We start from the raw sequence: 60,139 nt of genomic DNA, 5'->3' as shown, positions 1-60,139 counted from the left end.
AAACCCGACCTGCTTCAGCCTGGGCTCTCAACTGAGGACGGGAGTTGGAGCCCCCATGGTTTAGGCAGACAATACTGACAAAACAAAAAGGAAATGGAACCCAATAATATAGAGGGGGAAAGAAAAGAGAGAGGGGGGGGGAGAGAAAAGAGAGGGGGGAGAGAGAGAGAAAGGGGAGGGGGAGAGAGAGAGAAAGGGGAGGGGGGAGAGAGAGAGAGAAAGGGGGAGGAGAGAGAGGGGGAGGGGGAAAGAGAGGGAGGGGGAAAGAGAGGGAGGGGGAGAGAGAGGGAGGGGGAGAGAGGGGGAGGGGGAGAGAGAGGGGGAAAGAGAGGGGGAGGGGGAAAGAGAGGGGGAGAGATGGGGAGGGGCAGAGAGAGTGCTGGGGGAGAGAGAGGGCAGAGGGAGAGGGGGGAAGCGAGAGGAGAGGGGTGGGGGGAGAGAGAAAGGGGTGGGGGGGAGGGGGGAAGCGAGAGGGGAGGGGGGAAGCGAGAGGAGGGGGGGAAGCGAGAGGAGGGGGGGGAAGAGGGGGAGAGGGAGGGGGGGGAAGAGGGGGAGAGGGAGGGGGGTGGGAGGAGAGAGAGAGGGGGGTGGGAGGAGAGAGAGGGATGGGGGGGAGAGAGAGGGGTGGGGGGGAGAGAGGGGTGGGGAAGGGAGAAGGGGTGGGGAAGGGAGAAGGGGTGGGAAGGGAGAAGGGGTGGGGAAGGGAGAAGGGGTGGGGAAGGGAGAGAGGGGTGGGGAAGGGAGAGAGGGGTGGGGAAGGGAGAGAGGGGTGGGGAAGGGAGAGAGAGGGGTGGGGGGATAGAGAGAGGGATGGGGGGATAGAGAGAGGGGTGGGGGGATAGAGAGAGGGGAGGGGGGTAGAGAGGGGGGAGGGGGTAGAGAGGGGGGAGGGGGGTAGAGAGGGGGAGGGAGGTAGAGAGAGAGGGGAGGGGGTAGAGAGAGAGGGGGTAGAGAGAGGGGGAGGGGTAGAGAGGGGGAGGGGGTAGAGAGAGAGAGGGAGAGGGGGGTAGAGAAAGGGGGAGGGGGGTAGAGAGAGAGGGGGAGGGGGGTAGAGAGAGAGGGGGTGGGGGAAGAGAGAGAGGGGGCTGGGGAAGAGAGAGAGGGGGTGGGGGGTATAGAGAGAGGGGGGTAGAGAGAGAGGGGGAGGGGGGGTAGAGAGAGGGGGGTAGAGAGAGGGGGAGGGGGGTCGAGCGAGAGGGGGAGGGGGGGTAGAGAGAGAGGGGGAGGGGGGTTGAGAGAGAGGGGGGAGGGGGGTTGAGAGAGAGGGGGGGAGGGGGGTTGAGAGAGAGGGGGGGAGGGGGGTTGAGAGAGAGGGGGGGAGGGGGGTAGAGAGTGGGGGAGGGGGGTAGAGAGAGGGGGAGGGGGGTAGAGAGGGGGAGGGGGGTAGAGAGGGGGAGCGGGGTAGAGAGAGAGAGGGGGAGGGGGGTAGAGAGAGAGGGGGAGGGGGGTAGAGAGAGAGGGGGGTAGGGGGGGTAGAGAGAGAGGGGGGAGGGGGGGTCGAGAGAGGGGGGGGGTCGAGAGAGGGGGGGGGGGGTAGAGAGAGAAAGGGGGGGGTAGAGAGGGGGAGGGGGTAGAGAGGGGGAGGGGGTAGAGAGAGAGGGGGGAGGGGGGTAGAGAGAGAGGGGGGAGGGGGGTAGAGAGAGAGGGGGGAGGGGGGTAGAGAGAGAGGGGGGAGGGGGGTAGAGAGAGAGGGGGAGGGGGGTAGAGAGAGAGGGGGGAGGGGGGTAGAGAGAGAGGGGGAGGGGGTAGAGAGAGAGGGGGAGGGGGGTAGAGAGAGAGGGGGAGGGGGGTAGAGAGAGAGGGGGGTAGAGAGAGGGGGGAGGGGGGGTCGAGAGAGGGGGAGGGGGGTAGAGAGAGGGGGGAGGGGGGGTCGAGAGAGAAAGGGGGGGGTAGAGAGAGAAAGGGGGGGGGTAGAGAGAGAGAGGGGGAGGGGGTAGAGAGAGAGGGGGAGAGGGTAGAGAGAGAGGGGGGAGAGAGAGTGGAGGGGGGGAGAGAGAGTGGAGGGGGGAGAGAGAGTGGAGGGGGGAGAGAGAGTGGGGGGGGGGGGGAAGAGGGAGGGGGGGAACGAGGGAGGGGGGAAAGAGGGAGGGGAGGGGGGATAGAGAGGGGGGGGTGTCCAGGGGTACAGGCAGGAGGAGTGGGTGTCCGGGGGTACAGGCAGGAGGAGTGGGTGTCCGGGGGTACAGGCAGGAGGAGTGGGTGTCCGGGGGTACAGACAGGAGGAGTGGGTGTCCGGGGGTACAGGCAGGAGGAGTGGGTATCCGGGGGTACAGACAGGAGGAGTGGGTGTCCGGGGGTACAGACAGGAGGAGTGGGTGTCCGGGGGTACAGGCAGGAGGAGTGGGGGTACAGGCAGGAGGAGTGGGTGTCCGGGGGTACAGACAGGAGGAGTGGGGGTACAGGCAGGAGGAGTGGGTGTCCGGGGGTACAGACAGGAGGAGTGGGTGTCCGGGGGTACAGACAGGAGGAGTGGGTGTCCGGGGGTACAGGCAGGAGGAGTGGGTGTCCGGGGGTACAGACAGGAGGAGTGGGTGTCCGGGGGTACAGACAGGAGGAGTGGGTGTCCGGGGGTACAGACAGGAGGAGTGGGTGTCCGGGGGTACAGACAGGAGGAGTGGGTGTCCGGGGGTACAGACAGGAGGAGTGGGTGTCCGGGGGTACAGGCAGGAGGAGTGGGTGTCCGGGGGTACAGGCAGGAGGAGGGGTGTCCGGGGGTACAGACAGGAGGAGTGGGTGTCCGGGGGTACAGACAGGAGGAGTGGGTGTCCGGGGGTACAGGCAGGAGGAGTGGGTGTCCGGGGGTACAGACAGGAGGAGTGGGTGTCCGGGGGTACAGACAGGAGGAGTGGGTGTCCGGGGGTACAGACAGGAGGAGTGGGTGTCCGGGGGTACAGACAGGAGGAGTGGGTGTCCGGGGGTACAGACAGGAGGAGTGGGTGTCCGGGGGTACAGACAGGAGGAGTGGGTGTCCGGGGGTACAGGCAGGAGGAGTGGGTGTCCGGTGGTACAGACAGGAGGAGTGGGTGTCCGGGGGTACAGGCAGGAGGAGTGGGTGTCCGGGGGTACAGGCAGGAGGAGTGGGTGTCCGGGGGTACAGACAGGAGGAGTGGGTGTCCGGGGGTACAGACAGGAGGAGTGGGTGCCCGGGGGTACAGACAGGAGGAGTGGGTGTCCGGTGGTACAGACAGGAGGAGTGGGTGTCCGGGGGTACAGACAGGAGGAGTGGGTGTCCGGGGGTACAGACAGGAGGAGTGGGTGTCCGGGGGTACAGACAGGAGGAGTGGGTGTCTGGGGGTACAGACAGGAGGAGTGGGTGTCCGGGGGTACAGGCAGGAGGAGTGGGTGTCCGGGGGTACAGGCAGGAGGAGTGGGTGTCCGGGGGTACAGGCAGGAGGAGTGGGTGTCCGGGGGTACAGACAGGAGGAGTGGGTGTCCGGTGGTACAGACAGGAGGAGTGGGTGTCCGGGGGTACAGACAGGAGGAGTGGGTGTCCGGGGGTACAGACAGGAGGAGTGGGTGTCCGGGGGTACAGGCAGGAGGAGTGGGTATCCGGGGGTACAGGCAGGAGGAGTGGGTGTCCGGTGGTACAGACAGGAGGAGTGGGTGTCCGGGGGTACAGACAGGAGGAGTGGGGGTACAGGCAGGAGGAGTGGGTGTCCGGGGGTACAGACAGGAGGAGTGGGGGTACAGGCAGGAGGAGTGGGTGTCCGGGGGTACAGGCAGGAGGAGTGGGTGTCCGGGGGTACAGGCAGGAGGAGTGGGTGTCCGGGGGTACAGGCAGGAGGAGTGGGTGTCCGGGGGTACAGGCAGGAGGAGTGGGTGTCCGGGGGTACAGGCAGGAGGAGTGGGTGTCCGGGGGTACAGACAGGAGGAGTGGGTGTCCGGGGGTACAGACAGGAGGAGTGGGTGTCCGGGGGTACAGACAGGAGGAGTGGGTGTCCGGGGGTACAGACAGGAGGAGTGGGGGTACAGGCAGGAGGAGTGGGTGTCCGGGGGTACAGACAGGAGGAGTGGGTGTCCGGGGGTACAGACAGGAGGAGTGGGTGTCCGGGGGTACAGACAGGAGGAGTGGGTGTCCGGGGGTACAGACAGGAGGAGTGGGTGTCCGGGGGTACAGACAGGAGGAGTGGGTGTCCGGGGGTACAGACAGGAGGAGTGGGGGTACAGGCAGGAGGAGTGGGTGTCCGGGGGTACAGGCAGGAGGAGTTGGTGTCCGGTGGTACAGACAGGAGGAGTGGGTATCCGGGGGTACAGACAGGAGGAGTGGGTGTCCGGTGGTACAGACAGGAGGAGTGGGTATCCGGGGGTACAGACAGGAGGAGTGGGTGTCCGGTGGTACAGACAGGAGGAGTGGGTATCCGGGGGTACAGACAGGAGGAGTGGGTGTCCGGGGGTACAGACAGGAGGAGTGGGTGTCCGGGGGTACAGGCAGGAGGAGTGGGTGTCCGGGGGTACAGGCAGGAGGAGTGGGTGTCCGGGGGTACAGGCAGGAGGAGTGGGTGTCCGGGGGTACAGGCAGGAGGAGTGGGTGTCCGGTGGTACAGACAGGAGGAGTGGGTGTCCGGGGGTACAGGCAGGAGGAGTGGGTGTCCGGGGGTACAGGCAGGAGGAGTGGGTGTCTGGGGGTACAGGCAGGAGGAGTGGGTGTCCGGTGGTACAGACAGGAGGAGTGGGTGTCCGGGGGTACAGACAGGAGGAGTGGGTGTCCGGGGGTACAGACAGGAGGAGTGGGTGTCCGGGGGTACAGACAGGAGGAGTGGGTGTCCGGGGGTACAGGCAGGAGGAGTGGGTGTCCGGGGGTACAGGAAGAAGGAGTGGGTGTCCGGGGGTACAGGCAGGAGGAGTGGGTGTCCGGGGGTACAGGCAGGAGGAGTGGGTGTCCGGTGGTACAGACAGGAGGAGTGGGTGTCCGGGGGTACAGGCAGGAGGAGTGGGTGTCCGGGGGTACAGGCAGGAGGAGTGGGTGTCCGGGGGTACAGGCAGGAGGAGTGGGTGTCCGGGGGTACAGACAGGAGGAGTGGGTGTCCGGGGGTACAGACAGGAGGAGTGGGTGTCCGGGGGTACAGGCAGGAGGAGTGGGTGTCCGGGGGTACAGACAGGAGGAGTGGGTGTCCGGAGGCAGGTAGCACTCACTCTGAGAAGCAGTGAGCTGCAGTGAGCACCCACTGACGCCCGATAAGGGTGCCCCCGCAGACATGTACAAATCTGGCGCCCGCTCGCATGTGTAGGCTCACTTGCCATGGCCAGTCTCCCAGGTTGGCCTCGGTGCCCCCAATAATCCTACTCGTCTTCTTTATCCCGCAGTCTGTGGGGGGAAAACAAGGGTCACATGGTCTCACAGCCCGAGCCGTATCCACGCCGTCTGCGTGTGGCGAGGGAGGCTGACACTGCCGTCCCGCTATCCGTTCAGGAAAGCATCTCCCAAACTCCGCCTACTGCGCCCAGAGTTACGTATCACTCACCTGAGCATCTCACGGACAGGTACTGAGAGCTGAAACATGTCACACTGAGGGAATAAGAGAAAAATAATTATATATACCATATAACATAGTTCCCTATAGGCTTAAGCTTGCTGCATGGTCACAGCTTTGAGCACAGCCAGGGTTAAGGTGCATAGCCAGAAAACCCACCCACAGACAGCTGTTTTGACCTTAATCGCTCTCCTCTGTGTGGGGTTGGTTATACTAGCTTTGCAAAAATGAAGCAAGCATATAGCAAATGGAAATATTACTGTATGCTCCTTTGCATGTCTTAGACAGGCTTTGCTGTGGAGGGTTTTTGTCACTTTTTTTACCCACCATAACTTAAATGTATGTATGTATGTATGTATGTATGTATGTATGTATGTATGTATATATATATATATATATATATGTATATATATATATATATATATATATATATATATATATATATATATATATATATATATATATATATATATATATATATATATATATATATATTATATATCTATATCTATCTCAGATAAACCGTTACGTTCAATCGACATTGGAATGTGTTGTTCTGTGACCCACATCTCACAGAATCAGCACCGGTAATGTTTTGTATGGCCAGAAACATTAAACCCCTTGGTACCCAATGGCAATCATAGATGTGGACGGTCCAGGCGCCTTATGTGTAAACACTTTGAAGTTGACAACCATTTTTCTTCTTATACAAATGGGTCCCCTATATAAAGCTCCCTCACCGCCTAACCACGCCTGCTGTGTCTGCTCTCTCCGGTCTCCGCCAGGTTTCTGTATCGGGTTCCTTGAACCCCGTCGTGCCATAATTAAAGGAATCCTTACACATAGGGTCCCCCACATGTTTCATCTGTCCACTCCAAGCATCCTGCTGGACTCAGGATGATGGGTATTGAATTTATACCTATCTCCCAATTGGGAGGGGATAGGTAAGGCACTCTGTGTTCGGTAATCATACTGGGTCACAGCTTGGGCCCATAATCCACGCTCGGCCTAAACCAGGGCCTAGACACCAGGATTGTGGTCTAATATATGATTTCATCTATGGACCAAATATACACTAATGATTCCATCCCTTTTGGTAGCCCTTGTCCTCTGTCTCATTCTGCCGCTGCTGGACAGATATTCTTGCCGCTGCTGGACAGATATTCTATCAATCTCAATTGTAGTAATTAATTATTACAATATCTATTCTCCAATAGTCACTTTGATATGGTCTATTAATATAGATGAGGTTATCATTCGTATGATAGTATCATTCCGGCTTGCACCAATATTGTCAACAGAATCAATCAATTTTAAGAAGCTATGTATATTGATTCTGAATTAGTCAGATACAAATATATATATATATATATGTATATATGTATATATATATATATATATATATATATATAATATTTTATAATTTAGCTACTTTAGCAATTATATGCTTGTATATGTTATTTTCTGCCTAATATGCACATTGCTAATATATCATATGCATTCTAAGCAGAGCATTGGTTATGATTATTGTATACATACACGCACACACACATATTAATTGTTTTTTTTAATACCTTATCTATGAATTATTAAATAGAAGTAGTCTTTGCTATATACACGTGTGCTTGTTCCGTCCAACAAGCCCGTGTAGTTGTTTGGCAATTGAATATGTTGTGAAGATTGAGATAATGTGTGTGGCTATCATCACCTCCATTTTGGCCTAAACCGCCATTTTCTGAGTGTCTGCTTGTATGTATGCTTATCCGTTTATTTGTTTCTGTGAATAATTGATTCTGCAGAGTATCTCTTCTGGATGTAACCCACCCTTGTGTAATTCCTACGAGACATGTAATAAATTGAAATAGCATTCGTAAGCGATTTCTCCTGCATTAGATATTTCTGCTGACCGTAGGATCTGTTATCTGACAACTACAGCATACATACAGGGCTGGACAGAGTAACTCCCTTTATGTCACAAGGTTAAGAGGCCCACATCATGGTAAATTATCGATAAGAATATAGCGTATGCAGCATATTTATGTATCAACCAATATGTATTTTTTGTATGTCATCATATTATTATTTATCTCTAAGCCAGCCCCCTTAAGGGGTGTATTACTCATTTTGAAATGTATAAAATGTGATACCAATCAATATGTTGGCAGAGGCCGGAGTTCCTTGTTGGAATTCTTTTCTCTCAATTGTGCCTTGGTGCTGATAAACTCATGTGTTACTTTGAACCCTTGACTCATTGATTTTATTTCTACGCTTTGACAATGTGCTATTCTAACCCTCAATAGCTACAAAATTGGGACACTACAGTATGTCAATTTCTCTAATAACTGTTGCACAATCTCCATTTGTGTCACATGTTGCTTAGCAACGGAGGCTATTTAAATGCACCAATCAGCCGCTCAGGAAGTCCCTCCCGTGACGGAGCGCGCCGGGATGCTTTGTTTGACGTGCCGACGTCACTACTGAGAGACGGGGTCAGTGTGAGGAGAACTATTTAATCTGGTAGATCTGATTGGCCGGAATCAGATCAAAAGGTAACTCACTGGTTCTAAGGACGCAGTGAGAAAAAAATACCAGACTAACAAAAATATAACATAAACCGGTATCAAGTGCAGCAGTAAATTAAAATAATGTGCACTAGAATAGGAGAGTCCATGTAAAAAAAATCCAAATGGGGGGTGTTGCAGGGTACATGCAACCACACACCGGGGTCTCTTGATAAGGCTTATTTATTGAGCCTTAAAACATACAGCACACAAAACAAAATAGCTGCTCTTCAGCAGACAAAAACAAAATAGCTTCTCTTCAGCATAGAAAACAAGGCAGCTTCTCTTCAGCATGCAGGACACAGACAGTTAATCACACATGCACTTTGAAAACAGACCTTATAGCAGTAATCTCTTCAGTATTTCAGTCCTGTCTCCTGACCAGCTAGCCTACATGTGTGTACAGCCTGGGGGTTTTAAAACACCTTCATTATGCAGCTGGGGTCAGACTAATTAAGCAGCCCTTCTCAACTGAAACTTAACCTCGTCACTGCTGCATTGCAAGCCTAAGCATAGGTTTGCCAGGTATATGGCTGGTGACGTTCATTTACCCTGTCACAGGGGGATACCGAGCAGAGAACCCCGGGAGTGCACCAGCACCCGGAACATGGCCACGATGTTTGTTGGGACCTCCCTCTCCAAACACTGCTTCCTGGTCTTATAAATGGTTGGCTTAGCCAATGCCAGGAGCAGGATGATGAGGAGATCCCTAGGCTTATTGTCCCGGGACACTGGGCACCCAAAAATAAAAAGGAGAGGGGGAAAAGGTGCAGCCAGAACTGCAGGAGAAGGCCCCCCAAGGTGGATAAGAGGGGCTGCAGTCTGGCGCAGCTAAAATAAATATGGTACACGGACTCCCGCTCGCCGCAGAAGGGGCAGGTGGCGGGGGAGTCCGTGAAATGGGCTAAGTACTCTCCCGTGCTCAGTGCACCGTGGAGGACTCTTCAACTCAAATCCCCGGCGGGACGGAGGAGGAGGAGGAGGAGAGAAGGAGGAGGAGGGCTTGCATTGGAACCCAGCAGCCCCCGTGTGTCAGCCGCGACTCATAACTCCGTGGACTGTAACTACGGCTCCACATCGCCAGAACCGGTCCGATTTGGAGGAATATTCCATGGGAAGCTTGTGTACCGGAACCAGACTGAGACACTACTCCTATCGGTGACGTTACCTGAGCAGAGATATAGCTCTCACATGCGATTATTCACTGTCCTCTTGTGAGTGCCGGTCCTAGAGACGGTCGCCTTATACTACTTGATCACTTTAATGTCACAGAGTTATGCTACGGGTCCCAGAATGGCCCCTCGCTTACCTGTCCAGCCCCCCCTGGATGGTGTCTGATGTCCTGGTGGCCGCCAGCCCAATATTACTGGGGTTATCTTGCATTGTCACCAGCTGTGTGGTGGGAGTTCTGAAGAAGGACACATGCAACGGTTAAAACATATTTCATATACGCTCCATACATTAGGATGGGGAGTATTCATCAAAGGGTTAAAATATGCGGCTGCTTCCCAAGATATTAAAGCTGACGTTTATTTTTTAAATAATCTCCCCCCCCCCCTTTATTATGCACATCAATACAGTCCATACAATAAGTAATTAGCCAAGTTGCCGATCGATCCATTCTCCTGTGATCGATCAACATTCGGCTCAGTGGTTCACTAAATGACTGTCAGTGCAGAAGAAGAGGACCAAAGATGCAAAGTTCTGTGGGCAAGATCATGTGACCAGGCAATCACTAGATACAATTGGTGCACTGCTAGAGAGGACAGGGCTCAAAAAGGGCTGTGCCAGAGCCTGTTTCGGAAGAAGGGGATGGGACTTTGTAAATGGTTGCTATAGAAACAAAAAAAATGCTTGTTACATTATAATACATAAAATAAATACTACAAGTATTTTCTCCCAGCACAGAACTGATTTATTACACACACGTAGCATATTACTTGGTCTGCGGCTTTAATGGCCACCAAGCGAATGGTCCCCAAACACAGCCATTAATAAGCCCCTGCCCCCGCTAACGCCATGACCTGGCGACAGGACTGCGAGGGTTAAACCCGGATCCAGGTAACCCCTTCAGTACGAGGTGCTTACACACTGTTTCACAAAGAGGAGGGGGGGGTGAGATAGCTGTTCAAAAAGAGGAGAGGGGGGGGGGGTGACATAGCCGTGCATGTTAGTGATGGCGTGGGCCAGGTATACAGGGACACTCACTGCTGGAACCCGAGGCGTTGGCACACGTTGGCAGGGAAGTCATTGCTGAGCTCGGTGGAACACACAGGCAGCCAGAGGTTCTCCTTTGTGCGAGACATCACCTGCACCAGGGAGTTATCCCACCGGAACCGCACTGCACACAGAGAGCAGGGTCACACACAGCAGGACACCTGTGTCACCCTGCGGGGGAAGGGTCACACTCACTGTCCCATAGCTCCCTTCTGTCTGCGTCACCCTGCGGGGGGAGGGACAGACTCATAGCTCCCTTCTGTCTGTGTCACTGTGTCACCCAGCGGGGGGAGGAACAGACTCATAGCTCCCTTCTGTCTGTGTCACTGTGTCACCCAGCAGGGGGAGGGACAGACTCATAGCTCCCTTCTGTCTGTGTCACTGTGTCACCCTGCGGGGGGAGGGACAGACTCATAGCTCCCTTCTGTCTGTGTCACCCTTCGGGGGGAGGGACAGACTCATAGCTCCCTTCTGCCTGTCACTGTGTCACCCTGCAGAGGGAGGGACAGACTCATAGCTCCCTTCTGCCTGTCACTGTGTCACCCTGCGGGGGGAGGGACAGGCTCATAGCTCCCTTCTTTCTGTGTCACCCTGCGGGGGGAGGGACAGACTCATAGCTCCCTTCTGTCTGTGTCACCAGTCCCCAGAGTTAAAGATGATCACTTTACCACACCCCGCCTCGTCGCCTCCTTTGGCGCACTCTTTTATCCCGTTACACAGGGTCTTGTTGGGGAAACAGGATTCTCGGGGAATCGAGGAGCTCGAGTGAGAAGGATCAAACGCATGAAACTTATCTGCGAGAGAGGAGAGAGTATTACCTGAGCAGGCCGGTGTGTATACAGTATATATTTGCAATGTATACCAGCTGGAAGCCTATTTCTATAGGTTTATGTGTTCAGAGCAGTGCAGCTGCTGGGGACCTCACTTATCTGAGCCCCCCACACACGTCACTCCCACGCAGTGATCAGCCCCCCACACGTCACTCACACACAGTGATCATCCCCCCACACGCCATTCACACGCAGTGATCATCCCCCCACACGCCATTCACATGCAGTGATCATCCCCCCACACGCCATTCACACGCAGTGATCATCCCGCCACACGCCCTGATGAGCCCCCCCACACGTCATTCACACGCAGTGATGAGCCCCCCACACGCAGTGATGAGCCCCCCCAAACGTCACTCACACGCAGTGATGAGCCCCCTACACGTCACTCACACGCAGTGATGAGCCCCCCACACGTCACTCACGCAGTGATGAGCCCCCCACACGTCACTCACACGCAGTGATGAGCCCCCCCACACGTCACTCACACGCAGTGATGAGCCCCCCACACGTCACTCACACGCAGTGATGAGCCCCCCACACATAACTCACACGCAATGATGAGCCCCCCACACGTCACTCACACGCAGTGATGAGCCCCCCCACACGTCACTCACACGCAGTGATGAGCCCCCCCACACGTCACTCACACGCAGTGATGAGCCCCCCCACACGTCACTCACACGCAGTGTTCATCCCCCCACACGTCACTCACACGCAGTGATGAGCCCCCCCACACGTCACTCACACGCAGTGATGAGCCCCCCCAAATGTCACTCACATGCAGTGATGAGTCCGAGTCCAACGACCACGATGAGGAAGAGGAAGAGGAAGATGGTGGCTCTCCGACTGGAGCAGCAGGACAGGAGCGGCAACTTGTTTGAAGCTGGGAGCAGAGAATGAGAATCTATCTATTTAAACACACACATTCACGCACACACGTTCATCACAGGAGGCAGCCATCTTTTAGCTATGATACCCAATCTGGGAGACCCAGAGGCTGCAGCACAATGGGATTCATTGTGAGATCTCCTGGCCCAGCACAAACCTGGCCAGCAATGAGACCCGCGCCGGGGGAGGCTCCATCCATTTCTCTAAACATTAGATGGTAAGCTCTGCAGCCCAGATCTCCTTACTGGGTGACGGTGAGCGGATTCGCTTTGCCCGCGCGTTACCTGGCACAATGCTGCCGTGTACACGGCGTTCACGCTGGCCGAGAAGCTGATTAGTTGGAGTATTGATTCAGAGGAAATTTTAAAAAATAACAAAAATCAACCTCGTTCCCCCTCGGGGAGACCGGCGCGGGATAATCTGATGGCCCCCGGGGGTTACTAACCTGCCTACAAGTGACTTTATCTTCAGCCCTCTTATCACTTTAATCCCAGTTATTTGCTGGGGCCTTTTAAATATGGCTGGGGTACGCATGTATTCTCCCAGAATGCCCTGCTCACGTGTCATTGGGATGAATGCTTCGTAGGGCTCTGTCTGCTAAATTGTGCTACTCCCAGGAAAGGGGACATTCTTCCCTTGGCTGCCCGATCCCAATGGCATGTCCCCCTGTGGGGGACGGGGGGGACATTTGCTACTCACGGGGTCGTTCGATGACATAGTTGGGGGGCGGGACTCCCGGTTGGATGGTATAGGGCTGGTAGAAGGTGCCGTGGTGTCCGGGCTGGGAGGGTGCGGTGGGGTACACTCCGGATGAGGCATTGGTGTAAGGCTGTTAGAGACAGAAATGGAAGGACAGGTGAGACGCCCCCTGATCCCAGCGGACGGAGGGGTCCCCAACGCCTGATTTCCCCCCATTGGGGATGGATGGGACATTCTAGAGAGGGCACTGTGACTGCCTGAGCCAATCAGAGCGCTCCGTTTCCTACAGCCGTTTATACGCCACCTGTTGCATGGGGCAACACATGGTTTGAACTGATAAAAATGGAGTGATGTCATTGGCTGAGCAGAGTGGGGCATTTTGATTGGCTGATAACAGCAGAAATCAGAGAATTCTGATTGGTTGGTTTAGTATAATGGACAATTCCGACTGGCTGATATACCCGGTGCAGCGAGGTCTACGTTTCAATGAATATAAGCACGAGAGCATGTCTCTCTTTTCTCCCCCTCGTGTCTCTCACTTTTCTCCCCCCAACACATCTCTCTCCTCCTCCTTCCCCCAGCACAGCACATCTCTCTCCTCTTCCTCCACCCCAGCATGTCTCTCTCTCCCACAGCATGTCCCTCTCTCTCTCTCTTCTCCCACCAGCGGTGTCTTCCTCTCCTCTCCCCCCCAGCGGTGTCTTCCTCTCCTCCCCCCCCCCCCCCCCCAGCGGTGTCTTCCTCTCCTCTCCCCCCCAGCGGTGTCTCCCTCTCCTCTCCCCCCAGCGGTGACTCCTTCTCCTCTCCCCCCCAGCGGTGTCTTCCTCTCCTCTCCCCCCCAGTGGTGTCTTCCTCTCCCCCCCAGCGGTGTCTCCCTCTCCTCTCCCCCCAGCGGTGTCTCCCTCTCCTCTCCCCCCAGCGGTGTCTCCCTCTCCTCTCCCCCCAGCGGTGTCTCCCTCTCCTCTCCCCCCAGCGGTGTCTCCCTCTCCTCTCCCCTCAGCGGTGTCTCCCTCTCCTCTCCCCCCAGCGGTGTCTCCCTCTCCTCTCCCCCTCATGTCTCTCTTGTACTTTCTATGTTTTGTTCCCTTTTGTTATAGGAAAAGACTTGATCAAAGTTTCTCTTGGCTTCCAACCAGTGAGGTTTATGCTTTGTTACATGCCCCTAATAGCAGGAACTATGAAGTCAGCTTTAAGACACCAGAAGGGCTAGAAAAATTCTGGTTTCGTTACAAAGAAGTTAAGGATAATCCAGAATGGGATTTTTTAAAAGTTATCCAAGTATCTCGCCTTGTGACCGTGGAAGTGAATATTATCTTTGATATTGAGACTGTAGCTGTATTGTATTGTACGTCTTTATTTATATAGCACCAAGTGTACTCAGCGCTTCACAAAGAATACAGTACAGGGAATTATAATTATACAATAAATGTAGCAAAATCAGACAATGGGAAAGGAAATCCCTGCCCCGAAGAGCTTACAATCTAAGAGAAGTATACGTTTTTGGCTACAAAGACAGTGCGACGTTCAGTCTGGTTTAGTGAAAAATATGGACGCTGAAGGTTTCTGGAATGGGGGCTACAAGTTTAGAGTTAAACTCAGGCACACACACAATGTGGCATGTCACCTCCCAAACGCCATATATATTGGAAGGGATCGCGTGTGATGTTTTTATTGGGGACAGCCTAAAAAGTGTTTTAAATGTGATTCCCCCAGGCACTTAAGCTCAGCGTGTGACAAAATCCGGTGCACTTTATGTGGTTCTATTGGTCATCACAACTCTGAGTGTGACAAGGACATAGGGGCCTACAGTATGCTGTAAACGGTGCAAAGGCCCTATCGGCAGGGGTTAGAACTCGCCATGTTTTTGCTGATTTGCTCTCACGGTATACAGGAAGGCCCGAATATCTGTGAGGGCAACCTGAGCAAACTAACGCTAGCGCTGCCCACGGGCAAGACAGGACCCCCGGTACTGAGGTGGGGGAAGTATAGAACCACGCACCCACAGCAGCGGAAGCGTGCCTGGCAGGCGGATTGTCAACGTAGCCGGGTCTGGGTTGGAGAGAGTGGGTTAGTCCTGATACTTGCCAAGGTCTTGGGATGGAGAGGTCAGAATAGTATAAGTCCGTATAACCGTGGTCTGGGTTGGAGAGGTACGCAGAGTCGAGGGTAAGCCGGGGTCAATATCCAGAGGGGTTCAGAAGTCAAGCCGGGTCTGTACACGTGGAATCCAAACGGCAAGAAAGACAACACAGGAGCAAGGCACAACAAACACAGGAGCTCAGGGCTACAACCAGTTATGCTCAGCAAAGCAGGAAAGGAACTGCAGGGTATTTGTAGCACACAGGAACCAGTAGCAAGGGAGGCGGAGCGGAGGCAAGGATTGGCTGCAGGAGACACGTGGGCTTGATGCGAATTTGCCACGCAGCTGGGGAGCGGTGCACGGCGTCACGTGTGCGGGACGCACGCGAGAGAAACGCGGTGCGTCCGAGGGGGCGGAGCTAAGCTCCGTGGCAACCTAGAAGAGCTGCGCGTGCGCTCTGTAAGCAGAGCGGGGGTGCGCGAATGGCTGGTGCCAGAGTGGAGGTCTGTGCGGGGACAGGTAAGGAGGGAACACGTCGCAAAGGACGTGTTCCCCGATTCCTTACACAAACATGGCGAGTTGCCGGTGGCGATATGACTTGCCTGCCGACAAGGGCTCCCCTGGCGAGATCTGTCTGCTGCAGCACAGAGACCCGCCTCTCAGCGCAAATCTCGGCGTATACAAAATATTTTTACATGTACATTTTATTAATAGTGTAGATGTGCAGGGGGTCTCCGGTGCTGGTATTAATGGGTATCAGCTCCGGAGACCCCCGGGATCAATCCGATGCAGGAAAAGGGCCTGATTTTTTCTAGGTCCCAGATCGCCGCTCAGCCCCAGCTTCTTGCTAACTTTTTGTGGCGGGGCGATTTGGAGAAAAATTCTCCATTCTAGAGCGGCGATCCGCGGCGAGATGCTGATCAGCGCTACTAGAATACAGCGAGTTTGAAAAGCTGGCGATGAGCGGCGAGATAGGGCTTCTCGCCAAGCGGTCGGCGGATTATTTTTTTCCGCCACAAAAAAAAACGCAGGTTTTCCTAATCTCGCCAGCTTCTCGGGGCTTAGTGAATAGCAGTAGGCATTTTTGGAGAAAAGCTGGCGAGAGAGGGCTTATCGCCATTTACAGCATAGGCCCCATGGTCTGCAACCTGTGCTATAAAGGTGGTCATTCCTTTAAAGATTGCCCAGAAGCCGAGCACAACCATTATAGACCGAATTCTAATAAGCAGAGTACATCATCTCCTAGTGATAAAGAGACTAAAGGAGAGTCATCAGGAAGTCTGGAACTTACACCTGTAGAAGAGGTTTTGGGGTCTTTGGGTCTGAAATATACACCCCCGGCCCAAAGAGAGTCAGCTGGAGAACAAAGAGGTGTGACCAGACACACAGAATCTATTTATTTATCAAATGTGTTACCAGGAAGTAACACATTGAGAGTTACCTCTCGTTCTCACGCATGTCCTGGGCACCGAGTTATGATGACTGATAGATGGTTACAAATACAGTTACATAAATGAACAGGGTATACAGTATATACAGGACATTGCATGCACAGTAAGAGATAATCTATATTATAGGCGTATGTAACGGTTACAGACCAGATTAAAATGTGAGACAGCTTTAGTATAGAAAGAACTTAGACTGTTGGTGGCTGTGAGAGTCTCCGGTAGATTGCTCCAGTTTTGGGGTGCACGGTAAGAGGAGGAGCGGCCGGATACTTTTCTGATACCAAGACAAAACACAAAAACAGGGGCGCTGTTTGTAGCAAATGTAGATGTTGTATTGAACTGATTAGAATATACAAATTGAAAAACTGGTATGATTGACAAAAAAAAAATGAACTAATTAGTAAATAACTAAAAACTATTGCCTGTGTGAGTAGTTGCCTTCTCTGCCCGATCTGGATGTTAGCGTGGGCTGCTCGTTAGAGCACGAGTTGGAGTGTCCCTCTGGTTCACCGGAGCAGAAGCTGCCTCAGGAGCCGATGTTGCTTGGGTTCCCCGTCCGCCACGCTCGTCCCTCTGGTGATGCTACTCAAGGGGTGTTTCGCTGCTTCCTGGAGTTCCGCTCATGCAGTTGCTGGCGTCCTGGCGTATGTGTGGAGTCCCCCTGAGACTCCGGAGAGCAATGAGAGACGTATGCCTGACGGTCTCGTCGTGGTCTGTGCAGGATAAACCTTGGGACCATGCACAGTCTTTTGGAGTCAGATCTCAGCTGATAAGAGCTGCATGTGGTAGGGGTGAGGAGCTTGTTCAGGTAGACAGGTAGCTTGCCCAGAAAGTATTTGAAGACAAGACAGGAAGAATGAACTTTACGCCTAGACTCGAGTGATGACCAATTCAGTTCTTTGAGCATTTCGCAGTGCTGTATGTTGTTGTTGCATTGGAGAACAAAGCGGCATATTGAATTGTAGAGGGTGTCAAGTTTGCTAAGGTGGGTTTGAGGTGCTGAGCCATATACTATGCCCCCATAGTCGATAATTGGCATTAGCATCTGCTGTGCGATACACTTTCTGACCAGGAGACTTAGGGAGGATTTGTTCCTGTAAAGTACACTAGTTTGGCATAGGTCTTGGATGTCAGGGTAGCAATGTGCAACCCAAATGTTAAATGGGAGTCAAACCATATGCCCAAGTATTTAAAACTAGTAACAGGTTGCAAAGGTCTGATTTCTGAGGTATATCTGGGCCTGGCGTCAGCTGCGGCACAATCTAAGCATAGTTACATGCTAAAATGGGCAGAGGACTTAAACCTAGAATTAGACAGAGATGACTGGGAGGATATCTGGGAAGCGGCATCTAAAACATCAATTTGCACAACTATAAAAGAAAACATATACAAAATTCTGTTCCATTGGTACCTAACCCCAAATAGGCTGAGCCAGATCTTCCCCGGGTCCTCAGATTTGTGTTGGAGAGGATGCGGGCAAAAAGGAGACATGGCTCATATCTGGTGGAATTGCCCAAAAATTCAGGGGTTCTGGATCATGATACAAACAATGATACGAGAACTTCTGGGAGTAGAGATAGAGGTGGACCCGCTGGTCCTGGTGCTGGCTAAACCAATAGAGGACCTACAACCCCAAGAGAACAAAATAATAAGCCACGTCCTCACTGCAGCTCGATGCTCGGTAGCCGCGGCATGGAAAAAAATAAACACCCCCTCCAAGCAGACAGTACTGAGACGGGTCAGGGAAATAAGACTAATGGAACTCCTCTCGGCACAGCTGGGTCAAAAGGTGGATACATTCCATAAGGTTTGGTCAGTATGGCCAGGCAATTAACAATAAAACAAAGGGGCCACATGAGACTGGAGTTAATAAGCCACCCCCCCTCTCATTTCTCCTCCTTCCCCCCCTTCTCTCATTTCTCCTCTTCCACCCCCCCCCCCCATGAAAATGTTGGTCAGAAAGAAGCTGAAATGGAGAATACTGAAAGTCCAGCTCAGAATCAGACGGTAAGAGAACGGCGGCTAAAACCAGCTCAAGGCCTAATGAAGCCAGGAGTAAAAGGCAGGCAGAACATGAGAAAAGGAGACTGGGGGGTCACAGAATTTGTTATCCCACAAATTACAAAACACACAGAACCCCTACAAGCTCATATTGAACCCCCAAAATAACCACAATATATATATGCGTATAAGTGTCAAAGAGGAGTGCTACTGAGCATGGCAATATATATTTAAAACCAGACAGAACATGAAACACAGACAGAGCTCAGTGCTACAACCTATGACACAAATACACAGTAATATATATATATATATATATATATATATATATATATATATATATATATATATATATATATATATATATATATATATATATACATATATATACAGTGTTCGACAAACCTATACATTTGCTCGCCCCGGGCGAGTGGATTTAACCCCAGGGCGAGTAAATATTGGCCCAAGCAGCACACGTTTGGTACTAGGTGGTGAGTAGATTTTTTTTGTGTGGCGAGTAGATAGATATATATATATATATATATATATATATATATTTGGTGCTTATCCCATAAAGCAATAACCGACCATACGATACCGGCTGCAACACAACATCAAGGGACAGCACGCAGGTAAGTAAATAATAAATTTTCTATATTTGATAGAAGACACAAAAACCGACGTTTCGGTCCCCCAGTGGGACCTTTCTCAAGGTATATATATAAGTATCTTTTGAATAAAATGGTCTTTTAGTTTAACTCTTTGGCCAAAGTATTGTAAGCCCTTGAGCCACTCCAAGGCAGACCACGTCTCAAGGGTCCTAACACTAATATAAATTCTTAATAACCTGTACATTACCAGGAAGAATGATTTATAATACAGTAAGTCAAAATTAGTTGCATAGTTCTAAGGCTGCGTCCATAGAGGTTGGAGCAGTGCGGAACCGCGCTGACGCTGAGGCTCGCCTGCTGAAGCCTGTGCGATTCTATACACATGCAGGCAAGCCAGCTGGCGCGATCGGGAGGCGGGCAGTGACGTCGCTGGGCCAATCGCACGCAACACACCGACGTCACGGCGCCGTGACGTTGACGCTGCTTAAGGCTGATTGGATGTTTTCAGCCGACAGCGCGCTGAAAAACAGCTTGGCTGTCGGCTGAAAAATCCAACTCCTCAGCACACCTGCGGACGCTCGCGTGAGCCCCCTCTAAAGACATCCTCATTGAGGATGCCGGGGCACAGCGCGGAACGTCCGCACGGCTCAGCGCGGCTTGTCCTTCTATGGACGTGGCCTAAGTCTGATAAAGCTCTTATTAACCTGTATAATACCAGGAAAAGCACTCTGTATTAGATTTGTCGCAATAAAATTGTCTGCAAGTTCCCATGAGTGTGGAAGGTGAGATGGAGTGAGCTTCTAACCATTTCAAAGTGGGTAGGGGTGAGCTTCAAACTTGGGAAGGAGGAGCCACCCTCCAAATCAGCCAGGAACAGCTGAACAGAATTGTGTGGTTATTATGGGGGTTCAATATGAACTTGTAGGGGTTCTGTGTGTTTTGCAATTCTGTTAAGCTGTTCTTGTAAAAAGACCATTTTATTCAAAAGAGATATATATATATATATTTATTTATTTAGGCACTGTACTGTGTATTTGTGTGTCATAGGATGTAGCACTGACCTCTGCCTGTGTTTCATGTTCTGTCTCTGGTTTTAAATATCCCACAAATTACTAAGGAGATACACACTAATGCACAGGCAACTGCAGCTACACCTAAGACAGAGACCCTGCATATAGCTGCACCTTACACAGAGACCCCGCTAATACACTGGCAACACGTTTTATCCTTAGCTGGCTAGTTCCGCAAGCCGGGAGATGTCCCGGCTTGCTAGCCAAATCCCCTCAGCGTGCCGCGCGTCACTGATGCGCGGTCACGCTTCATCGGGTGCCTGCGCCCCATGCACGCGTGCCCAGGGCTCCCCGAGGGAGCCCTGGTGTCCCGCGATGTGGGGGACGGCGGTGGGGGGTTCCGGGGGACCCGGCGGACCCGGAGAGGGGAGGGGGAAGCCCCGATCGGAGGACCGCTCCTCCGAGGCTTCGGCGCGCGCACGGGACACCCCGGCGCGCGCCCGGTTACTGTCGCGGCCGAGACCAGGCAAAGGTAAGAATAAACTCGGCCGCGACAGTAGCTGCACTGGAGACAGAGACCCTGTAAACAACTGCACCGGATCACTGCTCGGCAGTGTTTCTCACCACCCCCTCTTTGTTGAGATCGAACGAGGTCGATGTAGACTCAGCGCGGGTTGAGCTCCGTCGCCCCTATTCTCAGAAGGACACCGCAAAGGTAGTTTGCAGTGTTCTTCTGGTAATGAGGAGCAAAATGTTTTGCTCTGTGGGATCCAAAGGTTTAAGTAAGGAGATTGGCACCGAGCAGCTTCCACCGGTGGTGCCCGTTTATCGCGAGAATAGGGGCGACGGAGCACAACCCACGGAGCCAATTGCCCGTATTGCTGTCTTTCTCTCCCCATTTGCTCCCCCCGGATTGTATGAAAAACATGGTCGCACTTTGGAACAGTGAAGACAGGTCCCACCAGAGCTGGGAGTATAGATGCATTTATTTATATTTCACCAAATACTCACTTTGTGTTATATTTGTATATTTACACATTTGTGTTATAATTAATCACTACAGTTATAATTATTTATTCACTATAGATTTCTAGTGAGCACTTAGTACTGTTTGCGCCTTTCTATCACCCTCACTTGTGCAACAACTGCACCGGAGACAGAGACCCTGCAAACAGCTGAGGGGAGCAGAAAGGTGCAGGAATTAGCAGCCAGAACCAAGGCAGACACACTGCAAACAGCCCAGGCTGAGAGCCTGAATGATGCTGGCAATACACCTGAATCAGCCCAAGCACAGGAAGAAGTGTCTGAAATAGAAATGGCTGAAGCAGTGGAAAACGCTGAAGCAGTAGAGGCTTTTGAGGCACAAGAAATGGAGATTCCTAAAATGGGAGAGAAATCCATACAGCCTGCAGCAGCATCAAAGCCCTTGGCAGAAACAGGAGCGGCAAAAGCAAAGTCCTTAGGTGAAGCAGGAACGGCAGCAAAACCAACAGGAGCGGCTGAGCCAGCTCCCCCCAGCAGTCAGCATGGAGTACAAGACACCCAGGTACATCTTATATTTCATTTGATGATGCCAGAAAGCGCAGGAACGTAGTCAGACTGCATTATTGTGGAGATATGGTTCCTATACCGCACAGATTTGTTATAGGAAAGGACTTGATCAAAGTTTCTCTTGGCTTCCAACCCAGTGAGGTTTATGCTTTGTTACATGCTCCTAATAGCAGGAACTATGAAGTCAGCTTTAAGACACCAGAAGGGCTAGAAAAATATTGGTTTCCTTACAAAGAAGTGAAGGATAATCCAGAATGGGATTTTTTTTTAAAGTTATCCAAGTATCTCGCCCTGTGACCGTGGAAGTGAATATTATCTTTGATATTGAGACTGTAGCGGACATATATTTTTGGCTACAAAGACAGTGCGATGTTCAGTCTGGTCCAGTGAAAAATATGGATGCTGAAGGTTTCTGGAATGTGGGCTACAAGTTTAAAGTTAAACTCAGATACACACAATGTGGCATGTCACCTCCCAAATGCCATATATATTGGAAGGGACCGCGGACGATGTTTTTATTGGGGACAAACTAAAAAGTGTTTTAAATGTGATTCCCCAAGACACTTGAGCTCAGCTTGTGATAAAATCAGATGCACGTCATGTGGTTCAATTGGTCATCACAGCTCCAAGTGTGACAAGGACATAGTCTGCAACCTGTGCTTTAAATGTGGTCATTCCTTTAAAGATTGCCCAGAAGCCGAACACAACCAGTATAGACAGAGGGGAATGTATAGTGTACAGAGTACAACAACATCTCATGATAAAGAGAGCGGAGTCTTCGGGGGGGGGGGGGGGGTGACAGTGAAGGGGTACCCAGGCCATTAATAAAGGAGCCATATTGAGGAATTGTAAAATGTCAGCTCTGCAACCCAATCACGGCAGAAACTGTGTTTTGTGATAAAACTGTATATGTGTGTCTTATTATTCCAGGAGTGTTAACCAGCGAACATTTCCCTGTTTCAGCACAGACCAGAATAGTAACACCGGGCAGGGGAATGAATTACATTCAGGTCCCCCGGTATATGCCCGCGAACCCCAGAACCAGAGGGGGGGGAGGGGGGTTCAGAGTAAAATCATTTTTTAAGATTGTGTATCTTACGGCAAGGTTTCTCTGTATAAGTGGAAAAGAGAAAAGTGGTATATGTGGTGCTCAATAATTGAAACAGGTTCCTCATGTATGTAGTAATAACATCATAAATCCACAATAGGTAGTCCAGTTGCAATGGAGTGCCCCCCAAATGAATATAACAAAACTGAAGGGGAAAGTGAATAGTGGAGTCGGCTTAGACATCCACAATGATGTACACAATATAAGAACAATACAAGTGGAAAAGAAAATGGTTTTAAAAGTACCCAAGGTTTATATTTTTATTAAAGTAAGGGTCAGAGGAAGTCATTCAGTATGGATAAAAATCCATTTGCATGAGAGACACAGGGGCTAATCTGCCCTCTATGCTTCAAAGGCAATCCAGGATAGGGAGGTGTTAAACCATTTGTTAGCAAGGGGGGGAAAGGAAGAGAATTTCATTAAGCCATCCTGGCAAATGGGTGCTCTGCCCAGACTGAGTGGCGCCAGGTAGAGAGGACGGGCCTCATATGCTAAGCGGCCAAGGTGCAAAGTTGGCACATGCCCAGAGCAGACTGAGAATACCCTCTGCCAGGTTTGCAAAGTATTGGCAACTCCGTGATAGGGGGAAGGAATTATTCCCACGGAGTAGATTGGCTGCACGGGTTAAGTATAGGACTGTTTAGTGCATAAGCAATCCTGCAGCCCATGGGGAAGCAGTTCCATCATGTAACAAGTACCATCTAAGGATTCATGCAAGAAACATCTAAGCTTCAAGATTTTAAAGTTTCATCACGAAAGAAGCAGAGCTGGCGGAGCAAAACAGCAGTGGCAAGTTGCACTGCTGACCGAGAACTGTTTCAGGCTATTTTTGCGAGCAACTGCTCCTGGGAAATTGCTCCTAGAGACTTTGTTTTGGCAACATTTTAATTTGTTTGACCTAGTTCCAGTAAGTGTATTTTCGTTGTAATTGTAAACCAAGCTGTGTATGTTCATTCTATAAATAAATCACAATTTATTTTATCTCTTGCTTTGCTCAATCAAAGGATCCGGGTATTTTGGTGTTAGAAGTTCTGGTCTACCGTGACAGGGGGGTCTTGGGCTCGCGCCTGTGGAGGAAGTTTTGGGGTCATTTGGTCTAGAACGTGCACCTCTGGCCCGGGGAGAGTCAGATGGAGAACACAGGAGTGATCAGAGTTTAGTACTAGACACACATAATTCTACTCAGGAAGGTGATGAACCTTGCGGAGATGGCGGTGAACCTTACACAGATGGTGATGATGAACAGGACACAATGAAAAGGAAAAACAAGACTGTCAAAACCAGCTCATCTGGAAAGAAAACTACAAAAACTGGAGATAAAGAAACTGTCCGAGAAGAGATCTCACTGCACAATACATATGAGGTATTGGAGAAAAAGAGTTGGAGCGAAGAGATGGATGACGCAGACCCCGATATGTTGGACAGTCAGACCCCACAGCAGTCTGGATCTATTCAGGACATTGAGATGGCCGGACCATCAAATAAGAGAAATCTTCCATCAGAGAGCCCCCCCGGGAGAAAGAAAAAGGTCGAAAAGAAAAATGTTAATAGGAAAAAGGGTGGTGGTGATTCACTAAATATGCCAAAGTGCCCCTCTCCACTGTGAATAGTATTAGAAGGGGGGGGGGGGGAACAAAGACTGAAGCCTTTTTTTCCTTGAAGGACTTTAACAATTAGATTCTCTTTTTGCAGGAAACTTGCCTGACCACTTTGTGTTATTTATCTATCAGATGTAAAGTGTATATAACAGGGGGAATCTGAGAGGTTGGAGAGAAATGTGTAAGTAGTGTGTGTATTTGTAAATAATTGTATTTTGTATTTAAATAAAGATTCCACACACATGTATACACAGCACAGGTACAACATGAGCAGCGGCAGTGCCAGCCTCCCCCTCACATGTATACACAGCACAGGTACAACGCGGGCAGCGGCAGTGCCAGCCTCCCCCTCACATGTATACTGTACAAAGCACAGGTAGAGCGCGGGCAGCGGCAGTGCCAGCCTCCCCTTCACATGTATACACAGCACAGGTAGAGCGCGGGCAGCGGCAGTGCCAGCCTCCCCTTCACATGTATACACAGCACAGGTACAACGCGGGCAGCGGCAGTGCCAGCCTCTCCCTCACATGTATACACAGCACAGGTAGAGCGCGGGCAGCGGCAGTGCCAGCCTCCCCCTCACATGTATACACAGCACAGGTACAACGTGGGCAGCGGCAGTGCCAGCCTCTCCCTCACATGTATACACAGCACAGGTAGAGCGCGGGCAGCGGCAGTGCCAGCCTCCCCCTCACATGTATACACAGCACAGGTAGAGCGCGGGCAGCGGCAGTGCCAGCCTCTCCCTCACATGTATACACAGCACAGGTAGAGCGCGGGCAGCGGCAGTGCCAGCCTCCCCCTCACATGTATACACAGCACAGGTACAACGTGGGCAGCGGCAGTGCCAGCCTCCCCCTCACATGTATACACAGCACAGGTACAACGCGGGCAGCGGCAGTGCCAGCCTCCCCCTCACATGTATACACAGCACAGGTAGAGCGCGGGCAGCGGCAGTGCCAGCCTCCCCCTCACATGTATACACAGCACAGGTACAACGCGGGCAGCGGCAGTGCCAGCCTCCCCCTCACATGTATACACAGCACAGGTACAACGTGGGCAGCGGCAGTGCCAGCCTCTCCCTCACATGTATACACAGCACAGGTAGAGCGCGGGCAGCGGCAGTGCCAGCCTCCCCCTCACATGTATACACAGCACAGGTACAACGCGGGCAGCGGCAGTGCCAGCCTCCCCCTCACATGTATACACAGCACAGGTAGAGCGCGGGCAGCGGCAGTGCCAGCCTCCCCCTCACATGTATACACAGCACAGGTACAACGCGGGCAGCGGCAGTGCCAGCCTCCCCCTCACATGTATACACAGCACAGGTAGAGCGCGGGCAGCGGCAGTGCCAGCCTCCCCCTCACATGTATACACAGCACAGGTAGAGCGCGGGCAGCGGCAGTGCCAGCCTCCCCCTCACATGTATACACAGCACAGGTACAACGCGGGCAGCGGCAGTGCCAGCCTCCCCCTCACATGTATACACAGCACAGGTAGAGCGCGGGCAGCGGCAGTGCCAGCCTCCCCCTCACATGTATACACAGCACAGGTAGAGCGCGGGCAGCGGCAGTGCCAGCCTCCCCCTCACATGTATACACAGCACAGGTAGAGCGCGGGCAGCGGCAGTGCCAGCCTCCCCCTCACATGTATACACAGCACAGGTAGAGCGCGGGCAGCGGCAGTGCCAGCCTCCCCCTCACATGTATACACAGCACAGGTAGAGCGCGGGCAGCGGCAGTGCCAGCCTCCCCCTCACATGTATACACAGCACAGGTAGAGCGCGGGCAGCGGCAGTGCCAGCCTCCCCCTCACATGTATACACAGCACAGGTAGAGCGCGGGCAGCGGCAGTGCCAGCCTCCCCCTCACATGTATACACAGCACAGGTAGAGCGCGGGCAGCGGCAGTGCCAGCCTCCCCCTCACATGTATACACAGCACAGGTACAGCGCGGGCAGCGGCAGTGCCAGCCTCCCCCTCACATGTATACACAGCACAGGTAGAGCGCGGGCAGCGGCAGTGCCAGCCTCCCCCTCACATGTATACACAGCACAGGTAGAGCGCGGGCAGCGGCAGTGCCAGCCTCCCCCTCACATGTATACACAGCACAGGTAGAGCGCGGGCAGCGGCAGTGCCAGCCTCCCCCTCACATGTATACACAGCACAGGTAGAGCGCGGGCAGCGGCAGTGCCAGCCTCCCCCTCACATGTATACACAGCACAGGTAGAGCGCGGGCAGCGGCAGTGCCAGCCTCCCCCTCACATGTATACACAGCACAGGTAGAGCGCGGGCAGCGGCAGTGCCAGCCTCCCCCTCACATGTATACACAGCACAGGTAGAGCGCGGGCAGCGGCAGTGCCAGCCTCCCCCTCACATGTATACACAGCACAGGTAGAGCGCGGGCAGCGGCAGTGCCAGCCTCCCCTTCACATGTATACACAGCACAGGTAGAGCGCGGGCAGCGGCAGTGCCAGCCTCCCCCTCACATGTATACACAGCACAGGTAGAGCGCGGGCAGCAGCAGTGCCAGCCTCCCCCTCACATGTATACACAGCACAGGTAGAGCGCGGGCAGCGGCAGTGCCAGCCTCCCCCTCACATGTATACACAGCACAGGTAGAGCGCGGGCAGCGGCAGTGCCAGCCTCCCCTTCACATGTATACACAGCACAGGTAGAGCGCGGGCAGCGGCAGTGCCAGCCTCCCCCTCACATGTATACACAGCACAGGTAGAGCGCGGGCAGCGGCAGTGCCAGCCTCCCCCTCACATGTATACACAGCACAGGTAGAGCGCGGGCAGCGGCAGTGCCAGCCTCCCCCTCACATGTATACACAGCACAGGTAGAGCGCGGGCAGCGGCAGTGCCAGCCTCCCCCTCACATGTATACACAGCACAGGTAGAGCGCGGGCAGCGGCAGTGCCAGCCTCCCCCTCACATGTATACACAGCACAGGTAGAGCGCGGGCAGCGGCAGTGCCAGCCTCCCCTTCACATGTATACACAGCACAGGTAGAGCGCGGGCAGCGGCAGTGCCAGCCTCCCCCTCACATGTATACACAGCACAGGTAGAGCGCGGGCAGCGGCAGTGCCAGCCTCCCCCTCACATGTATACACAGCACAGGTAGAGCGCGGGCAGCGGTTTTCATGTTTCCGAGACATTAGGGCTGGGATATTTGGGGGAATGAGGACAGGATTGTGTGTATGGGAAGAATGCTCCGAGGACGACATCCCGGCACCTACACAATACATAACGTACTGGATGTACGTTGCCAGACGCATGTATATCCCCACATATACACAGCAGTGTACCCCCACACATAGAAGTTCCAGAGATGTAGGCAACGGAGCACAGCAAGCGGAAAAAGAGCAAGTGGGGGCTACGAGGTCAAAAATAATACAAATGTATTGAATCAAAATACACATGGTATATAGCAGGTAAGTGCCACTCTGACGCGTTTCGCGCAACAGTGCTTTATCAAAGACACTGTGTAAGTTTTATTATATTCACGCCAGGGGATTTGTGCACCCACATTTTACCTCTATAGTAAGGTAACTGATACTGGCTTTGGTCAGATTTTAATTGCACTACTCACAAAAGCATATGCTTTATTTAACCGCTTCAAGGCTTTCTCACATTTTTTACTAGTCCATATATTCAGTGTAGGTACCTGCAAAAATTGGGCATGCCGTGACGTGGCTGCATACTGGTCATGCCGTGACGTGGCTGCATACTGGTCATGCCGTGACGTGGCTGCATACTGGTCATGCCGTGACGTGGCTGCATACTGGTCATGCCGTGACGTGGCTGTATACTGGTCATGCCGTGACGTGGCTGCATACTGGTCATGCCGTGACGTGGCTGCATACTGGTCATGCCGTGACGTGGCTGCATACTGGTCATGCCGTGACGTGGCTGCATACTGGTCATGCTGTGACGTGGCTGCATACTGGTCATGCCGTGACGTGGCTTGCAGGCTTATAATGCTTTGGCCAAAGGGTTTAACTAAATGACCCTTATTCATGAGATCACGATTTTATTTTAGCCTAATTGGTAGGAGCGCAGGAATCGTTCTTTTTGTTTTTCTATATCTTTTTACCTGCAGCAAACTTCTATAGGGAGGAGCGCGGTAATATGTACAGCCTGTATATTGGCACTACCTTATTTGAGATTTGGATGCACTGAAAATTGGACTTTGTGCTAATTATATTCCCGTATACCCCCACACATATACCAGCAGTATACCCCACATATCCCAGCAGTATACATGTGACGCGGGGGTGAGGATACGCTGGCACTGTGACGCGGGGGTGAGGATACGCTGGCACTGTGACACGGGGGGAGGATACGCTGGCACTGTGACGCGGGGGCGAGGATACGCTGGCACTGTGACGCGGGGGCGAGGATACGCTGGCACTGTGACGCGGGGGTGAGGATACGCTGGCACTGTGACGCGGGGGTGAGGATACGCTGGCACTGTGACACGGGGGGAGGATACGCTGGCACTGTGACGCGGGGGCGAGGATACGCTGGCACTGTGACGCGGGGCGAGGATACGCTGGCACTGTGACGCGGGGCGAGGATACGCTGGCACTGTGACGCGGGGTGAGGATACGCTGGCACTGTGACGCGGGGGCGAGGATACGCTGGCACTGTGACGCGGGGGCGAGGATACGCTGGCACTGTGACAAGGGGTGAGGATACGCTGGCACTGTGACGCGGGGCGAGGATACGCTGGCACTGTGACACGGGGGTGAGGATACGCTGGCACTGTGACGCGGGGTGAGGATACGCTGGCACTGTGACGCGGGGGCGAGGATACGCTGGCACTGTGACGCGGGGGCGAGGATACGCTGGCACTGTGACGCGGGGGCGAGGATACGCTGGCACTGTGACACGGGGGGAGGATACGCTGGCACTGTGACGCGGGGGGAGGATACGCTGGCACTGTGACGCGGGGGGAGGATACGCTGGCACTGTGACGCGGGGGGAGGATACGCTGGCACTGTGACACGGGGGGAGGATACGCTGGCACTGTGACGCGGGGCGAGGATACGCTGGCACTGTGACACGGGGCGAGGATACGCTGGCACTGTGACGCGGGGGGAGGATACGCTGGCACTGTGACGCGGGGGGAGGATACGCTGGCACTGTGACGCGGGGGGAGGATACGCTGGCACTGTGACGCGGGGGCGAGGATACGCTGGCACTGTGACGCGGGGGCGAGGATACGCTGGCACTGTGACGCGGGGTGAGGATACGCTGGCACTGTGACGCGGGGGGGAGGATACGCTGGCACTGTGACGCGGGGGTGAGGATACGCTGGCACTGACACGGGGTGAGGATACGCTGGCACTGTGACGCGGGGGCGAGGATACGCTGGCACTGTGACGCGGGGGCGAGGATACGCTGGCACTGTGACACGGGGGGAGGATACGCTGGCACTGTGACGCGGGGGTGAGGATACGCTGGCACTGTGACACGGGGTGAGGATACGCTGGCACTGTGACGCGGGGGCGAGGATACGCTGGCACTGTGACGCGGGGGCGAGGATACGCTGGCACTGTGACACGGGGCGAGGATACGCTGGCACTGTGATGCGGGGGTGAGGATACGCTGGCACTGTGACACGGGGCGAGGATACGCTGGCACTGTGACGCGGGGGCGAGGATACGCTGGCACTGTGACACGGGGCGAGGATACGCTGGCACTGTGACGCGGGGGCGAGGATACACTGGCACTGTGACACGGGGCGAGGATACGCTGGCACTGACACGGGGCGAGGATACGCTGGCACTGTGACGCGGGGGGAGGATACGCTGGCACTGTGACGCGGGGGGGAGGATACGCTGGCACTGTGACGCGGGGGTGAGGATACGCTGACACTGTGACACGGGGCGAGGATACGCTGGCACTGACACGGGGCGAGGATACGCTGGCACTGTGACGCGGGGGGAGGATACGCTGGCACTGTGACGCGGGGGGGAGGATACGCTGGCACTGTGACGCGGGGGTGAGGATACGCTGGCACTGACACGGGGTGAGGATACGCTGGCACTGTGACACGGGGGTGAGGATACGCTGGCACTGTGACGCGGGGGCGAGGATACGCTGGCACTGTGACGCGGGGGCGAGGATACGCTGGCACTGTGACGCGGGGGGAGGATACGCTGGCACTGTGACACGGGGCGAGGATACGCTGGCACTGTGATGCGGGGCGGAGGATACGCTGGCACTGTGACGCGGGGGAGGATACGCTGGCACTGTGACGCGGGGGCGAGGATACGCTGGCACTGTGACGCGGGGGGAGGATACGCTGGCACTGTGACACGGGGCGAGGATACGCTGGCACTGTGACGCGGGGCGAGGATAAGCTGGCACTGTGACGCGGGGGTGAGGATACGCTGGCACTGTGACGCGGGGGTGAGGATACGCTGGCACTGTGACGCGGGGGCGAGGATACGCTGGCACTGTGACACGGGGGCGAGGATACGCTGGCACTGTGACACGGGGGCGAGGATACGCTGGCACTGTGATGCGGGGGCGAGGATACGCTGGCACTGTGACGCGGGGGTGAGGATACGCTGGCACTGTGACGCGGGGGTGAGGATACGCTGGCACTGTGACACGGGGGGAGGATACGCTGGCACTGTGACGCGGGGGTGAGGATACGCTGGCACTGTGACGCGGGGGTGAGGATACGCTGGCACTGTGACGCGGGGGCGAGGATACGCTGGCACTGTGACACGGGGGCGAGGATACGCTGGCACTGTGACGCGGGGGTGAGGATACGCTGGCACTGTGACGCGGGGGTGAGGATACGCTGGCACTGTGACACCCTGCTCAGGGTTATTGCTAAACAGGTTCCATTTAAATAACTGCCAGTGACTGGCCTCCTCAGCGCGCACTTCCAGGTATGAGTCTCGGCCCAGGAATGTGCCGTCCCACTGGCAAAAACGGGGTTACTACGACTTAAATCTCATTTATTATGCAAACAAACATGTCCTCGAATAAACAGCCGGGTAATATGACAGCAAGTACATCGCCCACCCATTCGCTGGCCAGGTGCAGGTTCCGAGCCCCAACCATCACATGTACAGGACGGGGAACATTCCACTGGCAGCCCAGGTGAGGCAGCCCAGGCTATAAATATGATGGTGACATTGTTTTGCAATCCCCACGTGACCTCGGTGAGCTCACAACTCCACCACTCAGGATGTATCCAATAAGTGTAATCAATTGCACAGATATAGAGGCACATATCTCCATGTATTTCTAAAACATTCGAGTATACACTTCAGAAAATAGCACATGGAATCGCCCAGCCCACGTACCCATGCCTGGTCTGCCATGTTGAGTTTGTGCAGTTCCCTCCTTAACGAGGGAATGTCACACGGTGTAATACATGATAACTTTTCCAGCTCATTATACTCACTCTGAGCCGGACAGTGACCCTGTTATGTGGGAGACACAGACTTCACAAGCAACCTGCATTATAATGAGGGAGCTTTCTAATAAGAGACAGCTTGTTAATGAGAGAGACTGCGAGAGATGGAAACACTGCCTGGCAGTGAGAGAGAGAGACTGTGTGAGAGAGACTGCGAGACATATACAGTAGAGAGAGACTGCCTTGCGGTGAGAGAGAGACTGCGAGACATATACAGTAGAGACTGTGTGTGTGTGTTTTGCCTCGGGAGGGGAATAATTACATTGAAGTGACTGACAGTAATAGGTCTCCCCTGTGAATGTGTATAGTGGTATTAAGCTCCGTTGTTTTCTCACGGTGTGTGTGTGTGTGTTTGTGTATGTGTATATATATATATATATTGCTGCCTGAGAGACACGGACCGATAATGTGACCTGACTCTGGGGCTTGAAAAGTATTCGCACACTTCAAAGGCTGTGACTGCTGCTCCTTCCCTCTGTGTATAAACACCCGTCTCCCTCTCATTCTCCTTCTCCACTACTCGTCTAACCCAGCAGGGAAGTCCTCCGCTCTGCATGTAAACAGCTCCCGCATTGCACAGTGGTACGGAGTACTTACCGGAGGGTATTCCATGTCTGTATGGAGTAGCGAGAGGTCAGCAGCAGCAGCTGGGGAGAGCAGCGCTCATGTTGTGTACCTGAGAGAGGGGTGTGAGTCTGATCTCAGCCTCCCTCCCTGCCAGGTAATAGCTCCTCCCTCCCTGCCAGGTAATAGCTCCTCCCTGCCAGGTAATACCTCCTCCCAGGTAATAGCTCCTCCCTCCATGCCAGGTAACAGCTCCTCCCTCCCTGCCAGGTAACAGCTCCTCCCCCTGCCAGGTAACAGCTCCTCCCCCTGCCAGGTAATAACTCCTCCCTCCCTGCCAGGTAATACCTCCTCCCCCTGCCAGGCAATACCTCCTCCCCCCTCTCTCCCTGACAGGTTATACCTCCTCCTCCCTCCCTCCCTCCCTCCCTCCCTGGCAGGTAATATCTCCTCCCCCTCTCTCCCTGTCAGGTAAAACACCTCCCAACCCTCCCTGCCAGGTAATACCTCCTCCCTCCTTCTCACCTAACCTGTAGTACCAGTCCTCACTGTCAGCGCTGGGATTCCTTCTCCTCCTCCTGTGGCATCACAGAGCCAACTTCGGGGGCACATGCCAGGCTGTGTATTCTTCGCACAGTGTATATACATTATATAACAGACGTTATATACACCGTGCACCCAGAGTACAATCTGTATATACACACAGTATAGATAGAAATTGCTCAGTAAAAATTGCACAGCCCACTGTGTGTATATATTGTGACAGAAACCAGGGGATGCTGAACAGTTTCTATCCTGTTTAGGCTGGAATTGCAGCCTTATAATACATACACTCCATCCCACAGTTTGGCAAGTGCTGGAACTGAGGGATGAGAGATCCAGACCAGAGTTTGTTTGCTGCCTGATTTCTGTCACCTGTCCTGCTAATTAGAAATCAGGTATTTAGGACTGATTTCCTGGTTCCTCTTCCCTCTCCCCCAAGAGCCTGGAGGCAGGAAGTCTGCTGGAAGCAGAGAGGGGAAAAGCCTCTCCCCAAACAGGTTAAATCATTCTGCTATATTTTGTCTAAAACTGCAAAGTTCCTTATTTTGTTGTTGGAAGTGGAAAAGCCACTTCAACCCTGAGTCAGGGAAAACCTAAGTTAAGTTATCGCTCAGGTGAGCAGATTTTTGTTTTGCTGTGTTTCTGTTGTATGCACTGTGGCAGTCTCAGTGCCTGGGACTGAATAAACCAGGCATAGCCTGTTTAAAGGAACAGCACGTGACGCCTCGTCATTTAACCTACCCTAAAAGACCGTGTTCTAACAGTCCCAGACAGACGCGGAGCCCCGGAGTAAGCCGTTTGTCACATATGGTGGAGAATGCGGGCAGAATACTAAAAGGTCTGCGGGTTAAAGAACTTAAAAAAAAAAAAAAGATTTTTTCTCTCCAAACAAGATGGAAGACGTGGTGAGTGCGCTGGTACGCAATGTCGCTGCCCAGAAAGACGCGAATGAAATCCAGCAAGAGGCGAATGCAGCTCTGCAAAAGGCGAATGCAACCCAGCAACAGCTGCTAATAGCCCAGCAAGAGATTAATGCAAACCAGCAACAGGCGAATGCAAACCAGCAAGAGACAAACCGCTTGCTGAGAGGAGCAACAACGGTTCTCCCAGGGCTTACAGCAGGAACTCGAGATCCTTAGAGAGACTATCATTAAGACTCCACTTGCGGAGGCAGCCCCAGTCCCGAAAATGACCAGGGCAAGCCACTACCTTCAGAAGATGGGGCCGTCGGATGATGTTGAAACCTATCTTCTCACGTTTGAACGCACGGCACAGAGAGAGGGATGGCCAGAAGCTGAGTGGGCCAGTCTAATCGCACCCATCTTAAGCGGCGAACCCCAGAAGGCTTACTTTGATTTAGAGCCAGCCGAAGCTAACGTCTATGCAAAATTGAAGTTCGAGATCCTCGCCCGCCTCGGCGTAACCACGGCTGTTCGTGCTCAAAGATTCCACGCATGGTCCTTCACGTTGGATAAAGCCACCCGATCCCAAATGTATGACCTCATCCACCTTGCTCGGAAGTGGCTACAACCCGAGATCAACTCAGCAAGCCACATCGTGGAACGGTTGGTCATGGACCAGTTCTTGAGGAAACTTCCCTCTGCCCTTTGCCGTTGGGTCAGTCAGAGTGACCCCCACAATGCAGATGAGCTGGTGGCCCTCATAGAAAGGTACAATGCAGCAGAAGAGCACCTGCAACCCACAGTCATGGAGCATCCCCACTACCCAAGGTTCCAGGACTCTTCCAGAGATGTTAAAAGGGTACCAGGGTTAAGGGGGGCTGAAGAGCGATGACCGCCTTCACACAGCACCAGCAACAGTGAATCGCATACTAAGGGCAACAGCCAACGTGGGGAGCCGAAAAAGGGCTCTAAGTGGGACACAGACTATGTACCTAAATGTGTAAATTGTTATGAGAGGGGCCACACCGCGAAAGTCTGCCCACTAAATGCTGAACCAATGCAATGCAACAGCGTTGAACCTTATTCGCTGTGGTCCCAATGTATGGGTCCTAGCCCAGAGGACCCCTTGAATAACCATCTTTGGGCATTTGTAAAGGTAAATGGTAAGAGGGTTCGGGCACTTCTTGACTCTGGGAGTATGGTCACACTAGTGTCCAAATACCTGTTGCCCATTGAGAAAAAACAGGTAAAGAGTGGCAATTTGTTGTATACATGGGGATAATCACGAATATTCCACTGTTGATGTTCTTATTGAAACAGAGTTTGGTTCTTTAGATTTCAAAGTGGGTATAGTACCCAAACTGGCACATGATGTGTTAATAGGGACCGACTTTCCCCATTTTCTAAAAATGTGGTCCTCCTCTCAGAATAGCGCCCAGAGTTCAATAGCAGACCATAAAGAAGTAACAAAAGAAACAAATCCTTTCCCTTTTTCAGAAATGGAGGTTGACGAGGGCCCAAATAAGAAGGGGAAAGAGGATGAGTGCTGTAAAATTCCCTTCCCCATGGCTACCTTGGTAGGGAATACCCCAAATCAAGATGTTGAACAGGCGCTTACCACCCCAGAACAGGATAAGACCTTCGCTGACCTAGAGGTCAGTCCTGGGAGTTTTAAGAAGGCCCAGTGGGAAGACCCCACATTAGCGGAAGCAAGGGGGAATATACGGGACCAAAATAGTACTCCTAGCCAACTAGATAGGTCACTTGCCTACCCCTACTTCGAGGTAGAGAATGACCTAGTATATCAGGTTGATAAAAGGAAATCAATTATAACTAAACAATTGTTGGTACCACGGACATTCCGTAATGTAGTATTACACCTCGCACATAGTCACCCATTGGGGGGACACCTAGGGGTGGAAAAGACAAAAGAAAAGGTTCTCCGAAGCTTCTATTGGCCTGGGGTTCTGGCAGAAATGACAAATTATTGCTCCCCATGCCCAGAATGTCAGATCACCGCCCTGTTCAAAGCGTATCGTAGCCCATTGGTACCCCTTCCCATAATAGATGTACCATTTGACCGGATTGCTATGGATCTAGTAGGACCCCTAATAAAGTCTGCTAGGGGACATCAGCATATATTGGTAATATTAGATTATCCCACCCGATATCCGGAGGCAATTCCCCTACGTAGCACCTCTGCTAAAAACATAGCAAAAGAGTTAATAGTTCTGTTTACCCGGGTCGGAATTCCTAAAGAGATCTTAACTGACCAGGAAACACCATTTATGTGCCAAGTAACAAAAGAGTTATGTAAACTCCTTAAAATCAAGCATCTCAGAACCTCAGTCTACCATCCACAAACAGATGGTTTAGTGGAACGGTTCAATAAAACCTTAAAGAGCATGTTACGCCGGGCGGTCGATAAGGATGGGAAAAACTGGGATTGTTTGTTACCATACCTGTTATTTGCCATTAGGGAAGTTCCCCAATCATCCACAGGCTTCTCCCCGTTTGAACTATTGTATGGCCGACACCCAAGGGGCTTACTGGATATAGCCAAAGAGACTTGGGAACACGAGTTTACCCCTTACAGAAGTGTAATAGAGCATGTTGCCCAGATGCAGGACCACATAGCTGCAGTCCTACCTATAGTGAGGGAACACATGGAAAAAGCTCAAGAGGCACAGAGGAATACGTATAATAAGGGTGCTAGGGTCAGAATTTTTTTTCCAGGCGATAGGGTACTAGTTCTGGTTCCCACCGTAGAGAGTAAATTCCTTGCTAAGTGGCATGGGCCATATGAGGTCTTGGAAAGAGTGGGAGAAGTAAATTATAAGGTGAGACAGCCAGGTAGGAGGAAACCTGAGCAAATTTACCATATAAACCTACTTAAGCCCTGGAAAGATAGAGAGGTCTTGTTAACCCTAGTACCCCCAGGTCCGTCAGAGAATCGAGAAACTGACCCAGAGGTTAGCATAGCTGAAACCCTGTCCGTTCATCAGAAACGAGAGGTCCAGAATTTAGTGAGAAGAAACAAAGAAGTCTTCTCTACACAGCCAGGTAGTACTAGGGTAATTGAACATGACCTAGTCTCTGAACCGGGGGTCCGAGTTAACCTTAAACCGTACCGAATCCCAGAGGCCAAAAGAGAGGCTATAAGTTTAGAGGTTTAAAAAATGCTAAAACTAGGCGTAATTGAGGAAACCCAAAGTGGGTGGAACAGCCCTATAGTTTTAGTCCCAAAACCAGACGGTACAACAAGGTTTTGCAATGACTACCGTAAACTAAACGCTGTGTCAAAATTTTATACTTATCCTATGCCCAGTGTTGATGAACTGGTAGAGAGACTGGGCAAAGCCCGATATCTCACGACCCTAGACCTAACAAAAGGGTACTGGCAGGTTCCCCTCACAGAAAGGGCAAAAGAAAAGACAGCCTTCTCAACCCCAGACGGCCTCTTTCAGTATAGGGTGCTGCCTTTTGGCTTACATGGAGCTCCCGCCACATTCCAAAGAATGATGGATAAAATTTTAAAACCACATGCTCGGTACGCTGCCGTCTACCTGGATGATGTGGTAATCCATAGTGAAGATTGGCAATCCCACCTTCCAAAGGTCCAAGCTGTGCTTGACGCAGTTCGGTCTGCTGGACTAACTGCTAACCCTGCTAAATGCACTATAGGTCTGGAGGAGGCCAAGTATCTGGGGTATTCTATTGGCAGAGGTTTACTCAAACCCCAAACACTCAAAGTAGAGGCGATACAAAATTGGCCAAGGCCAGTTACAAAAAAACAAGTAAGGACCTTTTTGGGATTCATTGGTTACTATAGAAGGTTTATTCCCAATTTTGCAACTAAGGCAACCCCACTAACCGACCTCACAAAAGCAAGAGGGCCGCTAATGGTAAAGTGGTCCCCCGAAACCGAACAGGCCTTTAGAAGCCTGAAAGAAGCTCTCTGTGCCCAACCAGTGTTGGTCACACCTGACTTCTCTAAAGAGTTTTTAGTCCAAACCGATGCATCTGAGGTAGGGCTGGGGGCTGTACTCTCCCAGGAGTCTCAAGGTGAGGAGCACCCCATCCTTTATTTAAGTAGGAAACTAACTCCCCAGGAGAAAAATTACTCCATAGTCGAGAAAGAGTGTCTCGCAATAAAGTGGGTTGTAGAGACGCTCAAATACTATCTGTTGGGGAGAAAATTCTGGTTGGTCACAGATCAAGCACCCCTCACCTGGATGTGTCAAAACAGAGAGAAGAATGCTAGAGTGACCAGGTAGTTCCTAAGCCTACAACCCTTTAAATTTTCTGTGGAACACAGGTCAGGGCACAAACATGGCAATGCTGACGGGTTGTCAAGGATGCACTCCCTAATATCCATGGTCGCTCATCCCTCGAGGTCTGAGCTGGGGGGGAGGATATGTGACAGAAACCAGGGGATGGTAATAAATTCCATATATAGGGCTCCCAGGATACTGAACAGTTTCTATCCTGTTTAGGCTGGAAAGTGCAGCCTTAGAATGCATGCACTCCATCCCACAGTTTGGCAAGTGCTGGAACTGAGGCATGAGGGATCCAAACCAGAGTTTGTCTGCTGCCTGATTTCTGTCACCTGTCCTGCTAATTAGAAATCAGGTATTTAAGACTGATTTCCTGGTTCCTCTTCCCTCTCCCCCAAGAGCCTGGAGACAGGAAGTCTGCTGGAGGCAGAGAGGGGCAAAGCCTCTCCCCAAACAGGTTAAATTATTCTGCTCTTTTTTGTCTAAAACTGCAAAGTTCCTTATTTTGTTGTTGGAAGTGGAAAAGCCACTTCAACCCTGAGTCAGGGAAAACCTAAGTTAAGTTATTGCTCAGGTGAGCAGGTTTTTGTTTTGCTTGTGTTTCTGTTGTATGCAGTGTGGCAGTCTCAGTGCCTGGGACTGAATAAACCAGGCATAGCCTGTTTAAAGGAACAGCACGTGACGCCTCGTCATTTAGCCTACCCTAAAAGACCGTGTTCTAACAGTCCCGGACAGACGCCGGAGCCCCGGAGTAAGCCGTTTGTCACAATATATATATATATATATATATATATATATATATATATATATATATATATATATATATATATATACAGTGGTTGACAAATCACCAAAAAATCTACTCGCCACCTAGTACCAAACGTGTGCTGCTTGGGCCAATATTTACTCGCCCGGGGGTTAAATCCACTCGCCCGGGGCGAGCAAATGTATAGGTTTGTCGAACACTGTATATATATATATATACAAGAAAAGAGAGAGAGCGCACGCCCCATAGCATAAAACTGTGCATTTAATATTAAAAGGGGAAGGGGGGGGGGGCTAAAGAAACGCACTCACAAGAATAAAATGATATTTAGGCAATTTGTGATAATATCACCACCATCCGGTATCTTTGCTGCAAACGTCCGCACGTATAGACTCCCTCAGGGCTGCGTGAAGAAATCGTAGCTCACCGGATACCAGGGGTGATGTTTGCCGACTAGATAAAGTCCACGAGGTATCAGAAAATTGCCTTTGCACTCTGAATGGCCGCCGTATGTATCCCACGCTTGATGCGGCCTCGTGCGCGTGCGCAGCGTCGTAATGACGTAATTGCGCTATCAGAGTCCCTGACGCGTTTCGTCACCAACGAGCGACTTTCTCAAAGGGCTGATCATATAGGGCTGATATATATACACACACACACACACCGCTGTGTGTGCACAATACAGATATACAACGCAGAGCCACCACCTCTATATTAACAAAAAAATTGATATAACTGTGCTCAACTAGTTTGATCTTAGGGATAGTAAAGTGTTTTACCAAGCGTGCTCAGTCTGTATGGATCCAGGTAAATGATCCAAAGTTCAGCATTCCCCTATGGGAGGGGAAAACCTTAGATACGAAAGGGAGAAAAAACAGTCAATCACAGCTTATGTAAAAATTGTATTAGAACACAAATAAAATAACATAGCTCACTCACATGTGAGTTAACACCAACAGGTGAGGGGCAGCGCGGGCACGAAATCCAGCCGGTCACCGCGATGCAAGCTGATAATCCAACACGGGTCTCTGCACGGCTGTTTCTCTGGTCTTGGTGTCCTTCACTCAGTCCCGGAAGTAGGAGAATACAGCAACCCAACGCGTTTCGCACACTGAGCTTCATCAGGGGTGTGAAACGCGTCGTTTTGCTGAGAGGCCATTGTGGGTAGTGAAGTGGAGCTAAACCAAGCGTGTCATACGCCGTGAGCGGCAGCCATCAGAGCCGAGAGGAAGAAGTTCGGTGAGTAAACAGCATGACCGCTTTTTCGGAATTTTGGCGCCAAAATCAGAGCGGAGACGAAGTCTCGCAAGACAGCATTCTCCTGCTTCCGGGACTGAGTGCAGGACGCCAGGACCAGAGAAACAGCCATGTAGAGACCCGTGTTGGATTACCATCTTGCATCGCGGTGACCGGCTGGATTTCGTGCCCACGCTACCCCTCACCTGTTGGTGTTAACTCACATGTGAGTGAGCTACGTTATTTTATTTGTGTTCTAATACAATTTTTACATAAGCTGTGATTGTTTTTTTTATATATTAATGAACAATTGGTAAACTGCGTGTTATATCTCTCTGCGTCTTATTATATCGCTGTGCGCGTTATTATATCTCTTTGTTATTATATCTCTCTGTGTGTTATTATATCTCTGTGTTATCATATCCCTCTGCGTGTTATTATATCTCTCTGCATGTTATTATATCGCTCTGCGTGTTATTATATCTCTGCGTGTTATTATATCTCTGCGTGTTATATCTCTGCGTGTTATTATATCTCTGCGTGTTATTATATCTCTCTGCGTGTTATTATATCTCTGCGTGTTATTATATCTCTCTGCGTGTTATTATATCTCTCTGCGTGTTATTATATCTCTCTGCGTGTTATTATATCTCTCTGTGTGATATTACATCTCTGCGTGTTATTATATCGCTCGGCGTGTTATTATATCGCTCGGCGTGTTATTACATCTCTCTGTGTGTTATTACATCTCTCTGCATTTTATTATATCGCTCTGCCTGTTATTGTATCACTCTGCATGTTATATCTCTCTGCGTGTTATTATATATCTCTGCCCGTTATTATATCTCTCGGCGTGTAATTATATCTCTCTGCGTGTTATTATATCTTTCTGCGTGTTATTATATCTCTCTGCGTGTTATTATATCTCTCTGCGTGTTATTATATCTCTCTGTGTGTTATTATATCTCTCTGCATGTTATTATATTAATATATATATATATATGTGATATATTATATATGTGTGTTATTATATATCTCTGCGTGTTATTATATCCCTCTGCGTGTTATTATATCTCTCTGCGTGTTATTATATCTCTCTGCGTGTTATTATATCTCTCTGCGTGTTATTATATCTCTCTGCCTGTTATTATATCTCTCTGCCTGTTATTATATCTCTCTGCCTGTTATTATATCTCTCTGCCTGTTATTATATCTCTCTGCCTGTTATTATATCTCTCTGCCTGTTATTATATCTCTCTGCCTGTTATTATATCTCTCTGCCTGTTATTATATCTCTCTGCGTGTTATTATATCTCTCTGCCTGTTATTATATCTCTCTGCCTGTTATTATATCTCTCTGCGTGTTATTATATCTCTCTGCGTGTTATTATATCTCTCTGCGTGTTATTATATCTCTGTGTGTTATTATATCTCTCTGCGTGTTATTATATCTCTCTGCCTGTTATTATATCTCTCTGCGTGTTATTATATCTCTCTGCGTGTTATTATATCTCTCTGCGTGTTATTATATCTCTGTGTGTTATTATATCTCTGCGTGTTATTATATCTCTCTGCCTGTTATTATATCTCTCTGCGTGTTATTATATCTCTCTGCCTGTTATTATATCTCTCTGCCTGTTATTATATCTCTCTGCCTGTTATTATATCTCTCTGCCTGTTATTATATCTCTCTGCCTGTTATTATATCTCTCTGCGTGTTATTATATCTCTCTGCCTGTTATTATATCTCTCTGCCTGTTATTATATCTCTCTGCGTGTTATTATATCTCTCTGCCTGTTATTATATCTCTCTGCCTGTTATTATATCTCTCTGCCTGTTATTATATCTCTCTGCCTGTTATTATATCTCTCTGCCTGTTATTATATCTCTGCCTGTTATTATATCTCTGCGTGTTATTATATCTCTGCATGTTATTATATCTCTCTGCGTATAATTATATCTCTCTGCGTGTTATTATATCTCTGCGTGTTATTATATCTCTGCGTGTTATTATATCTCTGCGTGTTATTATATCTCTGCGTGTTATTATATCTCTGCGTGTTATTATATCTCTGCGTGTTATTATATCTCTGCGTGTTATTATATCTCTGCGTGTTATTATATCTCTCTGCGTATTATTATATCTCTCTGCGTATTATTATATCTCTCTGCGTATTATTATATCTCTCTGCGTGTTATTATATCTCTGCGTGGTATTATATCTCTGCGTGTTATTATATCTCTCTGCCTGTTATTATATCTCTCTGCGTGTTATTATATCTCCCTGCATGTTATTATATATCTCTGCGTGTTATTATATCTCTGCATGTTATTATATCTGCGTGTTATTATATCTCTCTGCATGTTATTATATCTCTGCGTGTTATTATATCTCTGCGTGTTATTATATCTCTCTGCCTGTTATTATATCTCTCTGCGTGTTATTATATCTCCCTGCGTGTTATTATATCTCTCTGCGTGTTATTATATCTCTGCGTGTTATTATATCTCTGCGTGTTATTATATCTCTGCGTGTTATTATATCTCTCTGCCTGTTATTATATCTCTCTGCCTGTTATTATATCTCTCTGCGTGTTATTATATCTCTCTGCGCGTTATTATATCTCTCTGCCTGTTATTATATCTCTCTGCGTGATGCATTGCAGACCCCTCTGTCAGCGATGGGGTTAATTGTTTAGCTCTTGTAAGAACAAGCGTTTTATACTATACAGCGTGTACCTACATGGCGATGATATCATATTAAACTCACCCAGGCGAGCGTACCGATGGGAAGCGGTGTTTAGTGACCTGCTGAGCAGGTAATCGGCCTGGGTGACCTGAGCTGCTCTGTCCTGAGTCACGGCTCAAGCACAAGGTGACCGGTCTCACAGCCATCCTATATCTCTGTACGCGTTATTATATCTCTGCGTGTTATTATATCTGCGTGTTCTTATATCTCTCTGCGTGTTCTTATATCCCTCTGCGTGTTCTTATATCCCTCTGCGTGTTATTATATCCCTCTGCGTGTTATTATATCTCTGCGTGTTATTATATCTCTCTGCGTGTTATTATATCTCTGCATGTTATATCTCTCTGCGTGTTATTATATCGCAATACGTGTTATTATATCGCTCTGCATGTTATTATATCTCTCTGCGTGTTATTATATCTCTGCGTGTTATTATATCTCTGCGTGTTATTAGATCCCTCTGCGTGTTATTATATCCCTCTGCGTGTTATTATATCCCTCTGCGTGTTATTATATCTCTGCGTGTTATTATATCTCTGCGTGTTATTATAGCTCTCTGTGTGTTATTATATCTCTGCGTGTTATTATATCTCTGCGTGTTATTATATCTCTGCGTGTTATTAGATCCCTCTGCGTGTTATTATATCCCTCTGCGTGTTATTATATCCCTCTGCGTGTTATTATATCTCTGCGTGTTATTATATCTCTGCGTGTTATTATAGCTCTGCGTGTTATTATATCCCTCTGTGTGTTATTATATCTCTGCATGTTATTATATCTCTGCGTGTTATTATATCGCTCTGCGTGTTATTATATCGCTCTGCGTGTTATTATATCCCTCTGCGTGTTATTAAATCCCTCTGCGTGTTATTATATCCCTCTGCGTGTTATTATATCCCTCTGCGTGTTATTATATCCCTTTGCGTGTTATTATATCCCTCTGCGTGTTATTATATCTCTCTGCGTGTTATTATATCTCTCTGCGTGTTATTATATCTCTCTGCGTGTCATTATATCCCTCTGCGTGTTACTATATCGCTCTGCGTGTTATTACATCCCTCTGCGTGTTATTACATCCCTCTGCGTGTTATTATATCTCTCTGCGTGTTATTATATCTCTCTGCGTGTTATATCTCTCTGCGTGTTATTATATCTCTCTGCGTGTTATTATATCCCTCTGCGTGTTATTATATCGCTCTGCGTGTTATTACATCCCTCTGCGTGTTATTATATCTCTGCGTGTTATTATATCTCTCTGCCTGTTATTATGTCTCTGAGTGTTATTATCTCTCTGCATGTTATTATACATCTTTGCGTGTTATTATATCTCTGCATGTTATTATATTACTATATTTATATCTGTGATATATTATATATGCGTGTTATTATATCTTTGCGTGTTATTATATCGCTCTGCCTGTTATTATATCTCTCTGCGTGTTATTATATCTCTCTGCATGTTATTATATCTCTCTGCGTGTTATTATATCTCTCTGTTTGTTATTATATCTCTCTGTGTGTTATTATGTCTCTGCGTGTTATTATATCTCTCTGCGTGTTATTATATCTCTGCGTGTTATTATATCCCTGCGTGTTATTATATCTCTGCATGTTATTATATCTCTGCGTGTTATTATATATCTCTGCGTGTTATTATATCTCTCTGCGTGTTATTATATCTCTGCGTGTTATTATATCTCTGCGTGTTATTATATCTCTGCGTGTTATTATATCTCTGCGTGTTATTATATCTCTCTGCGTGTTATTATATCTCTGTGTTATTATATCTCTCTGCGTGTTATTATATCTCTCTGCGTGTTATTATATCTCTCTGCGTGTTATTATATCTCTGCGTGTTATTATATCTCTGCGTGTTATTATATCTCTCTGCGTGTTATTATATCTCTCTGTGTGTTATTATATATCTCTGAGTGTTATTATATCTCTGCGTGTTATTATATCTCTCTGTGTTATTATATCGCTCTGCGTGTTATTATATCTCTGTGTGTTATTATATCTCTCTGCGTGTTATCTCTGCGTGTTATTATATCTCCCTGTGTGTTATTATATCTCTCTGTGTGTTATTATATCTCTCTGCGTGTTATTATATCTCTCTGCGTGTTATTATATCTCTGCGTGTTATTATATCTCTCTGCGTGTTATTATATCTCTCTGCGTGTTATTATATCTCTCTGCGTGTTATTATATCTCTCTGCGTGTTATTATATATCTCTGAGTGTTATTATATCTCTGCGTGTTATTATATCTCTCTGCGTGTTATCTCTGCGTGTTATTATATCTCTCTGCGTGTTATTATATCTCTCTGCGTGTTATTATATATCTCTGAGTGTTATTATATCTCTGCGTGTTATTATATTTGTCTGCGTGTTATTATATCTCTCTGCGTGTTATTATATCTCTCTGCGTGTTATTATATCTCTCTGCGTGTTATTATATCTCTCTGCGTGTTATTATATCTCTGTGTGTTATTATATCTCTCTGCCTGTTATTATATCTCTGCGTGTTATTATATATCTCTGAGTGTTATTATATCTCTGCGTGTTATTATATCTCTCTGCGTGTTATTATATCTCTCTGTGTTATTATATCGCTCTGCGTGTTATTATATCTCTGTGTGTTATTATATCTCTCTGCGTGTTATTATATCTCTCTGCGTGTTATTATATCTCTCTGCGTGTTATTATATCTCTCTGCGTGTTATTATATCTCTCTGCGTGTTATTATATCTCTCTGCGTGTTATTATATCTCTGCGTGTTATTATATCTCTGCGTGTTATTATATCTCTCTGTGTTATTATATCGCTCTGCGTGTTATTATATCTCTCTGCGTGTTATTATATCTCTGTGTGTTATTATATCTCTCTGCGTGTTATTATATCTCTCTGCGTGTTATTATATCTCTCTGCGTGTTATTATATCTCTCTGCGTGTTATTATATCTCTCTGCGTGTTATTATATCTCTCTGCCTGTTATTATATCTCTCTGCGTGTTATTATATCTCTCTGCGTGTTATTATATATCTCAGTGTTATTATATCTCTCTGCGTGTTATTATATCTCTCTGCGTGTTATTATATCTCTCTGCGTGTTATTATATCTCTCTGCGTGTTATTATATATCTCAGTGTTATTATATTAATATACTAGCTTTTGTGCCTATTGAATGTAATATTGACTACATGTCCCAACCCCCCTCCCCCCCCCCCTCCACCACTGCCGGCACATCTCCCCAGCCACCCCCCCCCCCCCCCCCCAGCTGCTGGTTGTAGAGCGGGGTGAGATTTGTTTCTGTGTGTCTGTCTGTGTGTGTCTCCCCCCACTGCCGGAACATGTCCCCTCCCCGCTGGTGGCACATCTCCCCGCGCTGCTGTGGCATGCCCCCTTGCCCACAGCACATCTCCCCGACCCTCCATTGGTACATTTTCCCGCTCCCCCCCCCCCCCATTGGTACATCTTCCCCTGCTGCCAGCACATGTTCTCGTCCCCCGCTGGTACATCTCCCCCGCTAGCTGGCACACCTCCTCCCCCCCCGCTGGTACATCCCCCCCGCTAGCTAACACATCCCCCCCGCTAGCTGGCACATCTCCCCATCCTACCCCCCCCTTGCTGGCACATCTCCCCAGCACTTCTGACATCACACACGCATTTATAAAGGGCAAATAAACCGCTCATCCATGTATGTGTACGTATGTATATTGTGCAACAGGTGCGCTAAGGGAAAAATCATTTGTATTACAGAGTAGATCCCAAAAGGATCAAAAAAGGCTCCCTCATATGTCGAGCACTCAATGTTGGGGTACAGTAGTAAGACTTACAGTGGTCTATTGGTGTAAATACCATTGATAGGACAAAATATGGCCCATCTTGACCGGAATAGCTCAGAAAAAATAATACAATTTTTTATTTAAGTAATTTCAATTGGTAAGGTTAAAAACACATATAAAACATTCAAACATTAAAAAACCCCATTAGGAAGTGGTTAGGTGAGCAATCAATCAATCAGTAGATATCAGTATAATATACAAATATAGTTGCTCTCCACAGTCGTCTTATTGCGGAATATAATATTTCTGGACAAGCAGGTAAGTGTCCCTTCAACCCTATATAGTGAAAAATTCACGATGTGTATAGTTCTAGGTAAGGTGGTATCAGAGGTGCAATATATGCACCTTTGTTATCAGGTGTATGCACTAGCTCAGTAATGGTATGCGAACTATCACACAATCTAGGGTGCAGTACAGCACATGCGAGGGGCTCCGCTCCAAAGGGAGAAATCAATAGTATATACTCTTGTCACTAATATAGTACTTATGTTACCCCAGGGAGTCTGGACGCCCCCACCGCAGGTAATGGTGACTTAGTATCGTATCCTAAAACACTATGTGTATCAGGTGTATGTACCGGCTCAGGTGTATAGCATAAAATACACTGTGTATCAGGTACTGTATATACACTGGCTCGGGAATGGTATGCGAACTGTCACATACACTCTGATATAATACAGCGGGTGCAAGGGGCTCCGCTCCAAAGGGAGAAACAATATGTATATGGTAGTATATACTCTTGTAACCAGTGTAGTGGTAAGTAGTAAGCAGGACGCCCCCACCGCGGGCAAAAAGAACTTAATATCGCATCCAAATCACAGAGTATCCTGTCTGAATACAATCCTGTCTACAAACGCTGCTGTCTCAAAGCGCAGACGCTGCCACTTCAGATGACGTCGTCTGTGACGTCACCACGTCCCGACGATCGTTTCGCGTAGACTGACACGCTTCTTCAAGGAGAGGAGTGTGTTTCCTAGTACCTTTGACCTGTATTGACCACTATGGGCAGGTCTCTATGATATTATTCACTCCTACACTTCTCACACTCCATTCCCTCCCCACTTTTACGATTCATTTTATCTATTTTGGTATATATGTACACAAATAACGACACAATAAGTATGACACCAGATTCATTTATTTATTACTTTATTTATACACAATTCGCATTCCAGTTCGGCACCCATACAAAGTATACTGGACACCTAACAAGCTCCTATTGAACCTCCAAAATAACCACAACATATATACAGTATAAGCATATGAGTGTCACAGAGGAGTGCTACTGAGCATCGGCAATATATATGTAAAACCAGAGACAGAACATAAAACACAGACAGAGCTCAGTTTTAGCACATCCAGTTAAACTCATACACGGCTACAGTGCCTAAATATATATGTATAAAATATCTATTAAGTAAAATGGTCTTTTAGTTTAACATTTTTGGCCAAAATTGTTGTAAGCCCCTGAGCCAACTGCACGGCAGACCACAATTCATGGGTCCCTAATGCTAATATACATTCTTAATAACCTGTGTGATAACAGGAAGAATGATTTATAGTAAATCTGTCAATATTAGTTGCAAAGTTCTTGGCTGATTGGAGGGTGGCAACCTCCTACTTAATTGAAGCTCACCCCCCCCCCCCCCCCACATTTAAATGGTTAAGGGCTCACTCCATAGCATCTTCCACACAGGGGAACTGGCTTGCTTGCAGTATGGTTGTGACAACTCTAATACAGAGTGCTTTTCCTGGTAATGTACAGGTTAATAAAGGCTTCAATCAGACTTAGAACTTTGCAACTAATATTGACAGATTTACTATAAATCATTCTTCCTGTTATCACACAGGTTATTAAGAATTTATATTAGCGTTAGGGACCCCTGAATTGTGGTCTGCCGTGCAGTTAGCTCAGGGGCTTACAACAATTTTGGCCAAAAATGTTAAACTAAAAGACCATTTTACTTAATAGATATTTATACATATATATTTAGGCACTGTACCGTGTATGAGTTTAACTGGATGTGCTAAAACTGAGCTCTGTCTGTGTTTTATATTCTGTCTCTGGTTTTACATATATATTGCCATGCTCAGTAGTACTCCTCTGTGACACTCATATGCTTATATATATGTTGTGGTTATTTTGGGGGTTCAATAGGAGCTTGTTAGGTGTCCAGTATACTTTGTATGGTGTGCCGAACTGGAATGTGAATTGTGTATAAATAAAGTAATAAATAAATGAATCTGGTGTCATACTTATTGTGTCGTTATTTGTGTACATATATACCAAAATAGATAAAATGAATCGTAAAAATGGGGAGGGAATGGAGTGTGAGAAGTGTAGGAGTGAATAATATCATAGAGACCTGCCCATAGTGGTCAATACAGGTCAAAGGTACTTAAGGTATATTTAACTTCAAAATACTCAAATACAAATGGTGATATAGTGACTTATTAATACTTAGTTATAAGGATATAAATAAATATGAATAATGAAAAATAAATAAAATACACAATTAGGAATGAAAACTGAAAAATTGAAAAGTGAGAAACTGTGTCATGTGGGAGTGGGGGTGCAGGTCAAAAATATGGTTTTAGGTGTCTAAAAATGAATGAATTAACTCAGTGTCTTGTGAGTGACTACTGTATGTCATGTTAATAAAATATAATCCATAATAAATCAATTGTGTAGGAGTGATGGATGTCTAGGTGACCTGCCCATAATGGTCAATACAGGTCCAGAGGGTATTAATATCTATATACCTGGATCCCCAATTGTATCATATAAAGTACATAAAGAAACATAAATTCCAGCGGTATACAATCTCTGTATGTCAAAGCTCCATGCATACATGTATTGGACCCATTGAATAATAGCATATCCTCTTGTTAGTGGCATATCAAAGGATTTCCCTCTAGATAAAGGAGGAATATATGAAACCCTCATTAAGACCGAGGGGTGAGAGGGTCTGAAGTTGATAAATCCAACGACACTCTTTTTGAAGCAGTCGTTTATCCCAATCACCCCCTCTGGGGTCCCTAGGTACATGCTCGATGCCACAAAAGTGCATGGCTCTCGCGTCCCCTTTGTGATGTTCGATGATGTGCCTGGCTACCGGTGTATCTATGGAGTTCCGTACACTGCCCACATGCTCCAAAACCCTGGTCTTTAATTGTCCGTGAGTCTTTCCAACATATTTGAGACCGCAGTCACAGGTCATCAAATATATTTAATTATTTTTCATTATTCATATTTATTTATATCCTTATAACTAAGTATTAATAAGTCTCTATATCACCATTTGTATTTGAATATTTTGACGTTAAATATACCTTAAGTACCTTTGACCTGTATTGACCACTATGGGCAGGTCTCTATGATATTATTCACTCCTACACTTCTCACACTCCATTCCCTCCCCACTTTTACGATTCATATTATCTATTTTGGTATATATGTACACAAATAACGACACAATAAGTATGACACCAGATTCATTTATTTATACACAATTCACATTCCAGTTCGGCACACCATACACACACACAATGGGATCAACTATGAACATTCATTTTAGAGATCTATTATACCTTACTCTGACTGGCCGTTCCAATTTTTATCGATCCACTCTATATGGACAAGAAACACTATTGTATAGCATGATGTAATCGGATGTCTCCTAGTGCATATACGTTTAAACCCTTGCATACGGATTGTTGGTATATTATGGCATTTTTTGCCTACTGTACTTACCTGCTCCGTACCTCCCATAAGAGGCTAAAAAGATAGCCCATGATGCACCTCCAAATACACCTGCCATCCACACAATGGCGAAGTACACTCTCTCTGACCCGATTGGATCTCGGGCAGCAATCACGCCCCCATGACTCAGAGGGGCGGGACCTTTCTTCCTTTAAATAATCACCGGCATAGCTAGGAAACACACTCCTCCCCTTGAAGAAGCGTGTCAGTCTACGCGAAACGATCGTCGGACGTGGTGACGTCACAGACGACGTCATCTGAAGTGGCAGCGTCTGCGCTTTGAGACAGCAGCGTTTGTAGACAGGATTGTATTCAGACAGGATACTCTGTGATTTGGATGCGATATTAAGTGCTTTTTGCCCGCGGTAGGGGCGTCCTGCTTACTACTTACCACTACACTGGTTACAAGAGTATATACTACCATATACATATTGTTTCTCCCTTTGGAGCGGAGCCCCTTGCACCCGCTGTATTATATCAGAGTGTATGTGACGGTTCGCATACCATTCCCGAGCCAGTGTATACACTGGCGACACACTTTATTCGAGCTCGGCTAGTCCCACGAATACGGGTATACCCGGGTGTATTGAGGTTTGTGACTGTTTTCTGCCCGAGTGCATTGAGTTATTTTCCGGCAGGGATTGAAGCATTTTATTCCCGTTGGCTGCAATACTGCACAGTACATATATATATACTGCATTACAATTCATGAATTTATGCCATCTGGTAGACACGCGAAGCATTGCAGCCTATTAAATCCTAATCATTATCATTTAACAGATCAGCCGCCCATCAGCCAGGCATGAACCCAGGCTGGGAAGGCAAATGCAACGGGGCTTGTCAGAGGTGAGGAGCGGCGCATTCCAGGTATCTGCCAGGTACATACCGGGTATTTGCTCGAATAAAGTGTGTCGGTGCAGTATACCTGATACACAGTGTATTTTATGCTATACACCTGAGCCGGTACATACACCTGATACACATAGTGTTTTAGGATACGATACTAAGTCACCATTACCTGCGGTGGGGGCGTCCAGACTCCCTGGGGTAACATAAGTACTATATTAGTGACAAGAGTATATACTATTGATTTCTCCCTTTGGAGCAGAGCCCCTCGCATGTGCTGTACTGCACCCTAGATTGTGTGATAGTTCGCATACCATTACTGAGCTAGTGCATACACCTGATAACAAAGGTGCATATATTGCACCTCTGATACCACCTTACCTAGAACTATACACATCGTGAATTTTTCACTATATAGGGTTGAAGGGACACTAACCTTCTTGTCCAGAAATATTATATTCCGCAATAAGACGACTGTAGAGAGCAACTATATTTGTATATTATACTGATATCTACTGATTGATTGATTGCTCACCTAACCACTTCCTAATGGGGTTTTTTAATGTTTGAATGTTTTATGTGTTTTTAACCTTACCAATTGAAATTACTTAAATAAAAAAATGTATTATTTTTTCTGAGCTATTCCGGTCAAGATGGGCCATATTTTGTCCTATCAATGGTATTTACACCAATAGACCACTGTAAGTCTTACTACTGTACCCCAACATTGAGTGCTCGACAAATGAGGGAGCCTTTTTTGATCCATTTGGGATCTACTCTGTAATACATCACACACACACACACAGCCCCGATCCAGGTAAGGACACGCCCCCTCCATTAGTAGCCACGCCCCCCTGCTCCTGCTCTAACAGATTTGCTGAACAGCCGAGGGAAACTTAGAATGTTCATAATTTGGGAGGCGAGTCACATTGGGAGCTCAAAATAGTTGTGTTGACCTACAAATCCGCAGCAGAATGTACAGTGAAAGTTTCGTGGTGCTACGTGGTGCTACGTGGTGCCGTTTCTGAGATTTCTATGCTTTAGACATACAAGAAACAAGCAAACGGAAAACGGAATCCAACTTAGAATTATAGTATAGATATCTGTGCTATATTATATATGCTTGTTATTATATCTCTGCGTGTTATTATATCTCTGCGTGTTATTATATCTCTCTGCATTATTATATTACTATATATCTGTGATATATTATAGATGTGTGTGTAAGAGGACGTGTGCAGAGGTATGCAATGGAGACCGTTTAAAGTAAAACTAAAATTAGGCTTTATTGCACCTGTCCCTTTAACACAGCAAAACATATGAAAATAAGCCAAACAAAAATCTATCTCCGCTTTGGAGACTATCTACACATGTAGTTCAGCCCTCTCTCTCACTGGGTGGTTAGCTAAGCTATTTACCAGCCCAAAATATATATACATATAAACAGATATATAAACAGTCCCATAAGAAAGTCTTATCTGTTTCTTGTAGCTGTAGGGGAAGGCTTCTCTGTTGTCCTAGTGTCCGCACCCTTGTGTGCTATGGTAATGTCAGGATCCAGGTTTAGAAGTATTGTCCCCTGTGTCTTGCTGGCAGCCTGCAGTCTCTTTTCCGCTCAAGACATCTGTTTGTTCCACAAGTCAGCCCAGTTGTGGACTAGGGAACGCTCTGTCTGTCCCTTCCTTGGTTCAGCCCCACGTGTGAGACTAAGGAATCCTCCCCTCCTGTCTCAGAACAGGCTATTTCACAGAGCTGTGATTAACCAGCAATTAACCAGCACACTGCTGGATTAGAGGCAAGCCTGTTTAACAGGGATAAGACCCTGTTACATACCTCCCCTGTTTGTGGGAAGCTCGGGCTTATCACGGCCGAAGCCCATCCTTCCACTCTCATTCGAGATATCTCTGTGACTTGAATAAGAGTGGATGGAGGAAGATAACCCTCCGTCCCGCTGGGATTGGAGCCCTTTCTCTAGTTTATTCGGGTCTCCTCTCGAAGGTGCTTGAGATCAGCACTCCTCAGTCGCTCGAGGAGGACTTTTTCCAAGTATAGTCTTTTTACTGAGTGCGCTGTCATGAGATTTCCCTTGGGTCGGCGCTTCTCTTTTTGTAGGCAGACTGTATTGCGACAGTTGCAGAGTGTTTGAGAATAGCCCTTTGAGTTTTCCACTCTTGAAGCTGTCCTTCTGCACTTTTTCCACTCCATTGAGTTGCCAGTTCAGCTTCTTTGGGATTGAGTTATAATTCCACCTCCACTTCCAGAGAACGTCCTATCTTTTCAGCTTCATCCGCTAAGGATTCTTCTGGTTTTGAATCTGCACGTATACCTTTTTTTTTTTGCCTGTTGGGTGGCTGAAGGTTCAGCTAGTGCTTGGTTCAGACTTTGCAACCTTGTTTTTCAGATGAGCGGTGTTCCCAGCTCTCACTGTACCCTTTTCTTCAGGGGTTTTAGTTCCTGTGGGATACTGACGCTTGGGCAGGGTCAATAACTTTTCTTGTAGTACTGTAATCTCATCCACGAGAGATCCCTGTTTCTTGAGTGCATCCTGCAATTCTGCTCTCGGGGTGTTCATCTCCTCACCGTACTTTCTCTGAGCTTGCTTCCACATTTTCATTATATTGTGAAGCACTGTGAATTTCTTTGCTCGGGCCACAGTTACTTGTCTCAGTTTCTGGACCTTCTTGTACTCCCTCTTGTGCCGAGTCACCTGGGTTCTAAGCTTGGACTCTAGCGATGCTTTGGTGATGATCTGGGTAGCCTTCCGTTTCTCATGCTGCTTTGCAGGGACACACTGGGTAATCAGATGTTCCTGCAGCACTTGTAGTTCTTTAGCAGCCTGCAGATTTTCTTCCTGCAGAGATCGCTGCTTCTCCTCGGCATTCTGGAGGTGTGTCTGCAGACCTTGCAGTTGGTTCTGCAGTCGGTGCTCTGCTTCAAACTTCTCATATTCCAAAAGTTTCTTTATTTTTTCAAGCATGTGCAGCTTTTCCTTCTTTTCATTGACGTGGTCTGTCAAATCAGAATTTTCTTCTTTCAGTCTTAAATTTTCTCTTTTTACAGCTCTATAATATTCAGGGCCTCCTTTTAGTCCTCCTTCCATTTACGCACTTCTGCTTGAAGACTCCCGGTCTCCTGGCATGAGACTTCCATCTCTAGGTTGAGGGTCTGAAGCTCCTTCTGAGAGACTTTGAGATCCATATTATGACTGAGGAAAGTTTTTGAGAGATGTCCAGCTCCTCAGCGAGACTGATAAATTCCTTTTTAGAGACTTCCAGTTCTGTGCGGCAACTGCTGATCTCTTGGTGTGAGGCATCCAGTGCTATGAACCTCCTTCTGGGATATGTCCACCTCTGCCTGGACACTGGTGACCTCCTGGTGTGAGGCATTCAGTTCTATGCGGAGAATATGAACTTCTTTCTGAGAGACTTCCACCTCTCTATGGCACTTACGAACCTCTTGCTGAAAGACTGTGTTCTCCTTCAGTGCCTCCTCATACTTCTGCTTCAGATTAGCAATCATTCTATCAGATTGACTCTGCTTTTTATCCATGGTGGTAATGGTAGCGTTTGCAGTATCTAGCTCAGTCTTGAGATCGTCAAATTCTGTCCTGGCCAAAGAGTAAATTGTGAGCACATTCTTCTGTAGCTCCACGTTATTTTTCTGTAGCTCTGCGTAATCATCTTTCTTCAGTTTCAATTGTTTCCGGAGCAGATCACAGTCACGCCTGGCAGTTTTCAGGACAGCTTCAGGGCTGGTCAAGGGATCGTCACTCATTGGTTCTGGTTCCGCTTCACTGGTATGATTGGTTGATGTTTTTTCAGTATTTGCACCGGACAGACACTTCTTTGGGGTACACGACTTTTGCTTTGGGCCCTCTGGGTATTCGGGCATCCGCGGGGACGAATCCTCCCTTTTCTCTAGGCTGCAGGGCATCTCAGACCCCCTTTTTCTCCGCGGAATCTGTGGATATGTCTGTTCCTTCCACGGTAAGTGAAGAGAAGTTTTTCTTTTTCCGCCTTTTTGTTTTTGACGACTGTGACGGGAGCTTTGTGACAGGCTATTAATAATCCACAAAAAATATATATAACTGGGTTGAACTGGGACGAGACTTAGATATGATAAAATATAATTTATTCCTTGATAAAAGGTGAACACACAAGATATACAAATAACAGACAAAATATGGACACTCACTTAAGATGGAAATGATGAAACAGTCAAATCTAGACTGGCAGTTCATACAGCAATCTTCATAATCCCAAGACACGAAAGACATGAAAGACAATAGCCATAGGCTGAGCCTGGTTTATATACAATTATTTCCCATTGAACACAACCTAAACCCAGCCCCTCTCATAAATCAGCGGTGAAGTTGACAGTTTTCCTCAGAGTAAAACTCCTCCCACCCAAGGACGTTTACAAACTGCTTTCCTATCTAAATAACTTCATAACTTCAGTTCAGTAAATACCTACCGGCACGCGAGACATATTAATACATTCCGGCACGCATGACACTCCCAACGAGACTAAATATTACAGGGTAATATTAAAATTAAGAGAGATATTAATATCTGTCTCTTCGAACCGGCTAAACCTCAGGTGTCTGTATTCGTTAGTTGGGGCTTGGTCCCACGAATACACATATGTAACTCTTAGCATGTTCAGCCGAGGACATCCCATAATATTCTTATATTTAATAAGGTCACTCATTCTGATCTCTCCTTGGGTAACCACACCCCTGGCCCCAATCAATAAATCTCTTTAAAGCAGATTTTGGCTTCCATCGAAGTGTGAAGTATCACACTTAAAAAACATTCAGTTTCTTGGTTCCTGCCTCCAACATAAACAATTAGGGCAGTTACCTTTTGGTCACTGGTGCTATGTTTCACACCCAATGCCCCAGCCTGGGTCTAGCTGTCTCTAGCAATATTCCCTTGGCCTGCAAATTAGGTATTAACATACTGTGCACCAAAACCCCCATCTGTACTTTTTCACACCCAACTTCAATCAAGCCTTTTGAAGCCCAGATATTTCTGAAAGACACACCACATTTGTATTTTCTTAAACTGTAGCTCATTAACCCCTTAAGCCCCAGTGTGTGTGGTGCAGACACTAGGATAACACAATACAGTTACACAGGGGAATAAGCATTTGGATATTGAAGCGAGGTAAAAACACATTACTGGACCTCAGTCCAGTAAACCCCTTGCTTCCCAGGTGAGGGTAGAGGGTGGCCAATTGGGGTGTAACCCCTTTAATCCGGGGCCAAGTCCTCTCCATCGTCACAACGACTCCGTCTCATCAGGGACACTGGGGTCTCCGTCTTTATTTGAAACTTCAGCAGCTTCACTGTATCCGCCATGTTTTCCTTGCAGTTGCGTTAGGTGGCGTAAATATTCAGAGATCTGCTGGTCTCGCTATTGCTCCTGCCGATCACATTCGTCATCATAGAGAGCGGTCTTTTTGGTACGTACCGAGTTCAGGCACCCCCACCATTCTTGGGGTGTTTTGTGGATGTGACTCGATTCGGGTTCCCCGTAAGAGCTGTCTTCCTCCTTATCGGGACCGGAAGGGCCACTCTTCCGTGGGGGTAGGGTTCATTACAGGAACGCCGCATCTTGTCCTCCATTTTGGAGGTGTATTTTTCTTCCTGACCTCTGGAGGTGCTATTGCAGCTGTTGTCACTGTATTCGCTAGAACCCCAAATTGTGTTAATCCTACAGGTGGGCAGACTTTGCTTGTAGAGTTCGTAGCTCTCACAGGCGTCTCTGTAGACTTTTTCTTCTTCTTTACTTTGGTATGTTTTACAACATCAGCAGTGCTGTGCACGCATTCTCTCTCATTAGGGATACTGGATGTGCACTTGCTAAGTAAAACTTCTGTACCTTCCTTGGGTCCACAGCGCACTGCTGCTGCTGCTTCCTTGGCTCGTCGAAAAAAATAGTCCCCTGGCTGCTGCCCTTTATCTGGGGCCACATAGGGGCCATCCTCACCGTCTGAATAAGGCCTGAAGGGACACTGCTCCATGTGGCTGGGCTCTTTACACCAGGAGCACATTTTCTTCCTCATTCTTGCAGAGTCTGTATTTGACTTCAGCTGGGCGGCCATTTTAAATTCCCAGGTTTTTTTTTTTTTCACCAGTGGTGGGTTAGACTCTGGTCACAGAATCAGTCCCTTGTGTGAGTCACCGCCTGTCGCAGTCCTCCCAGTCCAACGGTGGCATTGTGGCTTTCTTCAGTGCAGTGTAGATTTCCTGCCTGGATGTGTAGCCCTTTAATTCTGGTCCCTGCTGCATGTGATTCTTTGCTTTGTAGCTCAAGCTGTTTGCAGGAACTATATGCAGGAAAATAAGGACAACATTTTTCACAGACAGTGCAGTTTTGCTGCTGGATGTGTTTCTTTGGTTTTGTTGCTCAGACTGTTTGCAGGAACTATGCAGGCAAAAGCACAAACATTTTCACAGGCAGTCTACGGGGCCCCTTTGAACTTCAAGGGCCACCTCTCATCCCAACTTCTGACACCATATGTAAGAGGACATGTGCAGAGGTACGCAATGGAGACCGTTTAAAGTGAAACTAAAATGAGGCTTTATTGCGCCTGTCCCTTTAACACAGCAAAACATATGAAAATAAGCCAAACAAAAACCTACTCCACTTTGGAGACTATCTACACATGTAGTTCAGCCCTCTCTATAACTGGGTGGTTAGCTAAGCTATTTACCAGCCCAAAATATATATACATATAAACAGATATATAAACAGTCCCATAAGAAAGTCTTATCTGTTTCTTGTAGCTGTAGGGGAAGGCTTCTCTGTTCTCCTGGTGTCCGCACCCTTGTGTGCCAAGGTAATGTCAGGATCCAGGTTTAGAAGTATTGTCCCCTGTGTCTTGCTGGCAGCGTGCAATCTCTTTGCCGCTCAAGATATCTGTTTGTTCCACAGGTCAGCCCAGTTGTGGACTAGGGCAGCGGTGCGCAAACTGTGGGGCGCGCCCCCTTGGGGGGGCGCAAGATTATGTAGGGGGGGCGCGGGCTGCTTGCGGGGAAACCTGGGGGCGGGCAGAGCTGTGCACGGGCGGCCAGAAGCTCTGTGCTGCTGCTTCTATGTGTCTGTGTCTTGCAGAGGGGGCGGGGCTTCTCTCTGCACACAGACAAGCCCTCCTTCTCTTCCTGTCTGCTTCCCGCACCAGTTTTCAGCAGCATGGGGGGTTGGGGGATCCAAGTATGTCGCCCCCCCAGGTGAAAGTGTGTGTGTGTGTGTGTGTGTGTGTATGTGTGTGTGTGTGTGGGGGGGGGGGGGGGAGGGGGTGTGTGTGGGGGGGGGGGGAGGGGGTGTGTGTGTGTGGGGGGGGGGGAGGGGGTGTGGGGTGTGGGGGGGGGAGGGGGTGTGGGGGGGCGTGATTGTGTGTGTGTAGGTGGGGGGGATTGTGTGTGTGTAGGTGGGGGGGATTGTGTGTGTGTGTGGGGTGGGGGGATTGTGTGTGTGGGTGGGGGCATTGTGTGTGTGGGGTGGGGGCATTGTGTGTGTGGGGTGGGGGATTGTGTGTGGGGGTGAGGGGATTGTGTGTGTGGGGGGGGATTGTGTGTGTGGGGGGGATTGTGTGTGTGGGGGGGGGATTGTGTGTGTGGTGGGGGGGGATTGTGTGTGTGTGTGTGGGGGGGGGATTGTGTGTGTGTGGGGGGGGCGGATTGTGTGTGTGGGGGGGGGGGGATTGTGTGTGTGTGTGTGTGTGGGGGGATTGTGTGTGTGTGGGGGGGGGTTGTGTGTGTGTGTGGGGGGGGGGGGGGATTGTGTGTGTGTGTGTGTGTGTGTGTGAGGGGGGGGATTGTGTGTGTGTGTGGGGGGGATTATGTGTGTGGGGGGGGGGATTGTGTGTGTGTGGGGGGGGATTGTGTGTGTGTGTGTGTGTGGGGGGGGGGATTGTGTGTGTGGGGGGGGGATTGTGTGTGTGTGTGTGGGGGGGGTTGTGTGTGGGGGGGGGGTTGTGTGTGTGTGTGGGGGGGGGGTTGTGTGTGGGGGGGGTTGTGTGTGGGGGGGGGGGTTGTGTGTGTGTGTGTGGGGGGGGGGGGGTTGTGTGTGTGGGGGGGGTTGTGTGTGTGTGGGGGGGGGGGTTGTGTGTGTGTGTGGGGGGGGGATTGTGTGTGTGTGTGTGGGGGGGGGGATTGTGTGTGTGTGTGGGGGGGGATTGTGTGTGTATGGGGGGGTTGTGTGTGTGGGGGGTTGTGTGTGTGTGTGGGAGGGGGATTGTGTGTGTGTGGGGGGGGGGTGTGTGTGGGGGGTTATGTGTGTGTGGGGGGGGATTGTGTGTGTGTGTGTGGGGGGGATTGTGTGGTGTGGGGGGGGTGTGTGGGGGGGGGGTTGTGGTGTGTGGGGGGGTGTGGGTGGGGGGGGGGGTTGGTGTGGGTGTGGGGGGGGGGGGGTGTGTGTGTGTGGGGGGGGGGATTGTGTGTGGTGGGGGGGGTGTGTGTGTGGTGGGGGGGGTTGTGTGGGGGGGGTGTGTGGTGGTGGGGGGGTGTGTGTGTGGGGGGGGGTTGTGTGTGTGTGGGGGGGGGGGTTGTGTGTGTGTGTGTGGGGGGGGATTGTGTGTGTGTGTGGGGGGGGGGGGGATTGTGTGTGGTGTGGGGGGGGGGGGGTTGTGTGGTGTGGTGGGGGGGGGGGGTTGGGTGTGTGGGGGGGGGGGTGTGGGGGGTGGGGGGGGGGGTGTGTGTGGGGGGGGGGATTGTGTGTGTGGTGGGGGGGGGGATTGTGGGTGTGGTGGGGGGGGGGGTTGTGTGTGTGGTGGGGGGGGGGGATTGGGGTGTGTGGTGGGGGGGGGGTGTGTGTGTGGTGGGGGGGGGGATTGTGTGTGTGGGGGGGGTTGTGTGTGTGTGGGGGGGGGATTGTGTGTGGGGGGGGATTGTGTGTGTGGTGGGGGGGGGGGATTGTGTGTGTGGTGGGGGGTGTGTGTGTGTGTGGGGGGGGGGATTGTGTGTGGTGGGGGGGGGATTGTGTGTGTGGGGGGGGGGTGTGTGTGTGGGGGGGGATTGTGTGTGGTGGGGTGGGGATTGTGTGTGTGTGGGGGGGGGAATTGTGTGTGTGGTGGGGGGGGGGGTTGTGTGTGTGTGGGGGGGGGGTTGTGTGTGGGGGGGTG

General features: G+C 49.4%; 1 protein-coding gene across 1 annotated transcript; it reads right to left on the bottom strand.

Annotated features, from left to right (window-relative positions):
• Positions 1-5,128: 5,128 nt before the first annotated feature.
• Positions 5,129-32,633, bottom strand: LOC142477027 (transmembrane protease serine 13-like). The gene is made up of 9 exons (XM_075582097.1): positions 32,610-32,633; positions 32,118-32,196; positions 12,670-12,799; positions 11,861-11,965; positions 10,918-11,043; positions 10,241-10,373; positions 9,342-9,440; positions 5,463-5,506; positions 5,129-5,305 (listed from the first exon to the last, which is right to left on the bottom strand). The coding sequence occupies exons 2-9, from the start codon at positions 32,130-32,132 to the stop codon at positions 5,130-5,132; spliced, it is 828 nt and encodes a 275-aa protein (XP_075438212.1). The 5' UTR covers positions 32,133-32,196; positions 32,610-32,633; the 3' UTR covers position 5,129.
• Positions 32,634-60,139: the final 27,506 nt, after the last annotated feature.

This window comes from Ascaphus truei, unplaced genomic scaffold, assembly GCF_040206685.1.
Source record: "Ascaphus truei isolate aAscTru1 unplaced genomic scaffold, aAscTru1.hap1 HAP1_SCAFFOLD_1880, whole genome shotgun sequence".
Taxonomy (NCBI): domain Eukaryota; kingdom Metazoa; phylum Chordata; class Amphibia; order Anura; family Ascaphidae; genus Ascaphus; species Ascaphus truei.
Note: the sequence above shows the minus strand (reverse complement) of the source record. Positions and strands in the feature narration are given on the sequence as shown.

Excerpts from the sequence above, each read along its gene's own strand:
- LOC142477027 (XM_075582097.1), bottom strand. Across the intron at positions 9,441-10,240 it reads CAACGCCTCGGGTTCCAGCA|AACTCCCACCACACAGCTGG; the intron begins GTGAGTGTCCCT and ends GTCCTTCTTCAG. Across the intron at positions 5,306-5,462 it reads CCTGTCCGTGAGATGCTCAG|ACTGCGGGATAAAGAAGACG; the intron begins GTGAGTGATACG and ends TTCCCCCCACAG.